Source organism: Netta rufina (assembly GCF_964035555.1).
Source record: "Netta rufina genome assembly, chromosome: 1".
NCBI lineage: Eukaryota > Metazoa > Chordata > Aves > Anseriformes > Anatidae > Netta > Netta rufina.
In genome coordinates this window covers 119720551-119791048 of record NC_140123.1, presented here as the reverse complement: position 1 = coordinate 119791048, position 70498 = coordinate 119720551, and the positions used below count along the sequence as shown (strand labels likewise).

Below are 70498 nucleotides of genomic sequence, written 5' to 3'. Positions count from 1 at the left end.
AAGTTAAGTGTTCAGGAAAGGAAAAAAAATGGTTGGCATTTTTCTACATTTTTGTGAAGACTCTTTTGGAAAGGAAGGGTACATATTTTTGTTGTGTAGTATTTTCTATTTTTGAATGCATTTTCTTGGTACAAGACTGTTTTGTGGAATTTTTTTTCTTTTTGGTGAACACATTATTTAAAAAAAAAAAAAAAAAAAAAAAAGAAAAGAAAGAAAAAACTAATTGAAAAGTTTGCCCTTAAGGATATGCTGCAGTTTTGAGGTTTAAAATAAAAAATAAAAAAACCATTCAAGGCGCGTGTTAAAAGTTGGGGGATTGTATTGTTGGGAGTTTTTTTGTAATTGTTACAAGAAGAAGTTTGTAGCCACTGCTGTTTATTTTGTTTCAGATGAGTAAGTAAAGGGATTGTTCTTGTGTTATTCTTTTTTTTTTAAAAAAAAAAGTTATTTATGAAATGTCACAAACACTGGACTGTGAGTTTGTGTGGAAGCATTTTACCACCCTGTGTCTTCATAGAGCTGTTGGTGATCCTGCTTCTCGTTACTCTGTCTCACGATTTCCTGAGCAAATCTGGGGGGAAAAGTGGGAGGGGGAGAAGTAAAAGAGAAACTGAATGCATTTTTTTGAGGCAGAAACTCGGGGGGAAAACACAAAACGGTGTTTTGGAATCCCAGACCTGCTCTGTCAGCTCTACTTCTCCCATCTACCACAGGAACACAAAGGGCTTGCACCTACTGGTGGAGAAAGAAAACCTGTGGTATGTAGACGTGGCAGCGTGCAAGGGGACAAGTGGCTGAGAGCCGCGATGCTCATAAGGACCTCTGTAAATGACATCCCAGCTTCTCAGCCAACTGCTCCCTTGGCATGCCCATCATATCAGGCCAGAGGCTTTTGGGAGAGCCTCACCAACCCAACTGAAACCCTGAGGGTGGTTCTGCCTTTTCACGTGCCAAGCGAGCTCTTCTGGCACCCCACCAGTGGGCGCGAACAGCGGGGAGCACTGCTCAGTGCGATCGCCGGCTGTTGATCTGGGGAGAAGTAGAGACTGGAGGTGACCAAAGAGGTGTGTGGTGCTCTCAGTTTCGAGGAACAAGCTTAGGAACGATTGGAGAAGCAATGCTTCAGGCATTCGTGGGACCAGAGAAAAGGGAAAGGGGAAGACACCAACAGCCATAACAAAAACTGGAGATATGTAACTGGGCGACATACTAGACCAACCAGACTCTTTTCCTTCCTGGACAATAATGCAGCCAAATCTTGAGACTGTCAAGCAGACAGAAAGCTGAATGTGGCCTTCATTTCTCCTGCCTTTCCTTTTTATTCTCCCTCTTCCTTTGCCCTGAGATTTCTTCTCAGTGAGCATCCGCTCTGCTGAGCACTTCTTTTGCCCTCCACCTAAACTGCCCTTGCTTTCGAAATGTGGGTTCAGTCAGGACTGAGTAAAATCATGTGCCTTCTTTTTCCCCTTTTGTAAGTATACCGACCTCCTCCCCTTCCCCAACTTAGACGTGCGAGAGAGGCAGGAGGAGGCTGCTTAGGAGTGCTACTTGTCTACAGGCGTCCGGCAAAACACTGAGGTGGTGGCGAGGGGAAGGGGAGTGGAGAGAGCTGTCAGCTCCTTCCCCTTCCCACACGTAGCAGGTCTTCCCAAGGAGACACCCTCCGCCACCACCTCCTCAGAGGGCCCTCTCTCCTACCATCAGTCCCAGTGGGCATGGGATGGCTTTCCTCTCCCATTCCTATCCCGGCTGAGCGAAGCACTCTGCTGGAATTCATGTCATTTGCAAGCAGTTTGTGGCCTTATCGAGATGACTTTTCAACCACTAAAAGAAAAAAGAAAAAAAAAAAAAAAGGCAACTCAATTCCTGCCCAAGGTTTGTGTCACTTCTAAAAACCCAGTCCCTACCAGTTCAGACTTCTTAAATCTCAGTCCATTCTAAGGATGGTGGCTAAACTGGCCAGCCGAGCACTTAAATGCTAGACCGTCTGGTCTCGTGCTTTCTTTGCTATAATCCCTACTGTCTGCTTGCTTTTCTTACTTTCTCTATATTCTCTGCTTTACGAGGCAGCCCTAGAGTTTGGTAAAAGGTGAGAGGAGCCAGTGGGATCCTGGCTCAAGGAAAGTAGTTGACGGCTCATTTTCAGTGTCTTAGCAGGAGAAGGATATGCCAGCTGCCACAGCAAATGCATATTACGATGGGCTGACTGTGGTATTTTTAGGGCCAATAAACCCCACCCAATTACCGGAACATGGCTTATTCCTGGGTCAAAACCATGGAGAGAAAATAGCTTTTTGGCATACTGGAGAAGCAGCCTGCAGTGCACAGGACATAAGATCTGCACCACGCCTGGGTGGTGGGAACAAAAAGTCCCCTTGGCACTTCCATAAAGAGATAATAAATGAAAATGCTGTGGACGGGGACTGGAAATCTATTCTGTAGGTTAGGTTCTAGAGACAGGGAGGAGCAGCCGGGGAAAGATGGGTTTATCCCCCCCTCCCCATTAATGGTGCGCACTTAATGGTGCACACAGAGGAAGGGCGCATTCCTAGCAACCTTTGGTGCTGATGATGGACTTAAGACATTTGTCCAAGGCTTAATTTTGACACTATATACACTACATCACATGCAATATTTCCAAAAATAAAAAAATAAACAAATAGGAGGGAGAGGGAGGAGAGCAGTGCAGGCAGTTGGGATTGTTAGGGTTGGATTATTTTGCATCTTTTGTAAAACTGTAAATTCAACAGTGCCTTATTCCTAATAGATGCTGGCACTTGGGGGACACACACACGAAAGTACCGATGAAAGCCAGAACTAGGGAGAGTCAGACGCATACAACAGAGGTCAGTAATCATCGTAATGGGAGCTGTACTGGGAATGACACAGCTACGTCAGAACTGAAAACCGCTCAAATATTCAAGCTCTAAAGCAATTTCCCTTCCACCACCTCCTGCCTTCCCTCCTTGCCAATGGTGCTGCCCAAGAATAGCTGCCTACACTGAGGCCTGTCACTGCCCCATTTGCTTTTGGCGTTGTTGAGTCCAAGGAGTTTAGCATAGTCAAGCTTTCCACCGCTACAGTGTTTTCCACGGGGTATGTGAATGCCAGTTGTTTTGCTTTAAATGCACTTTAAAAAAAAAAAAAATATCAAATCAAAGCTCCAGACTGTTTCAAATACATAGGGGAAGCTAGTGCATATGTGTTTGAACCCAGTTCACTTTATCTCCAGTTAAAATGTACTCCATGCAGTGTGTATGTATAGAACAATGTGTATGCATACGAACACACACGTCAACCTTAAATATCAGCAGACTAACCTTTCTCCTTAAGCTCATGAAACCAGATGCTACACAAACACAGCAGCAGCAGAGGAATTAACGGTTGGGCTCTTGAAACAGATCACAAAAAATAAAAGCAACTATTTGGTCCTTTCTGTATGTTCAATAATTACAGAAGGAATTGGGTTGTAACCAGAATAAAAAGGAACGGTGCTAACTGAGTGAATGGGCAAAACCAATAAAAACAAAAACAAAAACTCAGCCCAATAACGCGGTTTGACTTTTACACTAATTCTCACATTGGGTTGTTTTGTTATGGTTTTTTGTTTTGTTTGATATGGAAAAAAAAAAAATAAATTGCATCTAAACTGATCCACCCGCAAAAGAAAAAAAGCAAACGAAATGAAATGCGTCCTGCCCTGAGGAAGCTCTTGTTTATGGAGGATGTCAGAAGTCTCAAAACTCTCGGCCTTGCTCTCACGTACCACATGCTCAATCAGTCCTTTTTTTAAAATGTCTGAAACTGAGTAAAAAAAAGAAAAAAAAAAAGAAAAAAAAAAAAAAAAAAGAAAAACTTTTTGAAGCACCTTATGTGGCTTCCCATTCCAGGAGTGGGAGCCACCTTTTTTTCTTTGAGCACCTTACTGATGTGTTAATGCTATCTGCTGTCTTTTTGTTGCCCGTTGGCTGAGCGGCTGGCTGTCAGCACCTACACGCAAGCGTGCGGGGGCGAGGGCACCTTCCCATTCCCGTGGCATCGGCTGGGACCCAGGAGGAAATTTCTTGGTTTCACAGAAAGGGGAGAGGGGAAAAAAAAATCAAAAAATGCACACACGTGTGTGTGTGCAACAAAATGGGGCGCTTTCGTCCTGGGGTCAAAGAAACTCCCAGCAGCCAGAGCCAAGCGAATGGGAAACGGCACCCAGGGCTGAATCCCGGGGTCTTTACACGATGGCCTTGCCCGAATAGAGACCCACGGATCCATCCCCGGAGAGCTCCAGGAGGAGCTGGGTCTGTGCCCGGATCGCCGCGTGCTGCCGCGGTCGCTTGCGTTGTTGCACGCCCGCCCGTCCGCACACCCACGCACGCGCACCGCTATACAGACATCTCTCGAGAAACATGGTTTGTGACGATGTGAAGAGCAGGTCAACAGTTTTGAGGGGTTAAGTTCCTTTTTTTTCTCTCATTATACTCTGTAAATGGTATGTCAGTTATCAAAAACAAGCAAATAGAAAATCGTTTAAAAAAAAAAAATACCTTGCATACGCCTTTTCTATCAAGTGCTTTAAAATATAGAATAAATACACACATCCTGCCAGTTTTTTCTTACAGTGAGAGTATCCTTACCTGCCATTTAATATTAGCCTCGTATTTTTCTCACGTATATTTACCTGTGACTTGTATTTGTTATTTAAAACAGGAAAAAAAATAAAAAAAGAAAATTAACTGTAGCGCTTCATTATACTATATTATTATTATTATTATTGTGACATTTTGGAATACTGTGAAGTTTTATCTCTTGCATATACTTTATACGGAAGTATTACGCCTTAAAAAAATACGGAAATAAATTTTACAAGGTTTCTGTTTTGTGTGGAAGAGTAATTGATGTTGCTAAGAATGATGTTTGTTTTTTGTTTTTTTTTTTAATGTTACCAGCACTTTTTTTGTAAGTTTCACTTTCTGAGGTATTGTACAAGTTCACACTGTTTGTGAAGTTTGAATATGAAGGAATAATTAAAAAAAAAAAAAAAAAAAGACAAAAGAACGTGGCAGGCGTCTTTGTGCATTTATTTTTTCTCCGGAGGCTCACGGTGTGATTGTTGTGAAGGCTGAACATCAGCTGTACTGCGTCTTGGGGCCGGATGCTTGGAGGTTTGGGGTACTGGTGTTTGAAACTTCACTCAAAAATGAAATGAATTTTGGACTCTGTCCCAGGCAGCCTGCTCCAGGTGCCCTGCTTGAGCAGGGGTCGGACCAGAGGGTCCCTTCCCACCTCAACCATTCTGCATATGACTTCTGATTTTAAGTGACTCCGCACAAGATCTGTGAAAACAAGACATTTCAATCGTCCAGCCCTTACCTGCCCTCTCCAATTACCCAAAACAGATTCTGCCTCTTGGTTCAAACTCTCCAAGGGTGAAGTGCTCCTTGGGGCTAGTGGGACCTGCACTCACTCTGAAGGGCCTCCGGTCATTTTGCCTGGATTTCTTTACTTTGCACTGGCTAGTCATCCGTCCTCTAGTTTCATTTAATAAAAAATACATTTAAAAAAAAAATCTTTGCGCATTATAAAGACATACGGCTTCATGCTGTTCACTAAAGATTTTTGCCACAGATCTAAAGAGGGAATGGTCAAAATCCCACAGGCAGTGTGTGCAGCAGGGAAGTGGCTGAATGGAACAGGCACAGTGTTACAATTCAGCAACTTTTAAAACCAAATGCTTAAAAGGGAGCAAATTTTGTTAAATACGATATTTTAAAATTTTCTATAGATATCAACTGTGCCGTTCAGTCCAATTTAGGACCATTTTGTCCATTCATTTTCTGCTGCATGTACTGTCTGCAAAACAATTATCTTCTCCATTTTTCGTAATGGGATGAAAGACTCCTCAGTGTCCTCCAAGGCCTGAGTGGTAGAAAGGAAGGGATTCTCCCACCTGGGAAAAAACACTGTGGATAAACTCCTCAGCAAAGTCCCGTCCATCCTGCTGGCAAGTGAGGTACAAGCAGCCCCACTCTCTTATCTTGGGATAGGACAACGAGATGTGAGGATCAGTCCTACCTGACCTCTTATATGAGGCGCTCTGCTGCCACTGTCTTTGATGATGGGTGATTGTCACCCATCTTTTCACGTGCCCTTTAGGAAGGAGCTAGCCCTCCAGCAGGGTTAATCACTTTCTGGTCTTTTCGCAGTGAACTCTCACAAGAACTTTTGCAGAAGCTCAGGACAGAGGTGCAAAAACAATTAGGAAAAACCTCATGAGAAACAGGGCAGAGGAACAGCATGGATTTACTATTAGCACTTCACTGCTGCTACTCACACCACATTGATCTATGGCAACACTAGGGCCATCCCCAGGCTCAGCTGTCTGTCACTTTATCACAGGGTAGATTTGCCATCACTTGCAAAATGCTGCCTGCTAAATAAAGACCTGTTTACCTGTTTACCCCTTCCTCTGATGTGTTACCTGATGTGTCCCTGAAAAGCATCCTCCATATTATATGTGGTGGCATGTGTGGATCATGCTTTTTTGTCATTGTTTTCCACACAGTAAACCAAGGTGTTGGATTCCTCCTCAAAGCCAACTGCTCCACACTACATACATGCCCAGCACCATGGAAATGGACGAGTTTCCAGGTTTTAAGCCAAGTTTGGGCAATGCTTCAGAACGGCCCAGCTTTGGGTCATGCTGTCTCCTGAGGTGATTCTGGGTGGGAGCTTAGTGGAGGAGTAAGGAGGAGATGGGGAACAGAGGTGATCTGGGATGTGTCCTGATACCAGCCCAGACAGCTGGAGCGCACCAGAGAGGCATCAAATGCTCATCTGATGAGGGGTAGAGGAGCAACTACAGAACCCCTGTGCTCAGACAAGGAGGAAATGAAGTCTCCTGGGCTGTGCAATTTCCTCCTTTGGCCTTTGAGGAAATTAGAGGCCTCTGGGGATGGGGAGGGAGCTGTGAGATATGCTGGCACACTTAGACACACAAGATAAGCCTAAAATGAGGATACTGACATAAGATCCTCCTCAGAATTGCACCTAGAGCTGAGAGTGGGAAAAGCAGGAAATTGTCTAGAAATAGGCTGCTGGGAAGCCCCAGCATGTTCTCATTAAGTACCTGGAAGGAAATGGAGATGTCTCTCACACACAGGCAGAAGTTCATTCGTGCCATGACTCAACCCTGAAAGGTTTCCTCAACCGCAGCCCTCCTGGGGAGTTCAACATCAGGCCCTGAAGGGAATGGAGGATGCAGGTGAACACAGAAGCACAGAATTAGTGTGGGTTGAAGACCCTCCTTCAGATTTGCTAAGGAAGGAAATCTTAGGGAAGGACTTACAAAGGGAGTGCTGGGTTGAGTTAAGGGGCTAAACATGGAGCACAAATGCTCGTTGCAGGCCTCTCCCCAGCCCTCAGGCTCCTTACTGCCAAGAAACCAGACAGTGGACATTGTGTGTAGCCACCACCAGCTCACCCTGAACACCTCCAGCCTTTCCTCTGCCCAGAAGCAGACACTGTGTGATGGCACCAGCCCCCTGCAGGCACCTCCACCCAGGCTGCATGCCCAGATGTGCAGCAAAATGGATTATGACTGAGAGTATCCATTTCCAAGGGGTGTACCTCAAATCGTATGACAAGGTGGGGGCCACAGCAGCAAGACACACACACCCAGAGTCTCCATAAGCAGCCATCAGCCTGCCTAGCAGGGTGGTTAAGCTTTGTCGCCAGCTATCTGGCTGACACAGCTGCAGCTTTGTCAAGGCCAGCCTTAACCTTACATGTTTGTAAAGACCCTTCTCTAGAAAGGTCAATGGATAAATAAATTGCCCCACGAGAAAAGTCCTGTTCGTGCATAATTGTTCACAGCATTAGCAAAAAGATGCAAGATCCACAGCTGGGGATTTGTGGCCCTTGCTCTGGTTATAGGACAACTTCCAAATCAAGGTTTTCAGAAAAGCATATTTGAAGATTCACATTTATTTTAGAAATTGGAAAAAGGAACTTTTTTTTTTTTTTTTTTTTTTTAAATGGCAACCTCAATATCTTTTCAGGCGGCTTTCTGACAGAATTAGAAATGCCTCCCTGTGCCAAAACCAAGATGACTATTCCCTTTTTTCAATGAAAACATACGAAGTTCAGACCACTTTTTATCAAAGCAGTGAATTTTGATAGGCATTGATAAAAAATTAAATTATAGTCAAATATCATTAAAAATAACCTCGTTTATTTCAGAAGAGTGGCAGTCTATTCCCAACAGATACCATGGGATGCAAGATGGTTGTCAGAAATAGCTCGATGATTTCGGAGGCCAGTCAGATTTATGAAAAGCCTTAAGGCCAGGTCCAAGGATACAAGTCCATGTCTCAAAGGCATCTCCATTTCAAAGGAGGCAAAACACCTACACAGCTCCTCAGAGCTGAGCCTCAGCCCCTTTCAAAAGCAGGTTGTGGATGCTTTCAGATCTTCTCATGGCCTGCCAAGAACCCTTTTTCCTGCAGTTTCCCTTGGTCTACTCATCCCCTCCAAGAACATCCCACCTCCTTTAATGCCAGAAGGCAAGATGTGGATTTTACAGCCATACTCCCACAGTCTCCTGCCAGGGAGAGATCTCCAGGTAAGCCACCAGATCCACCCGGTTGCACCAGTTTGGCTCACCAGCCCTGTATCACGTTGCCTTTGCTGGCTGCAAAAATACTGCCTGGTGTCAGCAACTCTCTGGCCATGTCTCCTGGACAAGGGGAAAGCAGAAGGGCAGTCAGAGTGATGTTGCTTAGGGCTGCCATTAAGGCAGGGGGAAAGTTTTGCTCCAGATGACCTCCAGAAGTCCCTTCCAACCTTAACCATTCTGTGGAAGTTGCTGTGAGGCCTTGAAGTTCCCAATCTGTTACAAACCTTTGTCAGACACCAAATTCAGCTGCCTGGTCCCCATGCTCACTTAGCAAGAGCAAACGTCTGAAAGGCAGAAAAATGCTCTCAGTCGTTGCTGCCCTGTGTGGCCTTAGACCTCCCCTCAGCTCCTGGAAGCTCTGCCACCCTCACTGTTAAAATGGGAATGACCACACCACGTCCCAGGGGTGTAGGGTGTGACTGAGGTGCTTGGAGGCCCTGTCACAGGGGCTCCCTTCAGCCATCATCATCATCAATGGCAGCTCTGTGGCACTCGTACAGGTGTGAAGACCAAGTCATTACATTGGTGGTAAGGGAAGGCATAAATATCGCTAACCCAAGGAGTTAAAGGGGTCTGTGAAAACACAGCTGTGCAGGACAAAGCTCTCTGTGCCAATGAACTTGCCCACACCAGTCCCACCGATGGGCGTCGAGCTCAGACCTGGGTGGACGAAAGCACACAGCTAACGCCCTCCCTTGTGCCACCAGCAATCTGCAGCGAGTTGGCAGCTCTCACATGTGGTGGCACAGCCCACACCAAGAGCCCAGGCCAAAATCCTGGCTGATCCTTTCACTGGGTGTACCATAAGGGTGGTGCATGGGCCTGGTGTGCAGGCCAGAGCCAAGAAAGAGCACGACACCCACACTGGCACTGCTGCTGACTGTCATCCCCTCTCGGCTCATCAGCACAGTGAACAAACAAGGAAGAATCCAGCTATTCAGCCAAGTTCTGTTTTCAGTAACGCCACACCACCCATCATCAATTAGCCTAATGAATGGGACAGAGCCAGCTGTCTGGAAGAGACTAAAAACAAAGCAATCAAAGGGAAAAAAAAATAATAAACAAGCAAACAAACAAGCAAACAATGGCATCCCAACTTCCCCAGACAACAGCACAGCCCTTTGTTTGTTTGTTTCTTGCATTATTTTGGAAGCCAGCAGCACTGAGGGAAGCACTGAATGATAAAAGCAGCTTGCCCACGCTGCCAGCATCTCAGACAAACCCCAAAGTTTCTCATTCTGTGCCTGAACCACAGGAAAACCACCACAACCCAGTGCCCTCCTAGGATCGTACCTGGACCAGAGAGCATGGGGACACTGTTTGCCCACCCAAGAAGCCCCTTGGCAGGAGCAGCAACCAGACCATGCTGACACCAAGCCGTGAAAGCCTCAGGTCACTGGTTTGGGAAATAGACAAGGCAGCAGAATACAGCTTTGCAGAAAACTCAGGGAAGGGAAAAGAGAGGAGAAAGCTGAGGAGGAAAGTCTTGGTATAACCCTACCACAACGGCTAGGGAAAGCAGCAGAGAAAGTGTCCAGCAACCTGTGATTGCTGGCCATGTCCAAAAAAAAAGGGGCTTGTGGGACCTCAGCTATTCTCCCTACCTTCATTTCTCTGGCCCTGCTGTGTAACCTGGTACACCGGGTGGCCAGAAGAAAACCCAGGGTTTGCTAACAAGTGATAGCACTTGCAGTTCCTGCTCCAGTCTGTAATGGAGGAAGATCTCATGAGAAGAAAAGTTTGTTAGCCTGATACATCCTCATTCTACAAAATTTAAGACCTGTGTGATTTGTGCCAAGATGCTTGCATGATGTTTATGGGGAGCTCTCTTAGCTCTAGTACAGCCACAGAAGATGAGGCCTTTTCAGCATTTACTGTCACCAAAAAACAGAGGAGCAAAATCAGACAGCTACAGGTCTGTCCTTTCTCCCACACTTTCTGAGGATACAGTAGAAGTGACTTTGATCCCTACTGGAAACTAAGGTGTAGGCCATGATGGCAAAATCCACCAGGTTTCCATCGCAGATTTTTCTGCTGTCCTGTTGCTGACTTACCAACAGCACTGAAATAAGTCTGACCAAAATCACAGGAAAGGGTATGGGGGGAGCCTCATGAAGTAAGGAGAGCCATTTCTCCTTTCCAGCTTCAGAGAAGGGTTTGCTAAAGAGCTCATTTGCACCGTGCCTCAAAAGCCAGGTGAGGGCAGGAGCAGAGGGGTCCCACCTCAGCCCCCAGCCCTGCCTGCACAGGCCACTCACCACCACCTTGCCTCAGCCCCACACTGCACCAAAACTTAACCCACTCTTAATTTTTCTTCCTCTCCCAGCTTGCCTGGTCCAAACACCTTTTAAAAGCCAAAGAGGCTGCATATGAGGGGATTTACTGTCCAGCACGAAGAGGTCAGTAGCCTGACTTCACAGCTGCTCATTGCTTTCAGGATGCTTTGTGGATTTCACCAGCATGTCACCGATGGCTCAGAGCTGCCAGCACCGGTCTCGTAATTGCCTCTTCGCCCAGAAGTGCATTAGCGATCCGGGCTGGCTATAAATACAAGTGGTTGGCTTCAAGACCTCTTTCGCAAAAGTAACTTTGAGGCATTTTAATCCCATTTCCTTCCCCCCTCCTCCTCATGGTTTTGGATGACGCCTACCTCAAGCTATATATCTTCCCACCCACCTCTTTTCATCAGACCTTTCTTTGGTCTATTTGCAATCTGCTTGCATGTCTTTTGGGTAGATATTTTAGAGACTGTGTTTCATCACGGTGTCGAGGCTTATTTGGGTTTATGTCTTTGGATAGCCTCCAAAGGACTTTATCCAAGGGACTTAATTAGTCACCATTAATAAAGTGTATAAACAGCTGCTTAGGAGAAAAAAACAGATCATAAAACCAAGTATTTTAACAAGGCCACTAGGCTGCAATTACATGCAAGAAAGGAAAATGTTAGCAGACCACCCTGTGGCAGCTTTGGGTGACATTTAAAAAAAGGCAGAGAAAATCAGGTGTTGGAGTCCTTCTAAGTTCCTGGCAGCTGTGCCAGCACCTCAGAGCAGCTGTGCTCCTCAGTGCCCTCTGCTCCTTTTCTCTCTTGAAGGAGGCAGGATGTGCATAGGCACCCAAGAGTGGTAAGCACAAATGTGCATGACCCATAAACCATCCTGAAAGCATTTGTTGAAAAAACGTGACTATCTGACCATGCCCACAAGCTGACTTTTTGGGAAAGACCACCAGGAAACATCTCTCCGTTTGTGTGTACATGTGAAGTGAGCTCTAGCAAAAACAGCTATAAAACTACACGGCCAAACTGTAGCGGTGATGTTAGATGTGTGCATTGGCCCTGGAGCTTTCCTTCCCCAGTTGCCCACATGAGGTGTGTGCTTGTTTGAGGTCTGGTGGATACCAGCAGGTTTCCCTCCCAGCCACGAAACACAACATGGCCCAAGCCCTCTCCACCCCATTGAGATCTCCCATCTCCTCACAGTCTAACCTAGCTCCCTCTTCTGTCCATGCCACCCAGACCCTTTTTGTGTCCTTCTGGGCCACATCTAGGCCACAAGCACCTCAGGAGTCCTCTCCCTGTCAGACTCATCTACCCACATGTTTGCTGCTATTCCACCTGCTTGTCTGACACCTTTAACGAGGCCGGCTCATAACCTACAGCCCCCTAGACCCTCACCATGCCCTGGCCCTTCACCCTGCCTTCATTTCATAAAAGAAGTACAACAGTGAGGGGATTTCAACATCCCCAGCCAGGTTTGTGTGGTCTCAGCAGGTCACGGCCAAAGCCCATGGCCACCCACACTGAAGCAGCAAGCAAGCAGGGCCCAATTCCAGCGAGATACTTGTGCTCCTCTGTGACTTGGAGTGCTTGAGTGATCCCAAAGGAGCCACTGGCACACATATTTTTCCTCAGGTGCATTAGCAGCTCTGGACTGAAACCAGCATTGCTCTGACCTCGCGGTTCACGGGAAGATGAAAATATTGACAAGGAAAAGGCAGCCAGCATGAGGTAACCTCCCCTGGTGGTGTGACACTGTCAAAGCCAAGGGAAGGATACTAGACAGGCCTTTTCTGTCTCATCTCCTACATAAAAGCAGCAAAGTCATCACTGTAACAGAAATTTGGTAGGAATGCAGCATGAATAGAGATGTTTGTAAGCAGCAGAAGGAACATCAGCAGGAGGATTAAAAGAAAAGCTTGAACTGCTAACAAACAACACCATTCCCTGTGGTCTCACTGAGGAGTGCATTGCTCACATCATGGCCAAAAGGCTGATACAATCCCAGCACAGACAGCTGTGCAGAAGACCCAGGGTCCAAATACCAGGAGGATGGCAAGAAGGCTGCAGCATGTCACACACACCACTCCTGTTCCCATTGGACCAGCAGAAAAACAGACTAAGGGCGCACTGTTCAAATATATAGTCCAAAGAAGGATGAGCAGGCATCGGGCAGCAGCCCAGCCCATGGGCTGGTGAAGTTGGAGCCATCCAGAAGCTCAGGCACACGACCAGCCTGCAGCAGCTGCTGACTCCTAAGAGAGACTTCCCTTAGTGCTGCTCCAAAATTTATTCTGTGATTGCTGGTCAAGAGAACCCCAGCAGGCAGGTGAGCACATCATAGCCACTATCCCTACCCCTCCATGTTGCACACAAGTGATCCAGATCACCTGAACACACACATATCTCAGTGCTCGTTAGTGCAGGAGTGTGTAAAATCAGACTGATGAAGATTTGTTTAGAAGAGATCTTCCCTTCCATAAAATACCACAATGATTTTTGTTACATTTTCCCCCTACATTCTTGTCATCCCTTGAATTTATTACTAAGCCCCCAAAGCTCAGAGGTTCATTCATATTTGTTTGTTTGCTACAAGTAAAATCCTACAGATCAGAAACATATTGTTTAAACTAATCAAAGGCACAAAGAAGTTTCTACTTAAAGACTTAAATGGAAAGTGTTTTTGTCATTTATGTTCTCTAATGGTTTGGACTAGAAAGATAGTGAGTTGCACAAGCATGTTCAGAGAAGACCAACAAAGATGGTGAAGGGACTAGAAAACAAGACTTATGAGGAGCAGCTGAGGGAACTGGGGTTGTTTAGTCTGGAGAAGAGGAGGCTCAGGGGAGACCTTACTGCTTTCTACAACTGCCTGAAAGGAGGTTGCAGCAAGGAGAGTGCCCGTCTCTTAAGTGACAAGTGATGGGATGTGAGAAAAGGCCTCAAGCTGTGCCAGGGGAGGTTTAGGTTGGATATCAGGAAGAATTTCTTCATGGAGAGTGTGGTCGAGCATTGGAACAGGCTGCCCAGGGAGGTGGTGGAGTCCCCATCCCTGCAGGTATTTCAGAAACATGTGGAACTTAGGGACATGGTCTAGTGATGGGACTCAGTAGGCCAGGCTGATGGTTGGACCTGGTGATCCTGAAGGTCTTTTCCAACCTAGATGAATCAATGATCCTGTGATTCATTTATTCTAATTTAGTACTGCTATTTTGTGAAATATCAAGAGATTTTAAAGTGCTCTTTCTCAGAACTACTTGAATACTTTGTGGTTATGAGGGTCTTAACTGAAAAGAAAATACCAATCCACAACCCTAACTAGAAAGAAAAAACTGCTAGCACACCATATCTGTACTGGTTATTTTAAAATTAATTAAATAAATAAAGGTTAATAAAAATCATTAGTGCCTGCATTTTTAACAAATATAACTTCTCTGCTTCATGGTAAAATCTGCAAAATAATGTCTCCCCTTCCCTGTCATTACAAACCTACACTATTAAATGACTGGAGACAGCAAAGCATGTATTTCCTTAATTGCAAATGTCCTTCTTTTTGCAAGTGCTTGAAATAATTTAATTTTCCTTCTAATAGCTTGAAGCACTTTTAGAATCCCAAGGGAAGCATACAGGCAGCAAGAACTTTAATGGAAATACTTAGAACCCCAAGGAAGGCTGAGGTGAGGAATCAATTGCCCAACTGCTGTATCAAGCTTTTCCCATGCTGATGAATGCAGACCCATTGAGCCAACAGGCAACAACATCAGGTGAGCAAGGCAAGGAACAGCAGTTCATTTCTCTCAGTTCCCTCCCAGAACAAGGGGAAATCTTGCACAGAACAATGCTGCAGTGGTCTCTGGGCACATAAAAGGTTTATAGCCATTTGTTTCACCGAAGGAACTGTTCAGAGGCAGTTTCCTTTGGAAAGAAAAGAAAAAGAAAAAGAAAAAGAAAAAGAAAAAGAAAAAGAAAAAGAAAAAGAAAAAGAAAAAGAAAAAGAAAAAGAAAAAGAAAAAGAGAAGAGAAGAGAAGAGAAGAGAAGAGAAGAGAAGAGAAGAGAAGAGAAGAGAAGAGAAGAGAAGAGAAAGAGAAGAAAAAGAGAAAATGAAAGAAAAAGAGAAAAAAAAGTGGGGAAAAAAAAAAAAAAAAAAAAGGAAAAGGAAAAAGGAAGGGAAAAAAAAAAAAAGAAAAAAAGAAAAAAAAAGTTAAGTTTTGCCTGGCTGGCAGGCAAACCTCTGGGGAAGGTGGGGAGGAGCAGCTGAGCACCATCAGCATGTGAGGTGTTTTCTGGGCACCTCGTGGCACAGAGAGGGCTGGTTCTGCCAGCACACACACACACACACACACACACATACAAACAAACAAACAAACAAAAAAAAGTAACATGACAGAGCCTAAATATGGTGAAAATTTTCAGCCATCCAAATGCACATTCTGGCAGTGAAGAAAGACCCCTCCTCATCCTGTAATCCAGGGATGATCTCTTAACAGATGTGCATGCAGATCCCATTCCTGAGAGAGAATCTGTGTAAGGCTATTAGATATTGTTAATCTCCCCTCACAAGAAGATATTTGTTGAAATTAAAAGGCACTAGGCATTGATAGTTTGTTTTTTTAAACACTGTAATTATCCTGTATGACTCACTGCCACACCGCACCATTCCTATCAGGAGGAGGATTAGATTTTTTTGCCTTTTGCATCATCTGAATTCAGAGAAAAAAGTCAGGGGGACACCAAGAGGGATCAAATCCATGCTGACAGCTCCCATAACATTGTGGTCAGTCCCCGCAGCCCTGCTCCAGGGCTTGCTTTAATGCATGGGAAGTTCAAAAGGCATTTTCCAAGGTAAGATACCCCTTCCCCCAAAAAACTCCTTTTTATTACTTGTCATTAGCTGCCATCATGACAGCTTTGGGCACATCCACCCTGCAGCTGCTCAGAGCTGTGGTGTGGCAATAGCACTGCTCCACCACGCTCGTAGACCTGTACCTACAGCTGAGTCTGGGGAGAAAACAGCCCTGAAGCCAAACCCAAGCAAACACAACATCTCCTCATTCCTATCATCTTTTCTCAGAGGCTTGGTTTAACAGAAATAAGTAAATTACCCCATAGCTGCATAAAGATTGTGTGAATGCAAGTGCCCTGCAGATGATTCTGATTAAGCTGCAATTTACTCCTTCAGGAAAAAGCACTTAATGCAAGATTTTAAGACCTGAGCAGCATGCAAACAGCAGCGGAATAGAAAGATGCAGCTAGAAATGACACCTTAAACTGCTCCTTGTCTTCTAGTGCCCTTCAGGGATACAGAGTGGAAAAAGGAGAGGCAGCAGTAAGTCTCACCATTTTCGGTCCCAGCAGAGAGGCCAGAACAGAGGTTTGCTTTGAAAGGTTCAAAAGAAACTGTAAATAAAGCAGATTTTGGTGAGGTAGGCAGAGGAACAGGACTCAGAGCAGGTATTTGAGGGAGAGAAAATGGAGAAAAGAGAAAAAATATCAGGAAAAATTATTCCTAATATCCAAGCTAAACCTCCCCTGGTGCAAACTGAGGCCATTTCCTTGTGTCCCATCACTAGTTACTTGAGAAAAGAGATGGACACCCTCCTCACTGTAACCTTCTTGCAGGTAGTTGTAGATGAAGTATCGACCCCGGCCTCCTTCTCTTCAGACTAAACAAAGCCAGTTCCCTCAGCTATTCCTCAGAAGTCTTGTTTTCTGATCATTTATCAGCTTTGTTGCTCTTCTCTGCACACAGTCGAGAAACTCAATATCCTTCTGGTAGTGAGGGGCCCAAAACTGAACACAGTATTCAAAGTGTGGTCTCACCTCTGAAAGCTATAATGAGGAGCACCAGAACACAGTCTAATTTCTTCTCGTCTCACCCCTTGGGCTGTAATTTTGTAGGTCTTGCCTCAGCTCAATGTTCTCAGTGCTTTTAAGTCAAAATGGCTCAGAAGTTTTTAAACCTCATTGATCTTTAGGATAGAAGTGGTGGGCAGGAAGAAGAGGACTGCAAGCAGTTCAGGATGCTTACATGAGCTCCCTGCTAAGGTGAGATTTTGTTTGCTGGTTGAGGTGGAGGAGAGGGACAGGAGGGGGAAGGAGACTGATCTGAGGAGCACCTGCAGGATGGCATTTGGGTTTGGCTCATGGGACCACTCCTCGAGCTCAAAAGGAGCAACTTAATCCATCCTGTCTCTGACAGGACTTTGCTTCCTATGGAAAGCCTTGTCCTCCTCTTGTCATAATGTTATTTATAAAACCATTTGCAGGTATGATTTCTATGAAAATAATTCCTGGTCAGATAACCTCACATTGCTCCATGCTGCGAAGATTTGGGATGTAGCTCCTCAGTCCGGACTGTCAAAGCAGGGAACAGGGAAGGTAAAGGTTGAGCAGAAGGGAATGGACATCAGCAGGATCTGAATCTCCTGTGAATGCTATTCAACGTGAGCTCTGGTAGTTTCCCTCCATTTCTCCAAGGAGTCTGCACTGGTTTTGCAAGCTGCTGTGCAAACATTATCCTGAAGCTGCCTGACTTCCACTTTGGCAATTGTTGCAAGAACAAGTGTTGTTACTTAGCAGCCAAGGCTGAATAGGCAGATCTGGCTTAGATGGTGTGGGTACAAGCTTAAGTTTCACCAGAAGTTTGCATCTTGTGCCTCCTAGGAAAGCTCTGTTGGTTCTACATCCAGAGGGCAAAGGTATTTCCATGGCCACATAGGAAAATGGAGGAGAATGGAGGTGGGAAGGGACCCCAGGAGGTCTCTGGCTCAACCTCCTGCTCCAAGCAGGCTCCACCATGCGGTCAGACCAGGCTGCTCAGGGCTTTTGATAGGGTAGAGGGTTTGCACTAAACACGGCATTAAAGAAGTTGTAAAGTCAAAATAAATAAATAAATAAATAAATAAATCTCTGCAAATATCACAATTAAGGCTGCTGATGTGATTTTAACTCAGCCCGGCCTCTGCGTGTGGTACAATCTAATCTAAATTAAATGATCACATGGATTATTATCTTGCTCCACTAGATTGCTGCTGTAGAGCAAACACAAGAAAGTCATTAAGTCCCTGCCTCAAATTGCTCCCAGGCTTAGGGAAACAAGGGGCACGAACAGAGCCACCCCGCGATGGAGGTACACCCCTGAGAAAGAGTTTAAACAGAGCAGCAACAAGTTCAATGGGATTTTTATTATTATTATATTTTTTAAATCAAGACAGAGTAATATTAGGAAAAGAGATGGGCAGGAACGGAGGAGGGTAAAGGCAGACACAGTGGGCATCTCAGTGGGGAGGGCATGGATTAAGGGGTAAAGATGTTCCCAGGAGAGGGGGCGCCAGGGCTCCACCGACACAGGAGGAAAGGAGCTGGGGAAGGCGTCAGAGCTGAGTCTCTGCCAGGTGGAGATCTGGAAGAGAACAGCAATGTGCTGGTGGGTAAAGCACTGTGTTTCTCCTGGTGATAAACAGGAAACCTCCCTGCCTCAGAAGAGGGCGACAGGTGCGAGGAGATATCTCTGTATTGATTCTTGGTTATCCATTACACGGGATAGATAACATGAATACAGCAAATTGTGGACCGGTGTCCTGCAGCCGATGAACACACTTTGCTGGCCTCCGGCCTTCAGGAATGGCATACAAGCTGTGCTTTAGGGTGTTAAAATTATGCTGTGCTGCTTCCAGCACCCTGCAGCTGTCGGACCCACTGCCAGGAGCTGCGTTCTCCGGCCATTTCGCACCCAGCCTGCAACTCCCACAGCCCTCGCTGCACAGAACGAGCACCGCCGTGCGCTTTCCCTCCCGTTCGAAGCACAGTTGTGTGGGCGTGTGGGACTCCTTCCAAGCTCACAGCTAAAATGCCTCTGCAGGGGGGGCTGGAGGGCTTCCCCCCTTTCCTTAACTGCAAATGCATCTCCCTGGAAGTGGGCAGTATAGGGCAGAAAGCAGCTGAAGTTAGTCAGACACACACAAGCTCATGGGTCACACTCCAGGAGCTCCACAGGGAGCCCTTCATGGGTCTTTTGCTCTATAGCTTGACAGCCAAACCCTCCACTAAGGATATCTGTGAATGTGGCACCTGTAGAGCCCAGGTGGGGGCTCATTGGGGTCACCCAGCACCATCCCCTGACATGTCCTGGGAAATGCTGGGCACGAGCTTACAGGCATCGAGCTCAGTATGGGCATTTCACCCTCCACATCCCCTGGCTGGAGCCAGCCTTCTCACATCACCCATATCTGATGTGGACAAACACTCTCCACAGTCTCATTTATGACCCAACCTGGACAGGTTGGATCAATGGGCAGAGGCCGATGGGATGAGGTTCAACATGGCCAAGTGTCGGATCCTGCACTTTGCCCACAACAACCCCATGCAATGCTACAGGCTTGGGGCAGGGCGGCTGGGAAGCTGTGCGGATGACAAGGATCCAGGGGTGTTTGTTGGTTGATGCTCACCTGAACAGGAGCCGGCAGTGTGCCCAGGTGGCCAAGAAGGCCAACAGCATCCTGGCTTGTATCAGGAACAGTGTGGCCAGCAGGACCAGGGAGCTGATCATCCCCCTGTGCTTTTCTCTGGTGAGGCCACACCTTGAGTCCTGTGTTCAGCTTTGGGCCCCTCACTACAAAAAGGACATTGAGGCTCTGGAGCATGTCCAGAGCAGGGCTACGAAGCTGGTGAGGGGCCTGAAGCACAAGTCCTGTGAGGAGCGGCTGAAGGAACTGGGGGTGTTTGGTCTGGAGAAGAGGAGGCTCAGGGGAGACCTCATAGCTCTCTGCAACTGCCTGAAAGGAAGGTGTGGGGAGCTGGGGGTCAGTCTCTTCTTGCAGAAAAAAGATGAAGTCCTATAATGATAGGACTAGAGGGAAAGGCCTCAAGTTGTTGCCTTTTCCAACCTGAAGGTTGAGACATTTCTTCTCAGAAAGAGCAGTTAGGCATTGGAATGGGTTGCCCAGGGTGGTGGTGGCATCACTATCCCTGGGGGTGTTCAAGGAAAGGTTGGACGTGGTGCTTAGGGACATGGTTTAGTGGGTGACACTGGTGATAGGGGGATGGTTGGACCAGATGATCCTGGAGGTCTCTTCCACCCTTAGTGGTTCAACGATCCTATGATTTATGACTTCTGCAACTCCCCTTTTAAAAACCCTCTCTCCTTCGCTTTATATACATCTTTTCCTCCTTATTTTTTTCTTTAAAATCACCACATCTTTCCAAACCTCGCACCCCCCCCCTCCGCCCCTCTCCCCCTCCCCGGCCACCGCGGGTCCCCGCCCGCCCCCGGGGCCGGGCCGGGGCGGGGAGGGGGCGGCACCGAGACCGAGCCCCGCTCGGCGGCGGCGCCGGGGCCCGGCGGGCCGGGGGTAAGTGGCGATCTCTGCCGGCCCCCTGCACCGCAGACCCCCGACCCTCATCCCCCCGGAGCCCCTCGATCCCCCCCATAGCAGGGCAGGAGGATGGGGTCAGATCCCGGGGGCTGGGGAGGGCAGAAGGGGCGGCCGGGGGGGCAGGAGCCGGGGGCAACCCCGAGGAAATGATGGGGCACGGCTGGGGGGGGCTTTGGCTTTGCTTGGGGGGCGGGCGGCTGCTTAGGGCAGGGGGTTTGGTGCGGGTTTTTTTGCTTGTTTGCACAAGGTGCGGGTTTCCCGGAGTTGTGTCGGTGTAGAGGGGCGCTGCGAAATGAGCGAGATGGGGGGTAGGGGCTGGGGGGCTTTGTGCAGCAGCGGTCCTGGGGTGGGCAGCAGCGCTGGCTGCACGGGGAGTGCTTCGGGGTCAGTGGGAGCCTTAACTTTTTGTCGGGGGCAGGTGGAAGAAAGAGAGAGGAGAGGCAAGCGCTGGCTCTTCCAAGCAAAACACATCCGTAAGAGGTTGCTTCACCCCTGTCCTAAGGGATCCGTGTTTGCGGGACGGCTTCCATCTCCTTCAACCCTTGCCGTCGCCCGCCTCCGAGGCAGCAGGGGCAGTTTGGCATCAGGATGCATGTGTGCATGGGGCTGGAGCAATTCACACCTCCTGCACTGCCGCTCCGCCAGCAGCGTGCGCGTCGCATCACGGATGCTCCTCTTGAGCGGGTAAGGTGGAGCAAGGAGGAATATTTATAGCGCCTTCTTTGCAATGTTCTGTCCTTGCCTCTAGTACTTGTCAAGCCAAGGATGAGTTTAGTGATGGGCACATTAGCCAAAAAAAAAATAAATCAGATAAAAGGGATTAAATGTCAGCGGACAACCCTGGGATGGCAGCCTTCATGTACCTGGAAAAAAAATCAGCCTCCTTCTAAATCAAGATTGGGTAGGTTCTTGAGCACAATCACAAACCCATTGTTAGAAAAAGAAATGTAGAGTCCGCTGCATGCACCCTTCCATTATTTCATCCCAAATGACAAGTCGATTTGCTCTTCAGCACAGGAAGCGTATCTTCCAGCCAGGCATGGCAAACACGGAGCACAGTGTGGATAAAATGGGGGCTGCGCTGACAGTCGAGCTTTGGCAAGCTAGGAGGGGTTGAAGCGGAGCATTATTTGAACAGAAGGCCTGGGACAGGAGCACGTTGCAGGAAAAGAGTCATTCAGCCGGCGGTGCTCGCTGCAAGGCAGCCAGGGTTCAAGAGCCTGCTCGAGAAGCGCAGGTGCGGTCTCTCTGCCAGGCTGCTGAGCACTCGACTGCGTGAAGATATTTAAGAGATTTTTGATGAGGGAGGAGGGAGGGTATTCTCTTCCCAAAACCCTTGCTGCTGTCCTTACAGCTGCATTGATTGGTGAGCTGCACCGTTCAGATGCACACAGCAGGTGAAACCTTGCATTCTTCTCTTGGCTTGGGTTCAGTGAAAAACAAAACAGGACAAGCAAGACTTGATATGGGCAGAATAAAGACCTCTAGATTTGGCTCGAAGTAGCGCCGTGAGTGAAATATGAAAGACATATGCCGTCTACAAAAGGCTGTCATTCTCCGGAGTTACTATAAGCATCGATTTTCAGTCGTCTCCTTCTCTTTGCAGCAGCATCCCCATGGCGCTCTTCACAGGAACCGGCGGCCATCTTAACGGCACTGACGCCGTTCCCTGTGGGGCAGGTAACACGACAGAGCCGGGCCTGCCGCGCTCACACGCCTACTACGCCCTCTGCTACTGCCTCCTGATTTTGGCCATCATCTTCGGGAACGTGCTGGTCTGCCTGGCCGTGCTGAGGGAGCGCGCCCTGCAAACCACCACAAACTACCTTGTGGTAAGCCTGGCGGTGGCGGACTTGCTGGTGGCTACTTTGGTGATGCCGTGGGTGGTGTACCTGGAGGTGAGTGCGTCGGAGGAAAGACCAGCAGAGCTGGACCGCGGTACGAGTGCATGCGGCGCTCAGGTTATGCCAGCTCTGGTACAGATAAAGCCCCTTCATATTTCAGCCCCCCAGCCAGCTCCAGAGCACTTGTAGGGTGTGTGGTAGCTCACAGCATCACACAGGTGGCCCTGGTGGGCTGGACGCAAGCTGGACAAATGCACCACAGTCCCCTGCTAGCAGACACGCTCAGCCTTGCTCTTCCAGCCTCTTTGAGCTCAAGCAGCATCTGGGCTGCAGCCAGTAGTGTAGGCTGTGGCCCCTGACGTGCTGACACCGCTTTCATCTGAGCATCCTTGGAGCTGACTCTTGTCAGCCAGGAGGGTTGCCAGTGAGCACCATGATGTCTCGGGAATGGCAGGGGGAGGAAGGGGGGGTGGAAACTTCTTACAGCAACTCTTCTCGGAGTCCAGATCAATCCCTGCCTGCCGGCCAAAAAACGAGCAAAGGCAGTCAAGCCCTCATCTCCTGTGGAGCTTAAGAGCCTTAATGTCCATGTCATTAGGTCAGCTCCCAGCAACATTCCCCAAGTAGGCTGACAAAGAGATGAAGCCAAAGAGCGTGCTCCAAAATCCCTTTAAGTCAAGTGAGCGTTCTCTCAATAACTTCAAAGGATTTGTCAAGCCCTCAGGGTTTTATTCTCCATTTTCCTGATCTTTGCACATTGGGCTGGTGTAAACTGATGTTGGCATGACGGTGCATGGTCTGAGCAGCACCATCAGATATAGGGCGGCAAGGATGGACTCCAAATCCCCCCACACACTGCGGCAAAATCCTGAATTACCGAAGCCACTCCCAGGGCAAACATTTTTGCTACAGTAAATACAGGAATGCATGCTACAGCTGGCATTTTTATCTGTTCTCTTTAGCATTTTTACGCTTATTCAAGTAAATTGGTAGAGCTAGGAGAATTAAGAGTGAATGCCTATGAGCCAGAAGCTTTCAGCTGCGCCCTGTTAGCCCTGTTCCCATGCTAACAGAGACAGAACAAACCTCTGAGCCGTGACCTCTCTGAAGCCTCGTGCTCTTTCTCTAAGGGGCAAGGTGAGATCAGGCTGGAGGGTGAGTAAAGCATTCTGCTGACAGCTGCCCACCGTTGGCTGACCTCCTTCCCACAAAGCAGAGCAGCAGCAGAGAGGGATTTTGACTTGTGCCTGTGGACTGTGCAGTGCACGAATAGAAAGTAGGACGGTACAGGACAACTCCAGCAAATGCCAGACCTGCTATGTGCATGCAAGGAGATCTGATCAAGCAGCAGGAGAATGGCAGTGGCCAACACTGCCACCAGAACATGTTCGGTAGCCAGCACAGCTCTAAGCTTTGGCACAGATATTTCCCTTATGTTAATCCAAGCCACTGTCCCAAACTGTGTCCGATGCAGCCTCAGCAAGACTACAATTAAAAGAAATTAAGTGTCTGCTCTGTGTACGAGGGCATTGATGGGTAATTATTTATGTATAGCATCGCTGTGGAATGAAAGAACAAAGCTAGCACCATGATGCTGCTTGTGTGATCATGTTCCTGATGAAGTCAGTAGCGACATTTAGACTAATTTGTGTGGAAAGAATGATAAAAAACAAGGAATAAGGGACAAGAGGGGAGGGGAAGCCATCCCAGCAAACCCAAATTAGACTCTCCATTTTTCTTATAACTAAAAGTATTACTAAAAGGCAAATTTTATTTCAGACTGCTCGCACAGGAATATTCCATCACCTCAAGCATAATTCCAGTCTCTAATGAAATCACAATGTGCTTTTCGTTAGGAAAAGATTTACTGCTCGCTATCACTGTGGAAAGGGTGGCACTGGGGCACATCTGTGGAGCAGCCTCTGCCCCCCGGCAGTATTGTGGGCACTGTTTTGCAATCACAATGGCAGGTCCGTTCCCTCGTTGTGTTTGCAGGCCTGTTCAAGATTCGTTTTCCACTCTGAAGCTTGGAGAATCAAAGTAACTGATCCAAGAGACTGCAGAAGTAACCCAAACAACAGGGAGAAGGACCTACACACATCTCAAATCCAATCTACCACGCCCAGCATTACACAGTACCCTCTAGATAACTAGGCTTTAAGACTCTAGAAACACTAGGATTAAAAAATAAATAAAATAAAAATAAAACAGTCAAAAAAAAACCCTCCAAAGTTGTTTAGATATTTGTCACTGTTTATGGAATCAACAGCGCTACAGACGAAGCAGAAATTGCATCATGCTTCAGTACACTCTGGGCCTGGAAATTGCCAAGAGATCATTCAGTCCCTGAAACCGCATACAATACCTGTACATCTGCTGAGCATTTGCCAAACCAAACATCTGAAACCTGGCCATTATTTATGGGGAAGCTAAAGGTGGATGAATCCCTCAGATTTAACTGTCACCTGTGAACTTTATGTGCTTTACGCTCGATTTTAAGAGCCATCTGTGGTCTGGACCTTCTCCATGAAATTTGCCTTTTTATCCATCAGGCAGCCTAGATCTGTCTCGTTCTGAGAAGTCTTTTGGGAAGGCTGTGACAGAGCAACAATAGGAGCATTTTATAACCTCAAAATTCTCATCTCCAGCTAATGAAGTTTCTGGCACAAAATTGCTATTCTGCACAGTGCCTAGCAATCGCCTGGGTTCAACAGGTAGGACTAATATAGCAGTGCTGCTACCCTAATTCTTCACTGACCTCTGGGGCTTTGGCATCTGATGGAATCAATACCATCATGCCTTATAGTCAGCATGTAAATGGAGGAGAACATGCAGCAGCGTGGCGTGTAACATCTTTCTTGGGCTTCTCATAACATCCAGTTCTAACTCCGAAAAGGAAAGAAAGGCTTCAAAAGGTGATTGTCACTGATGTCCAGTGTCTGTGGCTCTCACAACGGAGCGGTGAGACCTACAGCTGCTCTTGGCATTCAAGGAGCTCGCCAGACTACCATCAAAGGGAGGACAAAAAGATGAGTTACTGCAGCTCAGCAGTTTCCCACTCGTCAGCTGGCCTGTCTGCTTGCACGCTTTTAGTTGCTCTGGCCGTGCAAAAGCATAAGCAGCAATTTCACAGCTGCAGGGAGCTAATCGCAGCCCCAAGAAGAACTTTCTCTTAAAACTCAAGCGAGCATGTTTAAATGCACAGCTGCTTACGTACCTGCTCATACTGTAGTCACTGCTATCCATGCCTCATTGCATAAATGTGATTTACAGGGATTAATTTGTTTATTTTTAAGGATTCAGGAGAATGATAGATTTGTGTAAGTTATGAATGCACGATGATGGATTTTCGATTGGAAGCCTTCCTAAAGTGTTGGAAAGTTAAAAATAGCAATACTGTAGCTTTGTGGATAATGCAGACTGGTCATCAAGCAAGGCAGGGTGAGAACCTGACCTGAATGGTCTATAGGGAGCTTTAGCATCATCTTTGACAGAACCAGGATTTCATCCTGGACTCTGTTCTCAGTTCTGCTGCACACGCACTGAGTGGTAATGAGAGATTGTATCAGCTCATCTCTCTGTGGTTTGCTCTCATCATCGTAAGAGAAGAATAATATTTGACCATCCACCTCACCCAGGCAGTTGTGAGGAGACATTCAATTAATACCTGTGATGTGCTTTGAGATTCCTGGATAAAAGGCACCAGAGGGATAAAGAATAGATACCCTGCCAGCACATGGAAACCAGAAATGCACACTGGCAAGCTATAGCTTCTGTAACAAAGATGAGCGGAACAGAGCAAGAAACTAAAGAGCAGAAATAGAATTAAAAATTATGAACAAGGCCTGTAATAAAAGGGCTCTTTTCATTGTTAAATTCTGGAATAATTCTGTATTATCGTGCATGTAAACATTAACTACTTCACTGACTTCCACAGGGCTGCTCCTCCTTTTAGAAGCTCTGACTGATGAAGCGAGGATGGGTTTTAAGCCCAGCATTTTGATCTGCCAAGCATCCCCGCAATGCAAGCTGCAGCTTAGCATACAGGTGGCGTGATCTGAATGTATCATCCTGAGAGGGTTCACGTCAGGGCCATTTCCACCAGCACCTTCTTCAGTTTTAATGGTTTACATTCCCAGAGCTCCTCCTTGGGCTTCACATTCAAACACGCTCAGGACCTTGGGAACTCCCTCCCTTAAGTGCTTGCACATCTGCTGGGTTAGCAGCTGGCTTCCTTGCAAACACCTGGCAGCGATTCCTGGTGACATATTCTTCAGACTCCACAGATCACACTTACACACTGCATTTTGTTATACCCCAGACTACAGGAAAAAAACCCTTACTGGATCCCACTGCAAAGGTTTCCAGCGCTTATAATTTTGGGGTATTCTGAGGTGGGTAAGCAGGTCTCAAAATCTGCAGCTAAAACACAAATGGTGTGGGATTTCTTTAAAAACTGAATCTGTTCAAGTCCCTAATTTCAGAAGGGCAGCCTTCAGTTTGTACATCTTGTAGCCCACCTAATTGTGCAGAAAATCTTTAAGATTTTTTTTGTTGTTTTGTTTTGTTTTTCTCTCTCTTGACTTTTTTTTTTTTTTTTAAAAAGAAAACAAAGGAGCCCCAAAAACTCCAGATGAAAGCACAATTCCTTTCTGCATTTTGCAGGCCTATTTCTACTTCTCTCCCATGCATCCATTCAGTGTTAGGTGATCTAATGGGCAACTGCTTGTTTCGGTACCTGGCTTCGGACACACAGCAGCTGGGTCCAGCAGAGAACATCCCGGAGACACACACAGCTCACCTCAGGAAATTTTGGTGCCCACGTGTAGGAAAGCTGGCACAGAAACAATCAAAAGCATTTCACAGCTGTGAAAAGCCTGGCTCCACCTTCTCAGAAACGTGGCTCCAACCCTCTCAGTGACCTCCCGCTAGGCACTGGGGTCCCACAAATCCACCTCTTCTCCAGGCTGAACGAGCCCTGTTCCCTTAGCTTCTCCTCACAAGACAGGTGCTTCAGCCCCTAAGGACCATCTCAGTGGCCCTTTGCAAGAATCACTCCAGTTTATCTATCTCCTTTCCATACTGGGCCCCAAAACCTGATGCAGTACTCCAGATGTGATCAGAACATAAGCAGAGAGACCAGGAACTGGTGTCAGTTCCCGACAGCTTGCCATTAGCTTCTTTTGCTGTATTCCTCCATCGGGTTTATCTTTTGGAGAGCAGGCTCCCTCCTTGTTCATCTCCTACCAGGAGCAGGTGCTGAGGCCGACTACCTTGAGATTAAAAATTCAAAACAACCAGAACAAAAGCTAGACATGCTAGCAACCCCAAACCCTTTATCTGACTAGCTTGTGAGTTCTCATTCAGATCTGATCATCAAAATCTGTAACCGAGATAAGAATCCAAATGAAGTTCTGGAGAAGCCTCGGGTCTCAGGTCACTGTTTCATGCATAAATGCATAAAATTTGCAGCACTTTTCCAGCTCGCTGGCTGCAAGAGAACTCCAGCAGCTAAGCTGAGAAGCACTTTTAGCCTTTAGATTTTGTCAGATAATCCTTAATCAAAGGATGTATACAGTGATATCATATTTAATTCCATTTATCATGCTAGACCTTAAGGAAATGGATAGCTGCTGTCTATTTCTTCATCCTGCCTCCCTCTGTAAGAGTCAGAAAAGGAGTGAAATTGAGGTGCAGATCCTGGGTTCCCCGTGACCCACCCCTGTGTTATCCTGATGCCTCACTTTCCCTCTGCACATCACAGTGAGTATGAATTCATCTGGCTGTTGAGGTACATGAAGGAGAGCTCCTCCTTATACATAATCTATTAGGACTCCGTGCAGAGCGAGGCTGACAGCTTTGATTGCTGCTGCAGGTGACCGGGGGCGTCTGGACTTTCAGCCGCATCTGTTGCGATATCTTCGTCACCATGGATGTCATGATGTGCACGGCCAGCATTTTGAACCTCTGCGCTATTAGCATTGACAGGTGAGTGCCAAGCACATACAGGGGAATAGTCTGAGGGTGGGGTAGGCCCCGTACCCGACCATGAAAGAGACAAGGACGTGGTGCTGGCACAGGCTTTCCTGCACGTCTGTCACTGCCACTGCTGCTGTTAATATGGCTTTGCCCACCATGTGCTGGAATATGTCTGTGCTTAAGAAAAGGATAGAGAGAGACAAGCAATGAAACATCACAAGTTGGTAGTCAACTACATCCTCATCTTTTTTGAAAGACACACTGTACCTTTGTAACTTCTGGTTCAAGGGTAAGTGCAGGAGGCAGCTGTCTGTGGTTGCTCCAGACTGCTCCCTCCCAGCAGTGCACATATAGCCATAGGGAGTGGAGGGGAGGTTTCCTTGGGTTTCTAGGTCTAGCTGGTACCATGCACGGTGTAGTTTCACAATGCTAATGGATCTGCAAAGTGTTTCTTCCCAGTGCTGCCAACTAACTCAAATTTCCTCTGTTCCTCCCCACAATACCCTGCTCACCATTTTTACAAACTGCTGATCCCATCATCCGATCTTCCCCCCTTTCCTCTCCCATCTCTTCACCACCTCTGCCATCGCATTCCCTGTGTGGCTTTCCTTCCTCCTTTTCAAACCTGGTCCTTCTCCTCATGCCATTCTTACGTCTCCTTTTTCTGGAGCTGTTTTGGTCCGCAGGTACACCGCAGTGGTGAAACCCGTGCAGTACCAGTACAACACCGGGCAGAGCTCCTGCAGGAGGGTCTCTCTCATGATTGTGATAGTCTGGATGCTGGCATTCGCAGTGTCGTGCCCTCTCCTCTTTGGCTTCAATACTACAGGTAAATGACATCCCAAACAATCTTGCATAGGGAGGGGCTGGAAGTTGAGCTGCCCTGTGTATGGCCAGGTCATTTAACATGGGTCCTGCAGGCTTTTCAAGTTACAGGAAATTTTAGGGAACTGGAAAGCACCCTGTGAAGGGTGACAAAAATCTCCCATGCTGGAGAGCAGATGTGCTGTTGTCTAAACTTGCCATTTGCTCCAGCAGACAGGTGCAGGGGAGCCTTCCTCCCTCTGAGCCACAGGCAGAGGTCCTCTGCTCCCCATCCATCCTCTGGGCAGTGCCTGAGGCGAGAAGGGGGCACGGGGAGGGAAGTGCTGCTCCCCCTCACTGCCTAGTCCAGACATGGTGCAGGTGGTGCACACCTCTGCATCTAGGCAGCTCAGAAGCTGCCAGAAGAATGGGAGAAAGGAAAAAGGATAAAGAATCCTCTGAGGAAGGCTGGGGGTAGAAGTGAGAGAAGAGGGCAGAGCTGTTGGCTGGAACAAGCAGATGTGTGTTGAGTCATGCTGGATGACCCGAGGCAGAGCCCATTTTAAGCACCGGTTAGGTGAGCGGGTAGGCCACAGTATAATATGCAACAACGGAGATTGGAGATACGTGGTCTCCTTAGACTGCCCTTGTCCCTCAGCCATCAGTCGACCTGCTTTGCCAACACACCAGGGCCTCCTTGTAATAAATTCAAGCAGCTCAGCCTCTCCTCTCTCTCTCTTTCTCCTCCCCAGGGGATCCCAGTGTCTGTTCCATATCCAACCCTATTTTCGTCATCTACTCCTCTTTGGTGTCCTTCTACCTCCCCTTCATGGTGACCCTGCTGCTCTATGTCCGGATTTACCTCGTGCTAAGACAAAGGCAAAAGAAGCGAACCCTCACCCGGCAGGGCAGCCACAGCGCCAGCACCAAACCGTGCTGTGCACATGAAGTAAGATCCCCATGGACGCAGTAGGAGCTGTCAGAAAGAACAGAGCATGCATTATCTCTTCCCCTCAGAGGGTCAAAGCATGGAGTGGAAGGGACATGACATCTTTTCATCATTCACTCACTCATACACCGTGATACTTGAGATGCAGAAGCTCTGGTTAAGCCCTCTCTCAGCCCTCTAGAAAGAAGGTATCCCATGCGTATCTCTGCCCTCTGGAACCAAGCAACTGGAAAAGAGCACAGCCTACATCAATGTTTCTTTCAGAGCTGTGCTTTCTCAGCCATGCAGAAGTCTGGCTAATTTCATTTGTTGATTTTAATTTCTTCATTTATTGATTTCTACTCTGAAGTTTCATTCTCAGGGGTTCACAGACTTTAATAACCCAGATTATTAATAAAAAATCTCTTCATCTGGCAGGCTTAAGAGTTCAAAATGCTCATGGTGCATGCAGCATTTGTTCCACTGACCTTTCTAGATGAAATATCTCAACCATGGGAACTGATACACTAGGTTGAAAGGGATCACCTGGTCACTCATACCCACTTGTTTTGCCCACTTTCTCAGAGCAAAGCCATGTTAGAAAAGGGTGGGGATGCTGAGGGGAGTGGGGTGGACACCAAATGAAAGTGACAGGTTAATAGAGGGGGTGTTTTATCTCTTGTTCTCATGCTTCTCTTTGGTGGGACGGAGGCAGAGAGTTGTCAGGGCCTGCTCCAGCCCTCTGATAAGCCCAGGCCTGCCCCAGTCTCTGGATTTTGTGCCATCTCCAGAGGATAGTCTTAGTGCCCAAGAAACAAGTGGGGCTAAGGATGACTTACAACTTTCCCCATCATCCTTTGACCCAGGCAATGGATCGGATGTTTCCCAGTTCCTCTGTGGCATCCTCTTTTGCAGGAACACATCGAGAGGCAATCTTTGTCAGACAGATGCCAGGGCACTTTTTCCCCTTGTCTCCCGCTCAAACGCTCAGGCCAGGAGATGTCTTCCAAAAGGAAACTGCTGACAGTCTTCAGCCTCCAGCGGTACCGCAGCTTCTGCCAAGACGCATCCCTCAGCAAGACACCAGGGACTGCACAGCACAACAGGCTGGAAGAGAGGAGAAAGAGTAGGAGTCCAGGGCTGGAGGTGCGGAGGCTCAGCAATGGCAAAACCATCAGCTCTCTGAAGCTAGCACACCAGCAGCCCCGGCTGATCCAGCTTCGGGAGAGGAAGGCTACCCAGATGCTAGCTATCGTTCTGGGTGAGTGAGAGCAGCTCTGCCTAGTGCAGCACAAGGGGTGCCTTTGCTTTCTCTTTTCCTTCAGGATTTTTAAATTGTTGTTGTTATTGATTATTTATTATTTATTATTATTAAGCTGAAGCGATTCTAAGTTCCCAAATGCAGACATGCAGCAACTCTGGGTACAGAAGGGGAAACAGGCAAGGAGCAGCAGAGGAACCAGCTCATAGAGCTCAACAGGGAAGTCGAGAGACGGGAGCCCGAGCCACCTGCCACAATCAGCAGACAGACTGCTTCCCCTAATTAACTCAATACTAGTAGGGAAATTATGCAACCCTCATCATAGCATATTAAAACAGCTACGGCAGTAGTGTTAAGCTCCTGAACTGTGGCCACTGTCACCAGGCTGCATCTAAAGCCCCATTCATTAATGTAATTGACCCTAAGGAGCCCGAGCTCTTGCAAAGTCCCTCTGCATCAGGAATAAACGTGACATTTTATTAAGAGGGTGGGTGAAGAGGGCACAGGTGCAGGCCTTTTTCCGAGTCGTTGCTTCTCTCTGAAGTCAGGGATTGTTTTCTCTCTCTCTCTCTGAACTCAGGGGCGTTCATAGTCTGCTGGCTGCCCTTCTTCTTGATTCACATCCTCAACGCCCACTGCCCAGCCTGCCGTGTGCCCCCGGGGCTGTACAGCGCCAGCACCTGGCTCGGCTACGTCAACAGCGCCCTCAACCCCATCATCTACACCACCTTCAACACCGATTTCCGCAGAGCTTTCCTCAAGATCCTCTGCTGCTGACGGCGGGGCTGGCACTGAGCCGCTCTCAGCCCCCCTGCGTCCACCAGGCTGCGGGTCGCAGCTGGGGGCTGGGCTGGGGCCGTGGCGTGGGCCCTTCCCTCCTCCTGCTTTATCACGGGGAGAGCAAGAGCCACCCTACCTGCATGGCTGGCTTTGAAGAGCACGAGTCCTTCAAAGGGAGGGAGGGAAGGAAGACACAGAGGTGAAATGGCGAGTCCTCCTGCCGCCACAGCCTTGGCCTGCTGGAGGCACCCAGCGCGCGAGCAGCAGCCCTGAGGCGCGGGCAGAACGCGGCTGCTCTGATAAGGATCCTTATCCCTTGGATCAGGAACCCAGGGCAAAAATTTGGCAAGGAAACTTAGGGAGGGAACACTGATGTAGAAACTGTAGCACCGCTGCTGTCTCCATCGATGGTTTTGCCTATAATAAATGCAAACGAAACATCCCCTTGTATTGCACTGTTCCCTGCAGGTGGCAAGGTGGAGACCAGGGACAGTCTGGTTGTTTCTCCCATCTTTTCCCCTCGCTGTGCAGGATCCAGTGACTCACCCGAGGCTCCAGCTCTCGCTCCAAGCTTAGGCTTCGCTGCGCTGTTAGCCACGCTTGTTTGACAGCTTTGGGTGTAACCGCGTGTTGTCCCTGCCTTTGTCTGTGTCACAGCTCCTCCGTCCAGGCAGTGCTCCCTCTCCTTCCTAACACAAAGCCAAGACTTTGTCCTGGAGCACGTAGCAGAGCTCTAGCTGCTTCTTTTGTCTGCGGGGTCCGGGGGGGAGATGCTAGCGGACAGCATGTGTTTGTGCGGGGAGGTGCCCTCCGTGCCGTATTGTAACTTGCAGTAACCCAATAAAACACGTGTCTAACTGGAAGCTTTGGTGCCTTTGTGGTGAACACAGCCCTGCCGTAAGCCTCTTCTCACCTGTAGCCTTCTTAACACCTTCCCTGCATGAAGTGATCATCCTCCCAGGCACCCACAAGAGGTCATTACTGCTGCTTGCGTTGCACTAATGAAGATCAAAGGAGGAGAGTGGTTTTCCCAGCCTCACACGGTGAAGCGCTAGTGAAACCGGGAGAGAAATCAATGTCAGCTGTAAACACCTCCAGCAGATGAATTTTGAAGAGATGGTCAATTGCCAGAAAGGTAGAAACAAGGAAGCAGATCCTTTAAAGGATGACTGGGTCCATTTCAAGCTCTGGCCTAGCATCCCTCAGTAGTCGTGTTCAGTCTGATGCTGAGTTTGAGCCTGTTCTTCAGGAAGTGATCCCCAAGATGATTTGGGGTGATAAAACCATCTCTCTCCCCCTCCCTCAAGTACTGCTTGAGCTCCATGCCCCAGTGTTCCTGGGGCAGTAGGACACACGTGGCCTTGCAGGAAAGGCCAAGGAGCAGAAATGAGTGCAGGTGCAGTGAGTTGATGCCTCCCTGCCTTCCCCAGTAACCCAGAGGGACAGCGGAGGAGCCCCAGCTCCAGTTATTTGCAGTAGAATAATCCACGCTCCCTCAATGTGTAACTGAAATATCTTCTCTTAACCTTCATTTTCTACATTTTCATCTTTCTGATTTTCCCCCCAGTCCAAGAGCATCTGGAAGAGGAGAGGTGAGCGGAGATTTTTTGTGCTCAGCACAGGAGCCTTCTTTGCTGAAGAACGATTTCACAGATTTCCATTTAGATACTGGTATTCACATTAGAAAAACCTTAGGAGAACGCAATAAAAAAATAATCCTTTCCCATAGAGGGGAAAAAGGAGCTTAGAGACCTGTCCCAGCAGACCTGCAGGCACAGCAAGGGATGCGTAGCCTGTGCTCACCCTCACTGTGCTCCACCAGGCAGCAGGGATGGGATAGCAAAGATTTCCCTGAGCTGGACACCCTCTGTAATCAAGCTTGGCAGGCAGCATAAGCAGAAAGCATCTCCACAACAGCTGAGGAGAGTTAAGACCATTTGTCAACCAAGGAGAGCTGGCAAAACCCACCAGGAACAGCAGCAGCCTCCCAGCAAGGCAAGAAGAGGCCATCCAAGTACTGCCTGTCTAGACAGAATTGCAGCAGAGGCACAGCACGCCTGGAAAACGGACTGAAAAACATCATTTACCTCCCACTCCAGCATTTCTCCAGCCAGACATTTCATCCCAGCTCCCAAAAGGCTCTGACCGAGCTGCGGGAGCCTGCGTACCGCCAGGCCTTGTTCAGGTAGACTTGCGCAGGTCTCCTGCAGCACCACACGTCACCTCCATCAAAGCCACAGTGCCCCAGTCTCCTCCACATACTGGGGACACCCCAGGGATGCCGCCACCACCAGACACGTGCCTGGCTGCCCTGGTCCCATGCCTCCACCAGGGAAGCCCTGAGGGATGTGGGGGACCCTCACGATGGCAGCAGCGCTGAGGCAGCCTTTAGTTTTGGGGTGTAAAGCACGTAAATAAAATGGATGGTGAATGTATTATTCAGAATAAGAGGTTTTTCAGAACGTGCTGTGGTGTCTGGAGGTGTCTGTCAGAGACCCAAGCCCAACATGTGCTCCACGGTTCCTGGCTATGGTCTCAAGCACCCGCAGTCTGGGGGAATGACTGACGTGAATTTTATAACAATAACAGTGAATTAACTTGGTGGCCATTTCCTGGCATCTTACCCACCTGATCTACTGCCTTAGGAGTGAAAAGAAGGCAATTCAGGGTGTGAGGGATGCATGATGACACTTCTTCAAAGCCAGCATCAGCTGCCAAGACACTGGACAGGAGGTAGAAGAGAGATCCCAGACCAAACATCCCTTTCAATGTCAAACGATCCAGCTCGGTTACCCTCCAGATAGCCAACCTCAACTCCAGAGAGAGGAGTGACCTTTCTTAATCCACTTTCCTGGCATCACTCATGCCTCCTTTCCTCAGTTTCATACCACCTCAGGTGCCAGAACTGAAGCCCCTCAGCCGACCCCAACCATGCCTTTCTCCAGCAGGGTTGTTCTTCCCCCCAGCCCAGGCGAGGAATTCTCTGGAGCCTCTTCCATGATGCTGGCCACCCATCAGCAAGCCTCTCGCTGCCAGACACTGCTCTCAGCTATTCCTGAATGCCTCTGGAAGCGTGAGGCAGGGAACAAGAAAGCCCCTGGAGCCTAAGAAGAAAACGAACATAATTAAAAATTAATTTCTGTATAATGATTTAAGCATCTCGGCGAGACAAGCACCAGCCTGCTCTGTGTTTGGTGATGTGGGGAAGACCTTTCTGGTTCCCTGCCCTAGGGACTGCTGTCAGTTCTCATGTTTTACCCTGCAGCTGGGAGCGACGCAGATCAAACAGCACAGTACAGGCTGCTTTTCACAGGGCAGAGGCACACTTGCTGCGGGACTGCGTGTGTCTTCACCACCCTTGTTCCTCCTCAAGATATTCAGGAAAAAAAAAAAAAAAAAAAGCATGTAAAAAGGCACGTGCCAGTGTCTTCTGCAGCTTGGTGTTGGCAATGCTAGCTGCGGACATACTGCACCGTTCCCACTCCTTTCTCTGCTGGCCCTGCCAAATCCTAATCATCTTGTTTGCCTCTGCTCCTTCCTCCCAGATGCTCCGTCTCCTGCTCCCTTCCTCAAAGACGCTGCATCTCTTCAAAGGCCTCGGCTGCCTGCCAGCCTCCTGTGTTCTCTCCCAACCCAGTTCACTCAACTTCGCCTGGCATCTGGCTTTCCTAAGAGCTGGTTTCCTCAGCTGCTTTTCAGCCCATGGTAGCATTATGTTTGACATTACCTTGCAGACGGTTCCACGCTGGACAGGGCAACATGGTGTAAAAAGCTCAGGACAGGTTTGTAGCCTCAGCTTGCTGCAGGATGTTAGCTCCAGCACTTCCATACCTCCTCCGATTACCTCAGTGAAAAGCAAACCAGCTGCTCTGCTGTGAGGGAGGGAGCAACAGGCACAAAGCTTTAATATAAAGAAACTTTCATGCCCCTTTCAAGGGCACTCAACTCAAATGTAAATAGCATCACATGGATAGCGCTGTAATGGGTCCACAAACTCTGTCCAGAGACCATGAAACAACAATTTTCTGTTGTGAAAATGCTTGCTGGACGACTACGTCTCAGCATCATAAATAGGATCATCATTCTTGGGCATTTTCTTGACCAAAAATCTGCAAATCAACCCACTCTATAAGCATGGATGGGTGTGATGCACCTCATGCTATGGGACCATGGGCAGAAAATACAGCCATTGCCTTTCCCAGCACTCCAGCCACGGCCTTGGCCAGAAAATGTTTTATACAGTAACAGGGCTATAGGGAAAACAGAAATCTGATGAATCTTGAGTTGTCTAATGGTTCTAGATGCCTCCTGTTATCACCTCTTTATATACGACTCTGTCCCTACTACATAGCTTCTTAAATTCAGGCTGAAGTTTGAAATTAGCCTGGCTGACCAGATAACCCCTTTGCATCCAAATTTGCTCCACAAAGAGCTCTGCGAGATGCTCAGGCACTCAGCTGCTGAAGAGAGCAGGCTCCCTAAGTCTGTGAAATGAGGGGGAGCGAGCAAGGCCGGGAGCTACAGAAGGCACATCGGACGCCTAACAGGGCATCACGCCGTGCCGCACCTTCCCCTCCCCAGTTTAATTAAACCGAACCGAGGGCAGATGTAGAAACAGCCAGGCAGTTCATCATCACCTCGCTGCGAGGCGGGGAAGGTATTGTATTGCCTTTCCCAGCCAGTGTGCCGGAGGGGAGGGCAAGGCGCGCTCCGGCAGCCGGCGTTCACGCTCACACCATCAACGGGGAAACAGGGGGAACATTTTGCTGCAGGAAGGTGTTAACCACTCTTGTGCCAGCACCAGCTTGGCCATCTAGGTCCAGCGTCTCAAAGGGATTTAACTTTATTCTCTTGTTTGGAAAAGCCTATCATGTCTAATGAATGTGCTGAAGGAAGGAAGGGTGGCAGGGTGTTTGAACAGCCAGGTTTGCTAGGTTAATGGTTGGACTTCCCAACCTAAACGATTCTGTGATCTTAATAATCTGAAGCAGTGCATGTTGTGTTACCAGAAAAGGGGTGGAGTCCCTAATGAATTATGTATATCATACCAGAGTGCTTGTAAGCCCACTGAACTCGCCCACACCATCATCTATTTCATGTATGCCTTCCCTATCAGAGAGGAAGACTCTGAAACTACTGAGGGAAAGGTTTAAGCATTTTAGTAGGGCTATTTTTTTTAAACAGCCCTTTGCCTGTCAACTCAGGTTATGAATCAATAAAAAAAAAAAAAAAAAAAAAAGCAGCTACCCGATGCTTAAAAGTACCTCTGCAACATACCTGGAACCAACTTTTCTATGCATGAAAGCACCACAATCTGAAAGCCACCTGGGCCTAAGAGGCTTAGAAATAAATTGAACACCCTGCTGGAACACTTCCAGCCTTCAACAGCTCCTCCAGCTCCGTGGAGCTGTGGAAAAGCAGACCTAGACACTGTCAGACAAGGCTTGATACAACCTGTCGGGGACCCTGTGTCACTGCAATTTACAGGATGGATGGATGGAGGGGGTGAATGTACGGGGGAAGAAATGCCGCACCTGAAGGAACAGAGAAAGCCTTTTTTTGGATAGAGCAGTTTGATTTATTTTTCCTCAATCCATTTTCAAGCATACCTTTGAAACTGCTAGAGGGTCTGCAATATTAAAATAGCTCTGAAAGAAGCAAGGCACTGAGCAGAATACCGATGAAGTGGTCAGAAAGGCACAGCAACACATGGCCCTGCCAATTATTCTCATCAGAAACACAGGAGCATGAAAGGTTTTTCTTTATTTAGGGGAAGGCTACAGGAGAAGTTGATAAGGGAAAGATGTTCTGCTGTCTAATGTTTCTGTAACACTCTCTTGTATTCGGCTCTGTGCTTTTGTATTCGCCCCTGGTCCTTTGTGTTCTGCCATTTGGGGCTGGAAGGCAGACAATGATGTTTTTGTAGAGTTTTCTGCGCTACATAAGAGGTAATTTCGCACAGAATTTTTTCCACTCCATACTTGTTTCAATTTTTGCTTCTTTGTGAAAGGTGGGTAAGAAAACTACACGGTAGGGCAAGAAAGAAAATAGTTTCTGCTTGGAAATAGAACCAAAAACTTTCTAAATTCACATCTTCATTTTTTACATTTATTGGAAGTGCTGATAGACAGAACGACAACCTGTGCAAATATAACATATCAAGTTTATTGCAGTTAGTGCAGCTCATTACTGTTTGTTAGATAATGAGCAGATAGAGTTAACTAAATGAATTTTTGTCCAATATGAAATTGTTCCCTCTATGCAGCTCTTGTACACACATGCACACACACAAAAACTAAGCAGAGAACCAAAGTGGAAAAGCTGGTGAGTGTGACTGGAGAACGAACATAGCAGTACAGAAAGACTGGAAGGTAAGAAGGAAGACCAGAAGGGTTGTTAAGAATGGCATGTTGTTAGCACTTAAATTATTAGCAGGTCACTAAGATGCCAGTACCTTTGCATGCAGCTTCTCAGGACAGTCACGTCTGGGGACAAAGGAAAATGAGTAAATCCTGGTTAAGCCACATGGGTGAAACAGGATGAGGAGACTAATCACAGGTAGCTCCCAAAGGGAAACTGTTTCAAGACAGCAGTCACACAGTTTTTGCACCTTTTCTTTAGGACCTTGTTGAACAGAAATAGTGCAACATAGTCGATAAGGCTAGAGTGGTGAAAGGTACGCTGACACCCTTGTGTTTGTTATCTGTCACAGGAAACAGAGGTGCACAGGCAATGCTGACAGGCAAAGCTGTCTTCTTGTATGCTGTGGTAAAGCAACCCTAATGCAAGATACTGAAGTGTTCTTTAAGAAGTAATCTAAAAAAAAAAACCAGTAATGAGTTTATAAATAAATTAATAATCTTAAAGTGTTAAAGAAAGGGTGAAGAGCAGCAAACTGCAGATTAATCCTGAATTGTTTTAAGGCCGTCAACTTTGACTGTAGTATTTTTCTAAACTTAATTCAGGTGCTAGAGTTCCTTCAGGGAGAGGAATGGGTAGGTGTCTTTAATAATTGCAGGTTTATTATGGCTTCTTCTGAAGCAACTGACATAGACCCCTGCTCAGTGACAGTATCCTACCCCTAGATGGATCATTGTCCTCTGTGGAGCTGCTAGTTCATGTTCTTAGGAGACATCATCTTCACTCTCTGGTACACCATTTCTGTCACACCTTCAGGAGTCAGTGTAACGAATAAAAAAATTTATTGTTGCTTTGTCATATAAAACACATAAATCCACAATTACAAAGTAAGGGGGCATAAAAGAACTGAATAAAAGGAGCATGGCATAACAAGTTAAAATAAGGAGCATACTTTTAATACTTTTAAAAATAAGTATTTTAAAATAAGGAGCAACAGGATTCTTGTCTAAATGCCTTTTCTTGTGATATGTTCCTTCCGTATCTCCATCTCACACTGGCATTAGCGTAGCCTGCTGTTTGACCAGTGCCAGGACAGCTGGAAGGAACGGTACACTCATCATCATCCCCACACTACTACTTTGTGCCACTGAATACCTGGTGCCACTGTGGCACCTCCAGTCAGTTCTTCTCAGGGACACCGATGTCGGCAGCAGCCATGAGGAGCCGCGTACCAGACTGAGGCAGGATCTCCCATCAAGGGCCTGCACGATGGGACAACCACACCACTGGTGTTTTCTGGGGGAGAGGGACAAGAGTCCCAAGCAGCTGCTGAGCTTCCATATGGAGTTCTTCCACATGGAAAACCACCGCCGAATTACTGAGAACAAAGCTATCCATACTGAGGCATCCAAGCTCTCCTGTTACCTGAGAATGCACCAAGCCAATTAACTGAAAGGGATGTGTGAATAACATCTTCCTCTCCTTTCTACATGCAAGGTCTTCAAATGCCCCTTTAAATTCTCTCCAGGAGGGTAGGCATTTTACTACCTAACAGGTCCAGATACTAGCAGGCCAGTTGACATGGACCCACTGGGTAAGGATCTAAGCTGCAACATCCTCTATCTTCTCCGACCTCACTGGCCCGTCCTCGCGTCTGCGGGGCCTTGAAGTGCCTGACTGAAGATGAACTTTTTCAGCTGATCCAGTTTATTGTCTCTTAAGGCATCCCGTATGGCACCGAAGAAGCTGAAGTAGTGCTGGAAGTTGTGCATCATGAGCAGGACGCCAGCCAGCAGCTCGTTGGTCACGAGGAGGTGATGGAGGTAGGCGCGAGTGTGCCTCTGACAGCAGTAACAGGTGCAGCCTTCCAGCAAAGGGCCAAAATCGTCCTGGTATCTGAGGAGGAAGCAATGCTGGATTAACATCAAACGTAAGATCCATTCAGGTAGCAAAGATTTTCCAGTTATTGTATGGCCTTTGCAGGGACATGAGCCTTGAAGGCCAGAATCTAGTTGCTCTAAGACACGTTGCCATCTAAGCCCAGCATCACTGACACAAAGGACTTGAACAGCATTCAGTAGCTCACTGTGGAGCCAAGAGGCCACACGTGAGTCAGAGGAGAGTTTTGACTGGATCATTACTAGCAGCAGAGAGAAGCCTCATCTGTGCCTTCCCTGCAGCACGAGGCTCACCTTGCTAGCTATCAGTCCACAGAGGAGGAAGCTATCAGAAACACAGATTTACTGATTTTGCTATTCATAGAACAGCATTCCCCTCTACTCAGAGATGCACTATCCTCACTAAACAAGGAGATGGTGGAGCAATCAACAACCGAATGCTCAGCCTAGCAGCAGATGTGAAAAAGAAGAAAGGGCAGGCTAAAGTTTTTGTGCAATATCCCAGAATTGTAGGTATCTCGCTCTGCAGGCACTCCAGCTGAGTCACAAAGCAGAGGCTCTGCCACTGTTTTAAATAAAATCTTGCATCTGAAAATGATTCAAGTTAGTTAGATGCAGAAGACCAAAAGGATCCTCAGACAGCCTTTGTCAAACTACTGTCTTTCAGCTGGAACACTGCTAAGACCACAGTTTCTTTGCTGGATAAGCGGTCAGAAAAATCTCTAGCCTGAGATCAAGCAATTGCAGTGCTTTCAGCCACACGCTGCTGCTAGGTATCAGTTTATCTGACACTCTCCGTTCAATGTCCACAAATACTTTACTTTCCTCAACAGCTTCACATTTTATGAACTCTCCCATCCCACTAATGACCATATGCAATCAAACACGGAGGACAAAATCGTGGTACTTCCTGATACAACTGCAGGTACCCTCCTTACAAACTCACGTTACCTTTTATCCTTCAGAAATATCTCAAACGGCGTCATTTCTGGGTCAGCTTTGGCGATTTCATCCTGGTCTTCTTCAGCACCGTTTTTCTCCAGGTCCTGGGCCCCATTTTGTTTTAAAACTGCTTTAAATAAAAAGACAACAGCCCTTTTATCAACATATAGAAAGGGCAGAAGTGTAGCAACCTTACATTAGATATTTCTGTTGCTCTCTTGCCAGATGAAAACTTCTGCCACAACTTTCCACCTCCCTCCCATAGTAAGCAATTCTTTTTCTTTAATTATCATAGGTTAGTTAATACAAGTACAATTTTGGATGATTAAAACAGCAAGGGACAAGTGAAAACTGATCTATTAAACCTAATGAAGAGTTAGAGCTGAAATAACAGCACAATTTTGTGCTGCTCTACTGAGCTGAATTCTTAATAAAATGTCAAAATTATTTCCAGTCTGAACTGCATGCTCAATAGAAAGCAGTCACCTGAACAAATTGATTTTATTGAGATTCTGTTAGAATAGACAGGCAACTCATCTGCATTCAATCATTCTACTTTCCATGCTGTCAGTCTCAAAGATTCAGATTATTTTTGTTGTTGTTTTTTTTTTTTTTCCATAAGCAACTGAAATCAAAGAAGCTAATAACATGCAGATAGATTGATGCAGAAGATGTAGATTCCATACATCAGCCTTTTCAGCAGTCTGCCTTAAAAATAATAAAAAAACACCCCATCATTTTGTAGGTTTGCATTTTTAGGCTTGTTCTTGAGTGGGAGATGTTTCTGGAAACATCAATATTACTGTTTGCACAATCCATGCCTACCGAGTGTTACACAGACAGAACAAAGAGGCCGTCCCTACCGTAATCTTTTGGTTTAAGAATAAGGTGAGATGAGGTAAAGAACAACAAACAGAAGGATTTAAAAAAAAAAAAAAAAAAAAAAAGGCAGCAAGCACAAAGAAACGGGATGTTCTGTTCTATTCATCTGGTTTTGAATTATCCAGGCATGAAAAGAAGCTAGGTTCTACCTAGGAGGAAAAATGTAAAATATTTTTTTTTAACGTTGAAAACATTTGCTAAGTCCAGAACAAGATGACTGCTTGAAACATGTTTAATAGATGCTTTAGCGGTTGCTACACATGCTCCTATCTCAAAGCTTAATGAGGTAACGAGTTATGAACGTCTTGTTTTTGTTCTGACATGACTGATGAATTCAAGAGCTGAGAGGGAAGCTGCGCAAAGAAGCAGGATCCCTAATTTTGGTCAGCTAGAAAAGAGAAGAGACTTAAAGATTTATTTTTAAAACAAGCACATATTTGGTTAAATGTGGAGGTCAAGTATCAGAACTTCACATAAATAGGTCCAGCCTTCACTGCTAATACTAACAGAAAATTTGTCAACGGTGTCAAACAGTTCTAGAGAGGGCAGATGAACACAGTTAAGCCTACATAAACCTCTGTTCCGTAGGTGTTTCTGAAATCATTAAGCACAATTTGGCTAATCACGCATTCAGGTCATAGGCTGAGACCTTAAGTTCCCCTGATAGGTTTCGCACCACAACACCCCACCTTCAAGAGCAATATTTGACAGCTAAATTCCAGGTTTTCCTGTGGTTGCTGCACTTAAATTAAGGCCACAACCCTCAAATGCAGACTCCTCCAAAACAGGAATTATGCTTGCCACAGTGCTGGCTGCGAGGGAAACTGCCTACCTGCTGCTTCAGGACCTGGATGGTAATCATAGCCAAACACCAAGGCACAGCCTCGCTCCGTCACTTGGAAGGGAAAGAAGCTCTCAAAGATGTCCACGCCCCTTTCAATGCACTCGAGCACCTCATCTGGTTTGCCCACGCCATGGATGATTCTGTAAGAGATGCGCAAGACAAGCCTAGAATATCCCAAGCAGAAGGAAGCATCTATCACATCTGAAGTCATTTGGGTCCTTTCACAACCACATAAATACATTTAAATTCAAAATTTACCTGAAAGCTATGCCTTTAGGCACAGGTATTTTCCTTACTCATGTATCTGCCCTAAGTAACTATCAGTTACCAGATACACAGACCCCTTTTTTTAGTAACTGCTCAGGAGACAATCTAAAAAGACTCCACCAGGAGCAGCAGTAGATGGCTAGTCAAAAACACGAGCCCTTTGGGTGACAGACAGTTCTCCAGGCACATGAACTACCTGGAAGAGAACATGCTAATGAGAAGCATCATTGGAGACTGAAAGAAGTTCTTTGCTTTTTTTTTTTTTCTTTCTTCCTCTCTATACTTTGCCTACTCCAGCATCCCTTCTCACCCTCACTGATGCCCTTTATTCTACAAATAATGCCTCCGATTCTCTAAAACAAATGATTTACCCCCAAACCTAGGCTGTAACACCTACAGGGATATGGCATGAAGAGCCAGGAAGAGCCCAGCTGGATTGCCATCAGTGGTAATGGAGATCCTGCTGGTTGCCAAATTTAGCTGGTAGCTTCCCTGAGGGGTCAGTGAAGCAGAGGGGAACAGAGCAGCGCCTGCTCTCCCGCAGGTGCGTGGCTGGGCTGACAGCAGGAAAAGCTAACGTAGGGCAGTGACCTAAATAGATAATTAGGAAAATACACAGGGGCTGACAAATGAAGTCGCAAGGTGCTGGTTTTAGTCATTTCTCTAAGTACTTGAATTAATTTGATGAGCACAGAATATGGATGGGAAAAAAATTTACTATGTGAGTGTCTTCTGGTTTGGGCTCTGATGAAAAGAAGAAAACGACACTCAATGGTTAAAATGTTAGGTCTGAATATATGTGATCAAAACCCTTGCTAAAACTTACCTTTGAATGGCTAAGGACAGAAGTTTGCATTTGCAAGGGTTCTGCCCCTATTGAAAAGGAAAACTTTTACCAAGAGACTGCTGTACAAAAAAGGACCCCAAAGATTAAATTCTTGAGATTATTTCCCCAACACAAAAAGCTGTTCCTTCCCAGGTGAAGCAGAGGAAACGTTTGCTTTCTAGAGTTTCTTATCAGGATGGAAAGCACAGCTGCAAAACAGCTTCTCCAGCCAGATCGGCGAGGGTGATTCAAGCAAGCAGGACTGTCTGAAATTCACTCGAGGTATTTACAAGACCCCCTAAGGCACGCCAGCTTTCTTCCTGCAAAGAGGTCAGCAACGCTTGTCTTAACCAGACGAGCAAACCATCTGACAGATGAGGCAGATGCTCTGGTAGCCACGGAGGTTAGCTGAGCAGATTGGACTCTAATGCTCGCAGGGGATCTTTTTAAGCAGCTCAACCAGACAGGATGGCAACAACACAGCAAGCCTCCTAATTGTCAGGAAAATTCAAACCCCAGGCAGCACTAAGCATCAACAAGCTGCAGTAACGGGCACGCGTGTCTGCATTTTACTTCCTTTTGAACCCCGGCAGGTCAGAGCAATGCTCAGCTAGCAGAGGGCAGCACAGCTACAAAAAGGCAGCGGGGCCTGAGTCATCGACTTGGGAAACGATGAAAAAAGCACCCACACAAGGGCAGCAGCAACAGAAGTAGTAAGAGCAACCCAGAACACATAGAAAAGCCAGCAAGCTCAACCTAATTGTAAGAAACTCCTCCACTTCTGGACCACTAGCAAATATTAGCACGTGTTTTCTGGAAGCCTTTAGTTACCATAAATCATTGGTAAGAGTCAGGAATGCTGCCGCTTCCCTCCCAACTCTGGCATGGATCAGATGGGCAGAACCAACAGCTCAGAAGATGCTACAGCCCCCCCGTTATGCCAAACCAAGCAGGGAATGCAATTCTGGTTGACAAGGCTGTACCAGCTCCAGTAATTCACAGGCTCAGTGTGATTTTTTCTGAGAAGGGGCCCCTGTAGAAAGGGTTGATATTTTTTTGTTCTAGCTGAACTTCCAGAAAACCGTCTCCTCAGAGGCCAAACGCCCAGACATACCCTACCTACAGTTTGTCCTGATGAACATAAAAGACTTGACCTCAATTTCGGTTGTTCTCCACACGTGGGGAATATTCAAATCCACAGCGTAAGCACAGCTTGGTGCCAGTTACAACCAAAAATTGAAACAAGGGTTGAAGTCTGAAGATTGTGGTGGAATAAATGCAGCCTGGCCCATACACACAGTGCTGTGGGATGTCGCCCACACAACTTACCTTGGTTTATCCTCTGGCAGCTCTGCTGTGACAGAAGCTATCAGTTTCAACTTGGTCTCCTTGGCCATGGCAGATCCCTGGAAGCCATCTAGCAGAAAGCCGCCCACAGGTCGCTTGGCAGTCTCCCTGGCTGATCGGAGCCTCTCTTCCAAGACATCTCCACCTTCGATTGCCCCAAACATTACACTTCCTTGTAGTTCCTGGCCCAGAAGAAAGCTACGAGTGTTAAGAGTCCTGCCAAAGGCAAGCAAGATCTCACAGCCCAGACTCCAGATGCCTGCTACTTAAACCCCACATTCCCAGAACTTGGAAAACCAACAGCATTTCATCCCACGTAAGACAAGCCCCTCACACAACACTGTGAAATCTGAGGTAGAAATGGGATAAGGAGAGGCAACGTTCTGTTCCTGGCCTTGACACTAACCGACTGAGACTTTTAGTGCCTTTTTTCCACCTTATAACCACAGATCATTTCTGTACACCAGCTTTTTGCAGACATCCCCTCAGCACTACATGTGTCAGAATACAAAGCAGGTAAGACAGCAGGACAATGACAGGTATCATTGTCCTGGCTGTCAGACACCAGAGCTCACACTTGATTGCCTTTCAGAGGATGCCAGTATCAGCTCCTGCAACCGCTTTCTTTTGTAATGCAAACTTGGATGATTTGTCCCCTTCCACCAAAAGGGAAGTTAAGTTTCAAGCCTCCTGGAAAAAAAATGAAAAGAATAGCACTGGCAAATCCTGGCAAGTCCTCCTTCACATGGAAATGAAGGGACTGCAGAGCAAAAAGATGAGCTGTCTCAATCTGAATGAGAAAAATCCTGCTTTGCCTGTGCAAATATAGCATGAGGGTTAAGTGAAAGAAACACATTACAGTCCAAAAGCAGAATAAAATTTAAAAAAATGAATTCTCCCAAACTAGCTGAAAATGGTGTCCCGTAGCAGGAGGCAAGTTATTATGAAAAGAAAATGGTAGAAGGAAAACATCCTGTTCTGGTATATATACACACACACACACAAATAATATCTCAATCAGGTATTTATATGTGTGACATCTTTGGGACCTTACCGGTGATTTCTCCAGCAGCTGAAGGCATACATCCAGGAAGGAAAGCGACCTATCCACAGACTTCTTGGCCCTTTTCCTACTAACTTCCCCAGAAATGGTGTCTCCATCAGAGATGCACTGGAACCAGTCTGGCTGGATAGCCCGCTGGATGTCCATGAACTTGGAAGCTGTTATTTCCATGCGCCCTGAGGTACCCCACACCGACGCTGCCTGCCAAGGAAGAATAGGGATGAAGGTTTGTGCAAAGACTAACAGACCTGTTAACCTGGTTAAGCACCAGATGCTGGAATGACACTACAGAAACTCCCCAGAAGCATGGCTCAAGTAATCAGCTGTCCTCAGCACAATGAATGAATGATATAAATGACCAAGGTGTGATTTCTGGGATACTCTTTGGTGAAACCATCACACATACTCAGCACAGCAACTTCTCAAGTTGTTTGGAAATCTCTGAGACAGAGCAGCTGGGCTGGCCTATCATCAACCAAAATCAGTAGCAGAATTGGCAAAAAAAAAAAAAAAAAAGAGAAAGAATAAAAGATTTAATCGTTAAACTTATGTTTTCATCCCACAAAGAGCAGCAAAGGCTGTAATGGGAAATACAGCTCACTAGTTTTCTGCACACTATACAAAAAGCAGCAGCTATTTCCTCTTCCAAGTGCACAGACACACTGGGAAGAACACGAAAACCTGTTAGGCAATTTTATCTTAGAATCCAATGTTATTTTAGGTCTCAAATTCAGCTACTTAAGGGATTGAAATATCAAATGCAAAAGAAATAGATTTTTTAAAGCAAAAACCATAAGAAATGGTAGGCACAGTCTATGTTTTGTGTGCACACTGGCCCTCGTTTTCCATCACTACTCCATACTACCTTCATGAAAGATCTTAAAGCCAGACAAAGCACCTGCACAGCGAAGTTAAGGCACATGAACACATCTGGGCTAGCAGATGTTAACATTTAATCCACCAAACCTTCAAGTCCACAGAGCAATACTGGAACCACTGCAATAATTCACCATATTTCATCCTATTCTGTGGAATCGATGACTAACCCTTGAGTGCAGCTGGGCAGTTCCTTTCGTTATATTCTTTTTAGACTTTTGACTCTGCTGCTCTAAAACTTTAAAGGGGCATTAAAGTAGGTTAAGTATTGGGCTTGACTTCTTTAGCAGCTGGTTATTTTTCCATGCAACTCCCTTATTTATGTTTTTTTTTTTAAATGAGAAAAGGTCTGTCCATTCATCTCCCTCTCTAATTACTTTTGGCTTCACTATCTGGGTAACAGAGACAGACAGAAGTCTCTTAAGTAATATATTTTTTTTGTAAACGCCCCATTAAAAAAGCAACTTCAAAAGAGGGAGACCACAATTAGTATCTGCAGAACAAGGACACAAAGTCTAATAAAGTCTGGTTGCCTTCATTCTGCTGTTCATGGAAAAAAAAAAAAAAAAAGCTTTAATAAATAAAGTAGCCATGCTGCTAAAACCCTAGGTGGCTTAGAGACCTGATAAAGAACATTACACCACGATTATTTAAATCCAGCCTGTGCCAGGCTTTCTGGCACAGAATCTAGCAGAGCTTTCTGTCCATTGCTTTCAAAGAGCTTTCAGAAGTACTTGTCAGCACAGATCCAGCTGCAGAAAGACAACTCGCTGGCCTAGTATCTAGGTGATGAAAGTCTGCACCAGCTTCCAAGAAAAAAAATAAAATAAAAATCAAACCTGCAGCATACAGAAGGCTGCTCTAACATCGCAGCTGCACAGCAGTGAAATGAGCTTCAGGCAATTCCTCCCCTGCAGAGGGACAAGACTCAGCCTGGTTCCTAGCAAGATAGTGCAAAAAAAAACAAACAAACAAACAAAAATGTCTGACAGAGGTTATCCTCTCATTCAAAGAGCTGTTATCGTACCCAAGTAGGCCTTGGGACTGACCACATCTAAGCAGGTGCTTATTTTTCTACAATGTATGAACATCACCTTGTAGCAGTCTAGGCACACCCACCAGGTAAGGGGGACAGGCAGGCAGCTCTTGTTTGAGAACTTGGACTCAAATTTCAAGTCTTCACAGTTACTGTACCTTGTTAGTGTTGTAGCCAGATGGACAAGGAGCGACTGGATCATGGAGGGAGCAGTACACCGCCGTGTCTGGCATACCTGGGAACACAGCAACAAATTAGAGCTTAATGAACCAAAACAAAGCTAAAACAGAGGCACGCTTTGTGAATTCTCAAAAGGGAATAGGGAATCTTCCCACAAATGACCCCACAAATCCTCCTCTAAAGTTCTTCTGCAGGACTAAGAAACCACTGCTTAGTGTGCTTTTTTTTTTTCTTGATTAATACTCCTGCTACTAAAATTCACCAGACACAATAGCTGACCGCTCAGCTGATACACTGGAGGCATCTTACATTTGACACAATCTAAAGAGAGCAACAACCTCAAGCCTAGAATTTTAAAAGGAAGGACAACATATTGTGAGAAAATAGATCAGCTACAGACATGAGAGATTTATCATCTTTGCCAAATTAAGAGTTTTCAAATGTCATACAATAAGTTAGACAGTAACTAACGCCACAGTTTTCTCTTCAAGGATAAACAATGAAATCAGTAAAGTTTCCTACAAGTTTCAGGTAGAAGAGATTTTCAATTTTTCTTGATGGAATATGTTGACACAATGTAATCAAAGTTTATCAGAAGCTGCATGCAAATTTCCTTTGGAAATTCAAGCCACGGCTTTGCCTGGGCAACGAGTGAAATGAATGGACAGAATGTTAAAGTGTTATTTAAAGAAAAAAACTTGGTCTTAGTACATAGGACAAAACCCCTTAATTTTTGTTTGTTTGTTTAATTTTTAACAATATGCATGCATCTAAAACATACAGAACATTCATAAACATACCTCAGGTCTGATAAAAACTATTAACAACTCAGAAGTTATTTTTCTTGCGCAGCCCAATCAATTTCCATGTTAAAACCTGTCTGTACATTACAGACATTAAACCTGTGATGTGGTAGAGCGTCTGTTTGACCATATACCCACTATAGCCTGAGACACCTAGACAAACAGAGCATCCCAGGGAAGCTTGTTGACTTGACTGATCATCCTTCAGTTCTCTGAGCTACCTGCCCAGACAGAAATACTGACTCTGAATACAGATATTCACGCAAAATCCAGCTTTACATTCACTGCACACTCCGGTTCCTTCCCCACCTCAACCCACCAAGAGCGATCTTGGTTGCACACCGCATGTGGTCAGGCCTTTACCCGTCTGTAACGTCAGCCAGGGGAAAAACAGGACTGCCACGAACACAGGACCTGTGGCTTTGCTCACCCTTAGCACCAAGGTAAAGGCTTCATTTGTGCTCCGAGGATAGAGTACAGGGACTGCCAAAGACTACAAAAGCTTGGTGCTGTACCTGAGGACTATGGCAACACCGACTGATTTATATGCAACTTACGGACAGTTGCATGCATTCCTCAAACTGCAAGTTCAACATGGAAAAACAGAAGGTGAGAACAGGGACCAAGTAGTCTGATTACTAAACCGACAGGAATAAGGGACAGGAGAAAAACAATCTTCTCCTGCTGCTTGTTTAGCTCCTCAAAGCTCCTGCAAATCCACCATAGGTCATCCCCCTAACATCCTCTCTGAACAAGAATACCTTGTAGGCAGAAGTGTCCACCAGATGAGACTGATGGGAAGGGACTTTGCCCTTTCTTCACACTGGATGAAGATTTTAAAGTTTCTTTTTCTTTAATTATTCCTCACACTGAAGTAAGACTTCCTGATGGATTGGATGAAACCAACTGCTTTATGATAAAAACAAACAAACAAACACAACACCAGCCTGAGCAGATGGATGTTCAAAGGGAAATGTTTAGATAGCTGTACGGGACAGGCTGTTTTCAGGGCAATTCCTAGTTCTCCTTACAGAAGATGAGGAGCAAGATTTGCCTGCAGCAGCGTCAGGCCACAAGGTTGAGGTCTGGTCTCAACTTTTGGTCTAAGCTCAGCTTAGTTAGTTGTGAAACCCCCTCAAGAAGAAGGTTAAAGGCTGGTAAAAAGAAGCAAGGCAAAACTACTACAAAAAAAATTGTACTGTTTAAGGATTTTTGGTCTCATACTGCTGACAAAATACTATTTTAAGCCCTCATTAGTGCCACGTTAGAAAGAAAAGGCCTGAATGTGGAAACCCTCTGCACCTACACACTGCCTAAAAGCAGACCCATGGCACCCACCTGCGCTCCTTCTCCTGAGGCACCCACCAACACCAACACCCCCGTTACACAAACACAAACACCCTCATTACACAAACACCCCCGTTACACTTTACCTATAAACTTGGCAGCTCCTTCCTTGTACTCTTGCAGCACCTCGTGGAGCTCCGCCCTGCACCCGGACGCAAAAATAAGTAAATTACTCCAAAAAACACCCAACCGCCGAGGAAAACCGGCGGCTCCAGAGCTCCGTCTCCCCCCTCGGGGTACTCACATGAAGGACAGGGTGAGCTGTGCCACGGGGGGGACCCCGGCGACCTCCCCGAGGGTGTCGCAGGTGAGGTGGGGCGCGGAGCCGCCCCGCGTGTACAGCAGGCAGCCGGGCAGCGCCAGGGAGCCCGCCCCGCTCCTGCCCAGCTCTGACAGCATCCCCAGCCGCCCGCTGCCCACCCCAAACAGCTTCAGCCGCATCCTGAGCCCGAGCAGGAGGAGGAGGAGGAGAAGGAGAAGGAAGAGGAGGAGGAGGAAGAGGAAGGGCGGCCGCCGCCGCTCGCCCTCCTCTCCCCCCTCGCGGTGCACGCCGGGCGGCGGGCGGCCATGTCGCGGCTGTGGAGCTGGCGGCGCCTCAGCGCCCCGGCCCGCCCGCAGGTCTGTGCGCGGCGAAAGGCTGATTTGGTTTATTTTTGTGCCTTGTGACTGTAATTCTCTGCTTTTCTTCCAGCCGGGGCTTGGCGCTGAGGGCGCTGGGTGAAGGTGCAGCGAGCCCCTCGCAGCTGGCTCCGGAGCGGGGTGCCCCTGAGCTGTGGGTGCAGCACGGGGCTCGCTGCTGGGTTGCCTTTGGTACCTCAGTGCTCCCACCCCAAACCTGCGCCCTGCTGCAGGTGGGAGTCCCTGTCCACCTCCTCATCGCCCCACTCATGTTTCTGCAGTTGCAGCTCGCTCTGGTTGCCCTACCACTGAGGGAAGATGCCCCACAGTTGTACGCCCCGGCTGGGGTGTGGGTGTTAGGTGTGAGACCACATTGACAAGTCACGGCTGTCTGCTTCTCAGAGAAATGAATATGGGGCAGAAGATCCTTTGGACACGCTGGCCAGCCTGGTTGTGACAAAACACTGATACAACTTTCCTAGTTGGTGGTCACAGGGGACTAACAGCGAGTCTCTGTTCAGCCCCTGCAGGCTGGGTGTTTGCATTCTCCCAGGGTGTTCTCCAATCACTGTGATTGGCAGTAATTACCAAATGAATGCTCATTACTTAATCATTTTGAGTGAAATTTCTCCAGTCAGTCAAGAGCAGTTGGAGAAATGTGTTTCAAAAGAAATCTATTTCCTACAACAGCCGTACTGTCTTGTGTGACAGCCCCACTGATGTTTGTCCTCTCTCCCCCGAGGAGAAACGTGGATGTAGGAAGTTTAAAAATGAATATACATCAAACATTAGAAATGTTTTTCTTTCTTTAAAGAGAGTGGAGCAAGCCTCTGAGTATGCCATCGCTGAAGCTTTTTCCTTTCAAGAGCCAAGGTATCCACAAGGGTTGTGTGGTCCTGTGACGAGGTTGGAAACTGTGGAACAGCTGCAAGATCATGATGAGGCCTGTAAGGAAGGTGAGATGAAATACTGCTTGCCACAAGCTGCCTAAACGAACTCTTCTTGATCCAGCACTGTGGTTCTGGTCTGAACAGGCTGTTACAAAGCTGCAGACCAAAAGAAACAGTTCGCAGTAAGACAGATTGGAGCCTTTCATCTAAGGGACAAAGGCATAAAAGAAAATTTGGTGGAGTTCAGGGGAGATCTTAATTAACATACCTGAGAGAACGATGAACTCCTTGTCTCCTGGAAGTGTCAGGTCAAGACAAGGATGAATACTGTCTTTGAAGATGTGGTCAAACACAAGTTGCTGGGCATCAGGAAACTGGATGAAATTACCTGACAGATTTTTGACAGCAGGACAGATGTGAAAATGGGGTGACCCTGTGTAACTTTCGCATCTATGAATAATGGTGTGGTTTTCCTTTGATTCTCATGCAAAACTTTCCTTGCCAATTAGCTAACTAAATATTCCCTTTGTAATGTCTGCAGCCACAAGTGCTTACTGAAATTTGAAAGTAAAACTGTAATACATTTTAAAAAATAATTTGATTTCCCATCCATGCAAGAAATATATCTGCAGTATAGGAGATAGAATTTTAAAAACAGAGTTAACTATTCTTTTATAACTCAACGCTGAGCTGTACAGAAAGAAATGAAGACAAATCTCCCAAGTGCATCCTCTTCAAAACAAGAGGTCAGCTTTTTAACTTGTAAGCAACAGCAGTTCAACTAATAGCACAGAGCACACATATCTGCTTACCGTGCACTGTCTGAATACATTATGCAGCATAGTGGCTCAAAAGGAGCTGTCTTTGCAGTTGCTGGAGAAGTTGCTTGCTTTTTCCTCATGATTCTTTATTATTTTTGTTTGTCCTTTTCTGCTAGTGTTTCCCTTTTTGTATTTGCCAGTCCCTCAGGATTGTTACAAGCACAAATGAAAGTGTTTTATCTGGAGTCCATTATTATAGTACTTAATGGCATTATCTGCACATACTCCATTTTGCAAAGAAAGGTATGGATAAGAGAAGTGCTAGAACTCATTTATGCCAGTTATGAGGAGCTCACATTTCACAGTCAAAAAAGTAACTCCATTCCCAAGTGATAAGTTGTTTTTCTCTCTTCTTTTTCGTATCAGATATACTTCCTTGCTCCTAGGCTGGCCTGAGAGATTATAGAGAACAAAAGTGATTTGAAGGACAATAAACATCAAATTTATGTTTTCTTAAAAAAAAAAAAAAAAAAAAAAAGTTTAGAAACGCTTTACTGCCTTAGAAATACCAGGACTCATTGGGAATATCTTAATTTTTGTTAGAACTAGAGCTTTGAGCAGCTGTTTGTCCTGTCTGAGGGCTGTGTGCCTTCACAGGGCTGACTTGCCTTGCAGTGGCTGACGAGATCCCCACTCTTTGCCCATCCTTGCTGCATGGATGCCTCAGCTTCTTGTAGGAGTGCTCCCGATGCCTTGCAGTTTGCAGTGTTCTGCTTCAGGAACAGCTTGGCTACCCATTCAGCAAGTCTAGGTGGGTTGTTGAGGCAGCAGTCACATTAGCTGTCCCTGCTCTTGAGTAGGAGCTCTGAAAAAGGAGTTTTTGCATTTTTCTGCAGAAAAGCATGGAGAATTTGCAAATAAAGTCCACAAAAGGACTTCATACCCAGTTGTGTATTAGGCATCTATCTCACTGAGTAGTAGCAAATCCATCGTGGGTGAATTCCTGTAGTTACATCTTCTGACTGCAGGTAGTCCCTGCTGAAGCTTGCCCTGTGGCAGATTTTTAACGTAGGCTTCCCAGTAGTTACTAGAGCTGTGGTACTTGCAAAGGTTAACCTGTGTGCTTGAAGCTTACATTTGGCCAAACAGTGATTCTTTTTGTATTGAACATAACGACAACCCTGGCTGTACATGTGGAAAGTGTACTTATCTTAAGTGTCTGCAAGTGCAGTGGTGAAACATTTAAAAGCTATCTGAGTTATGAATTGCTTCCTATGAATTCCATCTCCTTGATAAATGCTTTGATAATCAAGAGTGCTCTAAATGTCCAAAGAATCTTGTGGAAAAAATTAGGTGGAAAAGAATTTATTTGTGACCTATGTGAGAGGGAAAAAGTTTGCCACCTTCTCTTCCTGTTCTTTTATAGATCAGGAAGACGAGAACAGAATTATTACCCCTAGTCCATTTGATGTTGCAGATCAGCTTTCAGTCATTTTAGAACGTCTTTCCTGCCTGTGATATAACCATCCCAGAGACAGAGTCATGCTAGTTTACACTTAGGCATATATTTTTAAAGCTAGTAAAGTCATCATCAGTCTCTTTCCTTGTGATAGCCCGAGAGCTGCTCAGTAGCTGGATGAAGTCCAAGCTGCAACTGGAGCTGATGAGTGATGGAGAAGCTGAAGCTGGCTCTGTCCTCCCGGAAGATCCTTCTCCAGCCACTCCGAAGTATGAGCGGTTTGATGGTGAGAGCACAACAAAGCCCTTCTTGGCTCCCTTTCTGAGCACGTGCTGGGGAATGGAGACAGGCCTCGTGGCTTGTTGGGCTGACAGGTACAAGTCTCTGAGGCCAGGGGAGTGGGCTCTGTGAAAACAAGATTACAGATGAAGATTTTTGTCCCCAGCTCTGACAGCGGCTTGCTGTAGGGCTGCACAAACATATGTCGCCTCCCTTTGTAAAAGAAATTTTATTTCTGCTGCTTTTGGGTATGCGTGAGGCCTGTCAAATTTATACAGCAATTTGAGATGCTCAGAGGCAAGGCAGTAAAAAAATGGACAAAATGTCATTGCTGCTCTAGCGTGTTCAATGGGAGACTGATTAAGACTCTTTGGGGATAAATGGAGTGCAGTCACTGTGTCTGCTTTCATCAGGAATGCATTCACAGGCTGGGAAAGTGATCCCTTTAATTACGTTAGGCTTTGTGATCTGAGACAGGGGTTTACTCATTTCAGACGAGCTTGAGCTGATCTGAGTTCCTCCTTTCAGACTTGTGCAGCTCTCTGGAACATGAGTTGGAAAGTTCTTCTGCCCAAGAATACCTACAGCATCTTTTGCAGAGCGAAGCTGTGAACTGCAGGATACTGGCAGACCTTTGGCTTGAAGACATGGAAGGAAGACAAAAATTTGCAGATCCACGAATAACCATGGAGCTCAGACACAAGCAGGTGTGCAGGCAAGGCAGCACAGTTAAAAGAAGTAAGATGGAGGATTATAGGATTAGGGTAAATGCTCAGTGATACCTTCCCCGTGTTCTCTCCCAGCCTGCAGTAATCCCTGACTTGCAGGCAAATACCCTAGGATACTCTTCCAAGGTTTAGCTGAAAAGTTACTGTTCCCGCTTGTGTGTTAGCCATTCACAGTAGCTCGCATGGGAAGCTTTTGCTGTTGAGGTGAACTTCCACTCTTTCATCTTTTCAAGTTTTGCCCCTGTCTGAAGACTGACAGGAAAAGCCACCAGGCCCTCAGCTCTGAGTTTGCACCCACCCCATAACGTTGATTTAACCCCGCTCTCCTAACTGGAGTTTTTTGCTGGTCAGAAAACAAAACCAATCCAGTCAGTGATAGCTACAGAGAGGGTTGCATGCTTCCCACCCTGTCAATCTACAACAAACCTCAAATCCTTCAGCTTTTGGCACCTGCACTGACTTGTGCTGATTTCTTCCTTCCAAGGTGAAAGAAAATCGACTGAGGCGTCAGAAGGCGTTAGAGCTGCAGAGGCAAGAAAAGGCCCTGAAGAAATCCATTCTGTCTGAGGCCAAGCTCCAAATACAGGAGGAAGACAGAAGGAAGGCCCTGAAGGCCAAGATGGAGGAGGAGGAGATCCAGAGGGAAATGGTGAAGCTGCGAAAGGAAATGGCTGAGAAGAGGCAAACCATGGCAGAAGCACGGAGAATGTAAGAGGGAGAGAGGGGCATGGAAGGCACCGTGGGGAAGAACAACTTCTCTTATTAGCTCCTTTTGGTAAACGTTAAGAGGAGTGGTGGTCCCAAAGGAAATATTTCCTGTCTCCAAACTCTCCCCAGACCTTTTACTCCTTTGTTGCTGACTTCAGTGGCAGAATTTCATTAGGCAACAGGCTAAAGATGTTAGATTTCCTTTAGCCATTAGCAGTAGGTACACGCAGTCACAGAAGTAGGAGCATGCTTGCACCACTGTGTGTTCTCTCCAACTCTGTGGCCACATCCAGCCTTACCAGTGTTTAATACAGCATGAAAACCGGTGCACTGAAGAAAATGCATGAAATTGCAATGAAAACGCTGGCCAGCCTAGAACAGTCTATGTTGAACGTCTATCACTTAATAGATTTCCTCTCCTGTGGGAGAATAAAGTGCGCTGTTGGCTAAGAATTCTGCAGAGAGACGCTCTTTGCTTCTGCTGAGCTTGGATTGCCAGAGAGATGTGACTTGTAGGGATGCCATTTATTTACTTAGGCAGCCCTAAGATCCTAAATCTTCTCATGCGAGAGGATTTATTGAAATTTATTGAAATGTGGCTGTTCTCTAGGAAGGCTAACTTAAGTAATCAGCAGCTTTCTAGAGGTCATTCTCTGAGGATTGGCAAAAAAAAGGGAGTGAGGTCTGAACTACAGTAATTTCCTTATTGCTTAGATCTTGATGTTTGCTTACTTTCCAGGGAGGGGAAGAGACAAGAAGAAAGCCAGAAGGCAGCAATGCAGGAGGTATCTATTACTGTGTCACCACCCCTGCACCTGAAGAAAGAAGAGCAAGAAAAGGAGAAACAGAGAAAGGCTCAGGAGCTGCTGATCAAAATTCACACCAACAAACAGAGAGTAAGCATCACTGTGCTTTTATCTGAGACTCTGAACTACCTGCCCTCAGGTACTGTTTGCAAAATGGAAGTAAAAAATCCTAGTTTTCATTTTTCTTTTCCTTTTTCTAAGCTCTCCTCGTGATATTAGGAAAGTAGAAAAGCAGGCCAAGAAGTACATTGTAAGACTAGGAGTGAAGAATCTGGAGACACCATACCCAGTCTGGGTCTCAGGTGTACCCAAAGTGAAGATGTCACTTCCAGTTGCAAACACAAAGGCTTCTGCAGCTGAGGAACAGGCAGATGTACAGAGGCAGCAGCTGTAGAGCAAGATTTGCTTTCCCCTGAGGAAGGAAGTGGGGAGGGAGAGAGTGGCACTGTGTATATGGGGAGATATTTGAAGGTTGCCTTGAAGACCCTGGGACAGGAGCAGGGACAGGAAAGAGAAGTGCTGAGGGCCTGGGCTGACTTCTGAGTTGTCTCCACACGTTGAAGTATGCCAGTATACACTGCAACAGGTTCCTTGGGCATCCACTCCCACCAGCTATAGGGGAATATTCGATGAGACTGCAACAGCTCAGGACAAAAGATGTAGCCTTTAGTAATTCCTAATAGGAAACTAATTCTTTTTCCCTGGATTTTGACTGTTACTCCCCTGGTTTTGAAAAACAGCACAAGAGCAGTGCTCTGAAGGGAAATAAAACCACAAGTTTCCTGGAGTCCTGAACCCACCTACCTGTTATTGGGAGATTAAGCTGGAGAAGCTGGTTGGGTGAAAACAGTAACTGGTTTTACTGGTAGTTAAACTGTAAGGGAGCTTCCCATCAATCAACTGCTCTCCATTTCTCGCCACTAGGGTATCTAAAGGTGGGGATTTTCCCTTTTTCTCACCCTGAGAGTTTACAGAAGTAAGAGAGATTCCACCTATTCATTTCTGATGCTGCAACCAGCTCTGGGTTAAACATGTTGCATCAAATCCTTACAGTTAAAGAGAGCTTTTTGTACTGAATGATCCTATATGGGCGGTTTCAGCAAAGGGAATAAACTTCCCTGTGTGCAGTATGTGTACCATCCATCATGTAATATTTTTTAATTAACAAAACAGTCATCATTAACGCCTACTTCTCTACATCTAGATTTTTTTTTTTCCCCATCGAAGAATCTCAGCTTTAATGGTGATTCTCCCCTGGCTCACTGCATCTCCCCAGGCTGCTGGATGTGAGCTTGGCTACTGTTTAGCAGCCCACGACCTCTTTCCAGCCCAGTCTAAGCTGTGCAGATAAGCCTAAAGGAAGCCGCGGAACAATTTAGAGCTGGCGTAATGCGAAAAGCCGCAGCTTAGCCGAGCTAAGCAATGGTGACATTGATTATTTTCTTAAAGCAGAAAGAAATAGCTAATGCGTTGACATTTTGTCCTTTTTTGTAAGTTTTCATTTGGAGATTTCAGTGACCGAGAGGAATGCAATTATTACAAGGCATTATCACAAAAGGGGGACAGCTGAGTCCTGTGAGTTGACCCACTTGGAGGATCAAAATGCACAGCGTCTGCAGTGGCAGGGCTAGAATTATGGGGTAGATTAGATAGCAAATTGCTGTTCTGTACAATGTAAATCACTCCCAGAGGCAGCGAGTCTAATTACACAATAGGGGAATGGTTTGGCTTCCTACTGGAACGAAGGTGAGCTCGGGTCACGTCATAAATTCACACTGGGAAGTGTCTTGAGTTTTGTCTAAGTTGAAAAAAAATCAGCAACTGGTCCATGGAGCTGTTTGTTAACTCTTCTCCACGGAAGTGCCCTTGTTTATAAAATCTTAGGCGTTTCCCAGATTTTGAAACACCTTCCTTACCTCTAGAAACTGTTCCTGTATTCCTCATACATTTTATTCCCTATTATACTTGGTGAACTGAGCATGTTTCACTCAAAAGCATGGAACCCCATGGTGTTCTCTTTCTAGCCTGCCTTTTGCAGAAGACTGCCTTTGCTGTGCATTATTTTATTTTACCTTCAAGGCATCTGTAGAAAGTGGGGATTCTAAAAAGAGCCTCAAAAGCAAAAGTCAGATAAGGGGGATGGTGGAGAGGATTGGTGTTTGTGTTGGACTGTACCCGAGTCATTGGTTTTCTGAAACTCTCCCATGCAGTGCCTGCAGCGACATTTCTCTGCTTGGTTCAAACTCGTTCTGAAACACAGAATTCAAATGGGGAAAGCCAGAGCCCTTGCTGACTGGAAATGCCAGCTGAAGGCCCTGCGAGCCTGGAGAAACTATACTTGGACCCAGAAAGTACAGCAGGAGACGCAGCAATTGGAAGACCATCTCCAAGACCAAAACAGGTAGTGACCCTGCACTGTGAAATTCCTCCTACCGCAGCAGTACTCTGCGTGTGATCAGAGGGTTGTAAAAAAGGGGCTTGCTAGTTAGCCAGCAGGAGGAAAACAGAAGCTTTTTGAGAAAATTGTTACATCGCCTACAGTTTGATGGAGGCCTTTTGGCACAGATGAAAAGGAGGAAAGAGAAACTAGAGCTTTAGCACTTCCCAACAAGCCTGCAACTCTCTCTCTAGGTATTTTCTCTAGGAATCTCATTTTGGCTTGCTCTGGGCCCCAGATAATAGGAGGGTATCTCCTGCTTCAGTAGTATTACAGCTGTTTTGACCAGCCCCTTTCATTAAACCTGTTGGATAAATCCCCCGTCTCTGCCTTCCCAATCCTCCTTGGCGAAACACTACGGCTTTGGAGGGCCTCCAGAGCTGAATGACAAAAAGACTTGGGAAGTTATGGGGCCTCATGCTATGGCCTGGATTGCTGTGCTTGATGGAGTTGTTTCAGGCAGGCTTGGACAGAAGCCTCACTCCTATCGTAACGAAAGTGCTTTCTCCTTCAGGAAAACCCAGCTGTCTGCAGAGCATAATCGGCGGCGGCTCCTGCGCTGCTGCTTTCTAGCATGGCAGCGCTGGAGCCAAGCAGAGACAGAGAAGCGAGAGCTGCAGCTCAAGAGGGAGGAGACAAAGAGGAAGATGGCACAGCTGCTGGAGGCGGTGTCACTGGGGAAGGGTGGCTTGGACGGGCCACAGGAGGCAGAAGTAAACCAGCATCAAGTTTTGCAGCACGACAAGGTAAAGCCTTCCGTGTAGCTTTGTCCATCGGCATCCCAGTAATCTCACAAAGTGCTTTCATGCCATCCAAAATAAAAAGCAGAGGAAGGTTTTTTTTTGCCCAGGGTGACCCCCAAATATCTGCCTACTGTTCAGGAGGGAAGCTGTTAAAGAGCAGAGGTAACCATGAAGGACAGTGGATGAGTTTTAAAAATAAAATGATCTCTTCCGCTGCCAGAGAACAACCCTTCATGTACTCTTGAGTCGCAATGAGCGTCCCACCCCCAGATCACTTCTGCTGAGAGATTAGTTACATCTTTGATGCCTGCTTAGACTGAAAAAGAATAACGTTCGACTGCATGACGAGATTTTGTCATGGCAGTGCAGCTCTCTGGCTCTTCAGAAGTGGGGGGGGGAAAGCTGTCAGGGGATAGCTTGGGATAATGCACATCACAAGGAGGTAGGAGAATCAGGATGCTTCTTGAAATTGTCTCTTGTCAGAGCCTGCCTTTCTTTTCCGTCTATAAAACCTGTAGAACAGCACCCAGTATGAGAGCTCATACATCCTGACATGCATATTCCAGTTCGAGCTTTGCATTTTCTTAAGTGTCAGTGAAAGCTGATTTCCTACTGTGCTTAAATCATCCTAGACGGCCTGTATTTTCCTTCAGATGTGGGGGAAAAACTCGTGCTGGAAGGATGGGACTGAATTTGGAGTTTGACCTGGGAATCAGAAAGCAGAGCTGGCATCTGATACCTCTTCTGAGAAAAAAAAAAAAAGAGGTGTCTGAGAAGGCACAGCCTGACTGCCCACTGTGCACCAGTTTCATGGTAATACTCGACCTAAGCTGGAGAAGAGGCAAGAAAGCAGTCCTTTGTAGACTGTTCTACCATCTGAAAAGAGGCTGTCCAGTAGATCAGCCTTGTAGACCACTTGTATTTCATTTTCAACAACTGTTTTTCTTTTATTCTCAGTCTGAGCATTGCATAGGAACAACAGAGTCCAAAAGGGAGCATGGTAATCCTTGAGAGATGAGCTAACCCCTGAGAAATGAACTGTCCTGTGCTCCCTGACAGAATGGTTGGGATAACATGCCTGCCAGAGCTCTTGCCTGATCAGGATTTTCTCCTCCCAGGGAAATGGCACACAGCTTCGTAACAGTTTTTTCCCAACACCCTGCCAATTATGCGCATAACTGGGTCCCTCCGCCTTGGCTAGGAACTGGATGAAGATTGTGGAGCTGAGATTGCCCTACTTTTCAGGCCCCTCACTAGATTTTTCATTCAAGAAACACTTATTAATGTGGAAAGGGCAAAAGAGAGCTTGATTTCAATTAATGCCAGATCTTCCTTTTTCTTTTTTTTTCTTTCCCAGCCAACTGAAACACGCCTCATACAGGAAGAACCTGACCAGACCAGGGACCGCTCTCGTTGGGATGCTGCTCACACATCTCATTCCAACAGAAAACCCAAATTTGCCTGGCAGATCACCCTAAAACATGCAGCCCTGAATGCCCAGGACCAGGCTAAGTACAAGAATCAAATTGCCACACTCCCCCAGCAGTTTCAGGCACCCAGCCCCAGGACAACCCCTGCTTATGGTAGCTGTTTTGAGCACCGCTACGCCTTCCAGCAACGTCTGATCGAGGAGCAGAGGCAGCAGCTTCAGGAACAGCAAGAGCTGATCCTTGAACTGCAGGAAAATCAGAGGCTGAGCAGAGCAAAAGAAGAGGCAGCACAAGCCATGGCAGTAACCCAGGCACTTAACAACTCTACCTCACAAACCAGGGAGTTAAAAACGGAGAGCAGAAAACCATCCAAGTGCAATGCCACCCCTTTGAGGTATAAGCCCCCTTGGTAGAGCAGGATCAGGTAGTCATCATCTCTCATTTCTACCCAAGTTGAGCCAGAATTTGCCAGGAACCCTTTCAGTCATACTAGTGCTATCTGCTGTGCCTCTTACCTGTGGCCTAGCCTCAAAGGTAGCGTTGGTCTCGCCACAGTTCTCATCCTCTGTGTTTTGCGTTGACTTGACACCACGTGATCCATGCAGAGCCCACTTAGAAACAACAGCACTGGAGTGTTACCCGTAATAGCAGCAGGGATTTAGTTAGGAAAAAAAGAGAGAAACTGTCATACTCTGTATTTCACAACATGCAGCAGCTCAGGGTACTCATCTTCTTTGTAAGGATGCATCGTTAATCCCATTTCGGGCAGAAGAAACATATTTCAGGGGCCCACAATGAAAATGTAGCACAGTGAAGGGTAGAAGCTACAAGGCGTGTTTCTCAGTCTCAGGTAGTAGGTGTGAGACATGGTTTGACCAAGCTCATTGATTGATGTCTTCACTCTTCCTTTTCACAGCCTGCCTCTTTCTCACAGGTCCCAGAACACCAGGGCAGTGACGCAAGGCAGGAGGCCCTCCACCCAGCTGACCTCAGCTCATCCCATACTGAAAGGTATTGTTCTTGGTAGCAAAGACTGTGCCAGACCACTTTCCTCAACAGCTCATCTGGAAACTTCTCTTTCTTTGCCTCAGACCAGTGCTATGAGAGAGTGAGTTGTTTTCATGGCCACGTCAGGCATCTGTAGAACCTTGGCCACTGCAAGCACCCCAAGTCAGTGCTCAGGATGCTGTGGTAGCCATTACTCCTAACACTTGTGACTGTTTCTGGTGTGACAAGAAGCTCTACAGCTCGTTTTGCTGTCAGTTTTACTCCTGTCATTGCCTATCCAATCAACACTTACACTGACTGCTCATTTTCACCTACCTTTGACAGAGGTATTGAGATTTCCAAGAGAATGAAGTGCTTACCCAAGGTTTTGTGAGTGTGAGACAACAGCAGGTAGGCTGGGGAAGGAGCTCCAGATCCTTCCCATCTGTGAGGTAGCTCCCCTTCTCTAGCCATGCTAGAACAGCAAATGCACATTAAACATGGAAAGCAGCCTCATCACAGAGTAAATTAGGATCAGGTTCTGCTATATCCCTAGGTTATATTCTTCTATATCAACCTAGGGGGAATCACAGCCTGCAGAAAAGACTGGGAGGTGATCGTGGTGATGTTTTATGAGTCTTGGGATCACCAGAGCTTGTTGGCCCTGATTGCTGTGCATTAATAGATCCCTTTCATTAACTGACTGTGTTCAGCTCCCACGCTACCTAGCACAAGCCATCACTCACTGATTGCCTGAGCTCTGTACAGCTTGGGGACAGTAAGAGTATTTTCAGAGCACTCAAGTGCTTTTCCTTGAAGATCCCTAAGTAGTTCAGTGCAAAGTCATCTCAAGATGATTTTGCCTTGGCAGAGAATCCTGGCACAGCTGAAAGGGGAAAAAGAACTTGAGGAAACCTATTGTGGTCAAAGCAAAAAATGCCCCTCTATTTATGGATGGCTCCAGCCTGTGCTTTGTTTGTGACTTCAAGAGAAGTAAGCACAGCTTCTCAGGTCCGCTGTGTATTCTGTGAGGTCAGACCAACACCTTCAGAGACAGCCAGCAAGACTTCAGCATTGCAACTTGGCTCCCCAAAGCAGCATTAAGTAGTAGTTTCTCGCTAAAGGGACCGAGTTCCTGTGTGTCACCAGCGCAGGGATGTCTTTCATCCTGAAGTCACTCTTTAAATAAACAGTTGGGGCTTCCTGGAGACCTCATTGTGAGGGTTGCTAAAACAGGTGCCCTGAGCCTCAGCACTCAAGGGGATGAAGAGATAAAACTTGCGGACACAGCTCCTTTTATAATCCAGGCTGTGACTGTCAACTGAGGAGGGTGGAGTGAATCTAACCGGGGCAGTCCTGAGTCTTAAAATTGAGTTTGTGGGTTCCTCATTTGTGAAACTGCCAGCCATAAGAGGCAGCAGAGGGGACCTGGCAGCAGAGAGAAGGGGTCACCCTTCCCGTTCACCAAGCTTGTGCCGTTATCCTATAGCTCATTTGCACTAAGCCTTATGTCCTTCTCTTGTTTCCACTTCTGTAGCTATGGAGGAGAGAGCGATTCAGCGGGCAGAACGGAGGAGGAAATTAGAAGAAGCCAAACAACAAAGAGAAGAGGAGAAACTGGTAAGGACAGCGGAAAATGAAACAAAGACTCTCTCATGCTATTCCAGTCGTAAGAAATGCTATTTTAACACCATGAAGTTGTGAACCAAGAAGAGGCTCTTTAGCCAAATGAGGAGTTTTGTGGCTTGTGAGAAAGCAGATGCCCAGCATACATCAAAAAATGACCCCGCTGGCCCTGCCCTATCACAGACAGACATTTCTTGTTGATGCTTGCTGCTACAACTCTAGAAGCAGCTTCCCTTACCACCCCTCCACCACCTCTTTCACGCCTACCTCATGGCTGTGACTGTCATTGCCAAGGATGGGAAGAGTGGAATTGAAATCCACCTGACTGGACCTAGCAAACGGAGGGTTTTCCCTCTCCTGTCTGGTCAGGTCACATGCAGCTTGAGGACGTCCAGCCTGACCTAGTAAAAATGCTGCATCTCGGTTTCTAGCAAATCTCTTCTGAAAAGGGAAGATATTGACAATATTTGCGTAGTTCATATAGACATTCTGTGATATGCATCAAGCAGGAGCCTTCTTAGCTTACGGCATTAATCTGTTACTGAGAATATCGATACTAATTTGCATTAGGATTAGAAAGATCAGAACTGGGGTCCTAAAATAATCAGTGTTTCTCCTCCAAGGAAGAAGGATGTGCATGCATACTAGGAAGCTTAAACAAACCGTAGAGAACACTTCAACCATAGGATGGGCAGACAAGCGTTAGGTTAGGTTTCCTCAGCTACTGCTGCCATGATCATAGAGACTGGAAGAAGTACAGTCACTATAATCATGCATAATTGTGTGGGTTTTTGGCCTTTGATGCATACACCAAGAACAAGAACTTTGTGGAACGAAAGCAGGTTGAGGTTTGCAAGGGGAATAGGTGAACGTTCAGAGAAGGATATTGTATTTACACATGTACCATGTATATCCAGTGCTGAAGCAAAACAGCTTTGGTCTTCAGTGTTTGGGAAGAACATATGTGAGCACCTGTAATGCTCTTTAACATGCAGATGTAAAACTTCAGAGCAGAGCCCAGTGGTTGAGTACTTATTTAAGCAATCAAGTTGTCAATAAATAACCTGGCGTACGCTTTTAAGCGTTTTAGTAGAAGAGCAGGTAAGTACTGTAACTTAGGGCAAAGAAAGATGGCCATATATAAGTAGAAGAAAGAACACTCCCTCCTCCCCTTCTCTTCCACAGTTCATTGTTCAGTGCAGATCATGTCTAGTATGTGACAGTCTGCTTCCTTCTGAAGTTTCAGGTTCTGGTCAATACTAGAATTCTGCTTGTCTGGGAAAATTTAGAGGCCTGTGTTCTCCAAAAAGGCCACATACACTGGACTAAATTTTATCTTCCTCCATTTTCTCCATTTCAAGGCCCAGATGAAGGCTGAAGAAGAAGCACGTCAGAAGAGGGAGGCTGAGGAAAAGGAAGCTCAGCAGGAGAAAAGACGGGAGGAGAGGAGGCTACAGAAGCAGGTGCCCAAACACCCCAGCTGTCTCCCCCACCTAACAGGGATAGGGAAGAGGAGCCGTTACCTACTGACAGAGTCAGCAGCCAGGGCTGTGAACTGAAGGTCCTTGTTAGCAGAGCAGAGTTCCACTGCACAGCACCAGCTGTATCAGCTCACCACCTCTCCCTTTTTTAGGGACAGTAGTAAAAGGGCTGTGGCCTGAACGTGCTGTGAAGCGTGTACTGTCCCCGTCTCAGCAGCAGGACTAGAGGCCCCAGCTGGTGGACATCCACTGCCGAGCTACAGTAGAGTAGAGTCGAGCTAGAGTACAGTATCCTCTTCCAGCATACACAGTGATACCAGTCACAAACACACAACTTAGCAGTAAACAAGCCTGAGAGATCTATGCAGGGCAACCTTCCAGCTGAAGAATTAGCAGCAGCCTCTCCTTGGAGCTAACAGTATCCAGCAGCCTAGGAATAGCCCCACGTCGTTCTTGTTACTTGCAAATGAGCTACACTAATAACCCAAATAGCACCACACTTGAAATCCTACTGGAATTTGACCTACAAGTGCTGTTCTACTTGCACTGAGTGTTTTAGGATGTTTGACCTTCATCTCTGAGTCTCAGTCAAAAATAATATTGAACAGTTATATAATACCCACATACCTTCCCTGCTATTTAAGCTAGGTTCCGTGCATAAACTCAGAATCATTTCTGTACAGGTTTTCAATCTAATTTTATAGACGTAGAAAGCTACCCTACTTGAGCTCACCAAGGCACCCTTCCTCACATGGATGAAGGCCTGTCAGAAGAAAGTTGTTGCTACATCAGCTCTGCTGGTAGCCACAGATTACAGGTATGGTGTGGTAGTAACACCAAAAACTGTGGTGCCATACATTCACACAGGGCCTACGAAAACAGGTTCTAATACGCTGGGTCATGCCTGATCTGCGCTGCTAATGATGATGCAGATCCCCATTTCCCACGAGATCAGGACCTTCAACTCCAATATGACAAGCTTAATGTTCATTTCATGCAGGCTGAATTAAAACTGCTGCTCGTTGTATTGCAGAAAGAGCTGGAGAAGCAGAGGAGGCTGGAAAGAGAACAGGAGCTCCAGAAAAAGGCCAGAGATCACTATGAAAGCGTCCTGCTGAGAAAATTGGGAATGGTGCCATGGAAGAGGCTGAGGGAGCAAGCCAAGGAAAACTTGGTGGTAAGTGCTGAGGATAAAGGAAAGGACTGCCACCATGGGAGGAAGGGAAAAAGAATGGATGCAGAAGGTAGCACAAACCTTAATGGGCTCTTAAGCCGGGTAGAAATGGCAAAGCAAAAATTCTCCTTGCACACCCTGCCCTACATTAGTGCTTTAAATCAGCTCATCTGACAATAATCATGAAAGGTCATCAAAAACCCACAAGGGTGGCCTCCTCATTTACAGCTGATTAAGCAGAAACCAAGAGGACAGAGAAAGGAATGAATTTCAATCTAATGAGAAGTCATCTTTTGTTAGCCTACACTCGTCTGCAGTATTAACCGCCACTTGACTTGATGCCAGTAACACAGTGGGAGTTAGTTTAGTACGAAACAGCCAAAAAAATAAACTGAAATTTTATGATGTGAGCCTGCCAGTTCTTTTGCATCACAGTGAAGCTAATCAGATAATTCTAAGGCGTTGTATTTAGTAGTTAACCCCAGGCCATCACTCGGGCTTTCCCTCTGCCTGGAGTCAGTGCTGGAGCACAGTTGGCCACTGCTAGAGGTAAGGTGCCACAGGTGACAATCCAGGGATCTGTTCAGGCCTGGCCACGCCTTCAGTGCAGCATAGCTAGTAGCTTCTGAGACCGTGACACACAAATATTGCTAATGAAACATTTCTGTACGTGAATGAGTTGGCATGCCTTATCAGAAGGAGACTAATGGCACTCAATTGTATCCCGAAAATGTAGCCAAAGCCCAAGGCTAAGCTGGCAAGCTTCCATTTAAGTCACTGGAGCTGCAGCTACTGAAGAGCTCAACCGAATGCACGCAGGCACCCGGCTGGGATGAACTAGGGGGAGAGCAGCTGCTCTGTAAGGCCGTCCTGCTGTTTAGCCCTAGGGAGCGGGTTGGACTGAACCATTAGGCCGTGCCTCTGCTCCATTCACAACAGGTCAAACCGCACGTCTAATTCAAAGGGATGGTCTCTAGGAGTTCCCTCTTTGTGCTAACTTAACGCTGTAAGGTATTCCAGCTGTCAGACACCTGCAATTTAGGGGCTCCCAGAAGCTGAGGTAATTTTCTAGCATAGCCAGCGTTCAGTAGCTGAGGCTTATGTAGTTGCTAGTCCAGATAACGAGCTGCCTTCTCTCCGCTCTGCTCAGGTGGCCGAGAGGCACCACTGCCTGGGCCTGCAGAGGAAATGCCTGATGACTTGGCTCCAGCACACCCAGAGCAGCCTTTTGGAGAAGGTGTCTCGGGCTGAGGACTTCCATTCCCACACGTTGCTCAGACAAAGCTTCAGGAACTGGCTAAAGGTTTGCCTGCACCCCAGTGGAAAAATGATAGCAGGGGAACCAGCCTCTGCCATGCTTTCCCTTCACCACCACTCTACACATGTACAGCTCAAACTTTGCTGGCTTGCTCTGTCCTTATTCCAGCACCACCCCATTCCCTTCTCAGAGGCCTTCCACCACCCTCTGCAACCCAGGACACTCTCCTACGTGCTGTTCCCCATGCCCACCTTCTTCCTTTTCCCTTGCTCCCTGCTGATTTTCCTCCACTATTGTCCCTGTTGTCCCCCACAGACACCGTCTCAGCACTGCTCTGTATGTGTTTATTGGGCTGGGGGTGGGAGAAAGAAGACATTCTCACCTCGTTGTCTTCCTTCCTCAGTACAAGGATTATATGGCCAGTCTAGAAGAGAGAGCGAATACCCTCCATTCAGCCTGCCTCAAGAGGAAGTTCTTCTGGGCATGGTTTGATCTGGTCATGGAGGAAAAAGACACCTTAAGGGAGAAACTGGCGATTGCTACTGAACATAGCAACAAGTGAGTGCATTCCCTTGCCAGCAGTTCTTTTTACTTGGGTCTAATTCTACCCCGTAAAATACTTTAGAGACTCTGCTCTTGACAGAGTGATGATCTGCTCCCCAGGAACATGTGAAATGGGTTATATGCTGCTGGTATTTTGTTTCTGTCACGTGCATAGACAACATCAGCATAGGTTATGGTAGAAATTTCCAAACAGCCTGGAAAAGGAAGTTTAGTCATATCCTTCGCAGGACTTTTAAATCTGCTGAAAGAGAATACAGTGAAAGCCGCTAAGTGGCTGAAACTTTCTAAGCTGATTAGCAGATCTGGCTATGTAGCTTCTGCTAAAAGCTGCCTTAGGAAAACCTTTAAGTGCAATTATAACAAGCAGGACTTGTGCAGGAATTACACTGTATTGTTTTGTCTGCTGTGGATGATTTGGTTTACAAATCCAAAGTTGATAAACTTAGAAACCCTACTTAGGGAATTTTGTGTTTTCTGCCATCATCAGCCTGGTTTGGCAGGCAGAACTAGAGCAGACAGTTGTGTTGATCACAGCCGGAGCTGGATGCACTCGGTTCTTTGTCCCATGACTGCATTAGCTGTGCATTTTAACAGGAAGAGCTATTATCAAGGTTCAGCAGAAAACAAACCTGTTCACCTACCTGACCATGAAAGCACATCAGCTGCACGCAGTCATGAGTAGGCTGTGCCTGTGCTATAACCCAAACGGGACATGCAGCACCTCGAAGGAAGAATTAAATTAAATTCACCTCATGTGGGCTGTAATGAACCTGTTCTAGCTTGCTTAGTCCACAAGGTCAAAACAAGGCCTGGTTTAATCCAACAAACCAGCAAAGTGGAGGAGGCAGGGAGAATTCAGCCCAGGAAGACTGTTGCTCCCTGTTGCCATATGGGAACCCGGGGCAAGGCACCTTTGGTGGGGTGCTAAAAGTCAGGTAAGAAATAGGGCCCAGCTGCCCGCCTCCCTGAGTAGATGATCTGGGCTGAGCGAGTCTGCATTTTCCGTTTGTGCTTCTCCTGAAGAAATTTTAGAGACTGCTTATTCTTTAAGAATGAAGCATTTTAGGGGAATTCCCTCTGAAATAGAAGTTATGCTTTGATTACCTGGCATGTTACGCATACATCTTTGTGTCATCACTTCGTTCTGTGCTTCCCTCTTTTCGTTTAGGAGACTCATGCTGAATGCATTCAAAGCTTGGAGGCAGTACCCGTTACTGATGAGAAAGGAAAGGGAGAGGGAGGAAAGGAGGAACCAGCTACGAAGGAGAGTAGCTGAAATTCTCCCCGACTTCCAAATGTAACAGAAGAAACCGGCCAGACCAACCCAAGCGCATATGGAACCTACTTTGATGATTTCACTTTGACTTGAAGGGGCTCTTGCCCACAAGGTCCTCCTGGTGTGAGATCCCCACTGGGGTGTCTGGGACCTTTTTTACATGCAGAGCTGCGGCACTGACACAAACATTCCTCCATCACAGGAGGCACGGAACTAAAGCGTACCTATTAAGCAGAAACCTGGTGCTTCTCTGGTGCCAGGACTCTGTAGGGCGACAGCTTGATCGTAGAGCAAACAGACTTCACTGTCAGCTGATCCCTGCTAACCCCTGCTGTGAACTTGGCCACCCAGAGAACAGTTTCTGGCTACCTGTGCCAGGGAAGCACAGATCAGAGAAGGCGAGGGAAGAGCCATTTATGCAAATTGTATTTACTAACAGTCCAGGTTACAACATCACATACAGGCCATCTAAAACCTAGAATCTAAAACCTGGACACTTTTACACGGCGCAGGCTAGTTTACTGTGCTGGCCAGTTCACAAGCAGAGTGCTTTGATTTTGGGTGCAAGTGGTTATTCCAAGTTCACAACCCTCTGGCTTCACATCCATCATTTAAACATTTCCCATGCTGGTCAACTGTAGTACTTAAAGATGGATTGTGCAAGTCTGTCTAAGCCCTTCTACTT

At 46.7% G+C, this 70498-nt stretch overlaps 3 protein-coding genes across 4 annotated transcripts; 2 read left to right on the top strand and 1 right to left on the bottom strand.

The window, feature by feature from the left end:
- Positions 1-21937: 21937 nt before the first annotated feature.
- On the top strand, positions 21938-31914 carry DRD3 (dopamine receptor D3; the record flags this gene model as incomplete). The annotated part of the gene is made up of 6 exons (XM_084290343.1): positions 21938-22219; positions 28041-28153; positions 28831-28973; positions 29701-29897; positions 30792-31137; positions 31718-31914. The coding sequence occupies 6 exons, from the start codon at positions 21938-21940 to the stop codon at positions 31912-31914; spliced, it is 1278 nt and encodes a 425-aa protein (XP_084146469.1).
- Positions 31915-39137: 7223 nt separating this feature from the next.
- On the bottom strand, positions 39138-51029 carry QTRT2 (queuine tRNA-ribosyltransferase accessory subunit 2; the record flags this gene model as incomplete). 2 transcript variants are annotated; one of them, XM_084281196.1, is made up of 8 exons in its annotated part: positions 39138-40173; positions 41127-41244; positions 42832-42983; positions 45266-45465; positions 46338-46547; positions 48417-48493; positions 50675-50730; positions 50833-51029. In XM_084281196.1, the coding sequence occupies 8 exons, from the start codon at positions 51027-51029 to the stop codon at positions 39912-39914; spliced, it is 1272 nt and encodes a 423-aa protein (XP_084137322.1). In that variant the 3' UTR covers positions 39138-39911. The 2 variants fall into 2 exon arrangements, with proteins under 2 accessions (XP_084137322.1, XP_084137323.1); XM_084281197.1 differs by having other exon boundaries at positions 41127-41247; positions 50833-50967.
- Positions 51030-51152: 123 nt separating this feature from the next.
- Positions 51153-70101, top strand: CCDC191 (coiled-coil domain containing 191). Its single transcript, XM_084290184.1, has 16 exons — positions 51153-51206; positions 52021-52162; positions 54471-54602; positions 55124-55302; positions 55808-56031; positions 56771-56927; positions 59048-59238; positions 59789-60020; positions 61375-61841; positions 62364-62458; positions 63972-64054; positions 65422-65523; positions 66575-66718; positions 67866-68018; positions 68377-68531; positions 69706-70101. Exons 1-16 carry the CDS (start codon positions 51156-51158, stop codon positions 69836-69838), a joined length of 2640 nt encoding a protein of 879 aa, XP_084146310.1. The 5' UTR covers positions 51153-51155; the 3' UTR covers positions 69839-70101.
- The last annotated feature ends 397 nt before the right edge of the window (positions 70102-70498 follow it).

Excerpts from the sequence above, each read along its gene's own strand:
- CCDC191 (XM_084290184.1), top strand. The coding sequence starts at position 51,156 with ATGTCGCGGCTGTGGAGCTGGCGGCGCCTCAGCGCCCCGGCCCGCCCG. Across the intron at positions 54,603-55,123 it reads GAAGTATGAGCGGTTTGATG|ACTTGTGCAGCTCTCTGGAA; the intron begins GTGAGAGCACAA and ends TCCTCCTTTCAG. Across the intron at positions 59,239-59,788 it reads CATCTCCAAGACCAAAACAG|GAAAACCCAGCTGTCTGCAG; the intron begins GTAGTGACCCTG and ends TTTCTCCTTCAG.